This window comes from Podarcis filfolensis, assembly GCF_964270895.1.
Source record: "Podarcis filfolensis genome assembly, chromosome: 14".
Taxonomy (NCBI): Eukaryota; Metazoa; Chordata; class Lepidosauria; order Squamata; family Lacertidae; genus Podarcis; species Podarcis filfolensis.
In genome coordinates, this window is record NC_139616.1 from 20330 (window position 1) to 91981 (window position 71652).

The 71652-nt window shown below is 46.2% G+C and overlaps 1 protein-coding gene and 1 long non-coding RNA gene across 3 annotated transcripts; one reads left to right on the forward strand and one right to left on the reverse strand.

The window, feature by feature from the left end:
• The first annotated feature begins 16499 nt into the window (after positions 1-16499).
• Positions 16500-26567, forward strand: LOC310749761. 2 transcript variants are annotated; one of them, XR_014541753.1, is made up of 4 exons: positions 16500-17338; positions 18899-18976; positions 24318-24347; positions 26322-26557. It is a non-coding gene; the product is annotated as an uncharacterized lncRNA (long non-coding RNA). The 2 variants fall into 2 exon arrangements; XR_014541754.1 differs by lacking the exon at positions 24318-24347 and having other exon boundaries at positions 16504-17338; positions 26322-26567.
• CIMAP1C (ciliary microtubule associated protein 1C) lies at positions 20888-46482 on the reverse strand. Its single transcript, XM_083586917.1, has 5 exons — positions 46227-46482; positions 26327-26496; positions 25191-25301; positions 24438-24551; positions 20888-22040 (listed from the first exon to the last, which is right to left on the reverse strand). Exons 1-5 carry the CDS (start codon positions 46421-46423, stop codon positions 21556-21558), a joined length of 1077 nt encoding a protein of 358 aa, XP_083443043.1. The 5' UTR covers positions 46424-46482; the 3' UTR covers positions 20888-21555.
• Positions 46483-71652: the final 25170 nt, after the last annotated feature.

The following is a 71652-nucleotide window of genomic DNA, read 5'->3' on the forward strand; positions in this document are numbered from 1 at the left end:
AGAGACCCCTCCGAGGAGCTAGTATCCGGCGTCGTCTCTTCAGCTGATGAAAAACCCTGGAACGTACTGGCTGACAGAGTGGGTGTGAAGAGCCAGTCGTCGAAATACTCTGCCGGCATAGGTCTGTGTGGGAAGAGTGCATGGAACTCGTCTTTAAGATAGTGCTCCTCCACGGCATAGCACGGTACCCACCTGTTAGCGCTGGCTGGGGTACCTTCCCTGGCGAGGAGGTATTCCACCCCCTCTTCCCCCCACCTCGAGTCCAAAATCTCCGTGACCTCGTTGAGTGGCGTCGCCCTCCGTGACCCCTCCCTCTTCGGAGATTCGTTAAGTGGGTCTGGCGCGTTCCCTGTCGCCTGAAACCTGTGGGGTTCCCTGTAGGGTGTGAGCACTGACCTATGAAAGACTGGGTGCATTCTGGAGCCCTCCGGGAGTGTCAACCGGAAGGCCACTGGATTGATTTGCGCCGCGACCTGGTAAGGTCCCAGCTGCTTGTGCTTGAGCTTCCTCTTAGCTAGCGTCCTGGCCGGCACTGCCTGGGCTGCTAACCAGACCCAGTCCCCCACCCGGATGTCCTCCCCGACCCTCCTGTGCTTGTCTGCCTGCATTTTGTAGGCGTGTTTCGCCAGTTCCAATTGCCTTCGGAGTTGCTCGTGGACCTCCTGTAACTCTGCTGCTAAGTGCTCTGCTCCCCTTGGCTCCCCCTCCCCCTTCGTCTCTAACCCCGGGAAAGTTCTGGGATGCCGCCCATTATTGGCGAAGAACGGTGTCACTCCTGTAGACCCGTGCTTCGTGTTGTTGTAGGCAAACTCGGCCAGCGGTAGGTAGTCCACCCAGGTCGAGGGTTGTTGATTGGCGTAGCATCGCAGGTACTGCTGCATGATGGCGTTGACCCTCTCCGCTTGTCCGTTGGTCTGCGGGTGTCGTGCCGACGCTAAGTTGATCTTGACGTTCAGGATGCCCAGCAGCTTCTGCCAGAAGCTCGAGATGAATTGGCGACCCCGGTCGGACAGGATGGACCGCGGCAGGCCGTGAGCTTTGAACACGTGGTCTATGAACAGCTTGGCGGTCTGTTCCGCTGTGGCCACCTTCGCGCACGGAATAAAGTGCGCCATCTTGGTGAACATGTCTACGACCACGAGCACCGCTGTTTTGCCTCGCGAGCTGGGCAGATCTGTGACAAAGTCCAGGGCCACTTTCTCCCACGGTTCGAGCGGCGTCTGTAGGGGTTCTAGTAGACCCGCCGGCTTCCTGTGTACTGGCTTGGCCCTTTGGCAGGTGTCACACCTGGAGACGTAATCCGCGACTTCTCCCCTCACCTTGGGCCACCAAAAGTCTCTGGTTACTAATTCCGCCGTCTTGTCCTTGCCGATGTGCCCAGTGCTGGGCGCGTCGTGTAGCTGCTGCAAGACTTTCGCGCGGAGGTCGTCTCTGGACACGTAGAGAGCCCCTCTGCGAATGAGCAGGCCGTCTCGTATCTGGAACTCGTCGTCCTTCGCTGTGCCTTTTCGCACCTCCTCCATCTTGGATTGTGCGAACGAATCCGTCTGCAGCACTCGACGCACCGCGTCCAGGTCCACGGCAGCTGAAGCGCACGCCCACGCTTTCGGTGCGAAAATGTGCTTGGCCGCCACCGGCGCCGCTTCCTCAAGATACTGCGGCTTCCTGGATAGTGCATCCGCCATGACGTTGTTGTCTCCCGGGATGTATTCTATCCGGAAATCGAAATCCGCAAAGAACTCCGCCCAGCGAATGTGTCTCTGGTTCAGGAACCGCGCCGTGCGCCAGTACTCCAGGTTCTTATGGTCCGTGCGGACTTGCACTGTGTGTCTGGCTCCGACGAGGAAGTGCCGCCACGCCTTGAAAGCTGCATGAATGGCCAGCAACTCCCTGTCCCAGATGGTGTAGTTCTGTTCCGCCTTGCTGAGTTTCCTGGAGTAGAATGCGCACGGCCTCCATTCCCCTTGCGGATCTTGCTGCAACAGGACGGCCCCCACCGCTCTGTCCGAGGCGTCCGTCTCAACCCTCATTGGTCTGCTGGGGTTTACATGTAGCAGCTGTTCTTCGGACGTGAAGAGACGCTTGAGTCTCCGAAAGGACTGCTCCGCCTGGTCCGTCCAGGTGAACTTCTTCTTCTTGGAGCTGAGGGTGTCCGTGATGGCCGCCGTCTCCTTCGCGAACCCTTTGATGAACTTGCGATAAAAGTTGGCAAAGCCGACGAACTTCTGGACCTCCTTCCGATTGCGCGGGCTCTTCCAGTCCAACACCGCGCGGACCTTGGTGCTGTCCATGGCGAGTCCCTTGTCGGACAGCTTGTAGCCCAGGAAATCCACCTCCGTCATGTCGAACTGTCACTTCTCTAATTTGGCATAAAGCCTGTGCTCCCGTAGCCTCTGCAGGACCTCCTTGACGTCCCTCTCGTGAGCCTCCTGCGATTCCGAGAAGACCAGGATGTCGTCCAGGAAGCAAACGCACTTCTTGTAGAGGAGTCCCGCTAACACGTGATGCATGGAAGGTATGGGAGCCATTTTGCAGACCAAAAGGCATTACGCGATATTCATAGGTGCCTAAAGGTGTAAACATGGCCGTCTTCCACTCATCGCCCTCCCGCATGCGTATAAGGTTGTACGCCCCTCGTAGATCCAACTTGGTGAAGATCCGTCCCTTCCTCACCGTCGCGAGCAGGTCGTCGATCTTGGGCATGGGGAATGCTGCGGGCTTTGTTTTGGAATTTATGATCCTATAATCAACTATGAGCCTGCGTTGGGGCGTGTCCTTCTTCTTCACGAAAAACACCTGACTGCCCCCCCACTGCTTTAGATTCTTGGATGAACCCCCGCTTCAAGTTGTGATCTATGAACTCCCTGAGTTCTTGCAGTTCGTCTTCAGACATGGAATACAGTTTCCCAGTCGGCAGCGTCGCTCCCGGCAGGAGGTCAATCTTGCAGTCGTAAGGCCTGTGGGGAGGCAGCTTATCCACTTCCCTCTCGCAGAAGACCTCCAAAAACTCCTTGTACTTGTTGGGTACCGCTTGCACCATGCCTAGGTGTAACTGCGGTTCATCCTCTTGCCCCTCCTCCTCCTGGCGGGTCTGGATTCAGTGTTCTGCGCAGTAGGAGGAGCAGAAGGTCAATTGCCGCTGGTACCATGCTAATGCCGGGCTGTGCCTATCCAGCCAACTCACTACAAAGTCCACTCCTACAAGGTCTGCGTTGCTACCAGAGTCAATGGTAATTGGGACTTCCAGGGTGAGCCCATTGGGCAGCTGGAGCGATGCGGTGAGTTGCACCACTGGCTTGGGTGGGAGGGGGTCTGTGGGCTGTAAAATCTCTGGGGACTGCTTCACTGACTCGCCTGGCTGGGCCCCAGTGCTTCTGCTTCCAACCAGGCTTCTTCGTTTCCCTGCAGCTGTTCCCCCTGCTGAACTGCTCCCCTTACTGTTGCTGAGGCTGCAGTGTGCTTCTGGATCCTCTGGGGACACTCTTTGGCCATGTGCTGTGCACTGTCGCAGATGTAACACTTCCTGCTCCCTCTAGGAGCCTTGGCCTTGACTGCTCCTGGTGTTTGGGCTCTGCTTGCTGTCTGAGCCCTGGCACCACCTATCTCCATCGGCTCTTCTCCCCTCCCCAGCGCCCTGTCTCTCTGGGTAGGAAAGGAGTTGTTCTGGCTGGTGTGCTTGCCCTACGTCCCTCCTCCCTGCTCCAAGGGCGGTCTTCCAGGAGCACCCCTATCGCCAGCGCTCTCTGCACGACTTCTGTGGTGCTTTTAGGTCTTTCTCCCCTTGCCAGCTCATCTTTCACGGCCCCATTTAGTCCCTCCCAGAACAGATCCCTGACGGCAACGGAGTCCTTCTGCCAGCCCAGCACATTCACTAACGCAAAAAAGAGGGAGTGATATTGTCTCACCGTGGCTTTGCCCTGCTGCAGCCCATGCATTTCCCTCCTGGCCACATCCACATCTACCGTTGATTTAAAACAAGCGTCCATAGGTTTGATAAATGCGTTGGAATCTTGGAGGGCGGGATCATTTTCGCGCCATAAATTCCGCAGCCACGATTTAGCTTCCCCATGCAGATGAGTAATTATGAAGCCTACTTTCTCTTCCTCATCTCTAAAGTCTTTCCGAAGCAAATTGAGCGCGAAAACTATGTCGGCTCTGAAGTTAGGATACTGCTGCAGGTTCCCGTCGAAGTGGGCTACTATGCTGCCCCCCCTCTTCCCGAGGCCAACTCCCTCCGGCTTGGGTCCTGGCAGCCCCTCCTTGCCCAAACGTTCCCACCTGGTCTGCAGATCCCGGCAGAGCGCTACTGCTTCTTCTTCTCTTTTCCTGGATGCTGCTACTTCTGCGTAAAGCGTCGTGACTGCGTTTTGCAGTTCTGTCACCTTCTCCTCTGTAGTAATCTTTGCCTATCTTCGTGAGCTCGCAAAACACCAAGTTTTGCCCCTCGCTGCACCAACTCACGCTGCGAGGGTTAAATTCTATGTGAGACGGAGCTTACTGTCAGAGCTGCCCGAGATCCCAGCTCACAAAGGACCAACGCCGCTTCGTTGTTAAGTACGAAAGTCTTTATTGAAGTCCAGTTTCACTTCCACAGCCGCAGCGTGCAGCTCTACGTCTCAAACTCTAGACCGCTGAAGCTCCGTCTGAATCTCCTCCCCCCAGACACCAGTTTAAGACTCTAGCCTTGCTCCACCTCTTCCTCTGCTCTTTCCTCCTCTGGTTCCGCCTGTCCGTCGGGGTCTCGCCCTTTCTAGACTCTTCTGACGCTGATTCCCCTGAGTCTTCCCCCTCCCTCCGGCGGGCTTTAGGAGCTGTTTCCCAATCCGGGTCTCCTGCTGTCCCTCGCGCCTGTACATTTGAACTTGGCGCGCGCGCCCAGCCGGCAACTTTCCTCCTGACCGTTTCACTGCTGCTGTCACTGCTTCCCCCTTCGGGGAGGCTAGCTGCAACTGACCTCCCCTCCGTTCCCCCACTCTCCGATGGAGGCGTGGTCAGCCCTGACTCATCTTGTCTCCCCGCTGGAGGAGACGCTGGTCCTGACACATGTGACTCTTTCCCCCTACTACGCTCTGGTGGGGAAACTGGTCCTGATCCTCCGCTGCTGCTTTGGGGGTCCCCGCTGGCTCCTTGTTTCTGGTGCGTCCCCCCTGGGACCCCCCTTGCCCTGACCATCGGCACCCCCTTCTGGGAATCTTCTGATTCGCAGGAGAAGCTCATGGAATCTCTCGGGTCACTGTCATACTCCCCTACGCTGCCCTCGGATCCTACCCCTTCGCTCTCCATTTCCTAACTCCCCTGTGCTCCTGCTCCCGAGCCTGACCCTAACCCTAACTTTAACCCTAACCCTAACCCTAACCCCTAACCCCTAACCCTAACCCTAACCCTAACCCTAACCCTAACCCCTAACCCTAACCGTAACCCTAACCCTAACCCTAACCCTAACCCTATAACCCTAACCCTAACCCTAGCCCTAGCCCTAACCCTAACCAGTTACAGGAAAAAAATTTTTTTTGTTTTGCCTAACCCTAACCCTAAAAACCCTAACCCTAACCCTAACCCTAACCCTAAAAACCCTAACAACCCTAACCCTAACAACCCTAACCATAACCCTAACAACCCTAACCCTAACCCCAACCCCAACCCTAACCCTAACCCTGAGCTCCGCTCGCCCCAAGCTTCGGGATTAGCGCAGCGCACCTGGGGGGCGTGAAATAACAAATTTTTCCCTTTATTTCCCCCCCAAAAAACTAGGTGCGTCCTATGGGCTGGTGCGTCCTATGGGGCAAAAAATACGGTATTTAGTGAGGTACATCCTGCTTCATTCAATCATTTTACAGGGCATCCACATGTCTGCACAAAATCTGACATTTTTTCAGGGGTTTGGGAGTGGGATAAAAAATAGCTCTCCTTTCAGCAGGATGTACCCTAACCCTAACCCTAACCCTAACCCCTAACCCCAACCCTAACCCTAACCCTAACCCTAACCCTAAAACCCTAACCCTAAAACCGTAACCGTAACCGTAACCGTAACCCTAACCCTAACCCCTAACCCCTAACCCCTAACCCTAACCCTAAAACAACCCTAACCCTAACCCTAACAACCCTAACCCTAACCCTAACCCTAACCCTAACCCTAATCCAACCCCAACCCCAACCCCAACCCCAACCCCAACCCTAACCCTGAGCTCCGCTCGCCCCAATTTTCGGGATTAGCGCAGCGCATCTGGGGGGCGTGAAATAACAAATTTTTCACTTTATTTCCCCCCCAAAAAACTAGGTGCGTCCTATGGGCTGGTGCGTCCTATGGGGCAAAAAATACGGTATTTAGTGAGGTGCATCCTGCTTCATTCAATCACTTTACAGGGCATCCACATGTCTGCACAAAATCTGACATTTTTTCAGGGGTTTGGGAGTGGGGGAAAAAATAGCTCTCCTTTCAGCAGCTCACCCTTTGCTCCAAAAATCGATTCTGTTGCCAAATGGAATCAAAGGGCACACAGATTTAAAAATGGATCAAAACAAAATAGAAGTGGACTAAGAGAGAAAAAGATGAATTAGTTCCTGTAACTCCAGTCCTCTGCTCTTCCTGCATTCAGTGGTATTCTTGTCAGGGACTTTTTTATTAATGTATTTGGTGTTTTTTTTGTTTTGTTTTGTTTATTAAACTTCTATCCCAAAGTTGCCCAAGGCAGCAAATGTGATAAAATGGTAAAAACCTCTTGAAAACAGACCATTCCAGTAGGGATGCAGACTGGGAAATATCTAATCTTAAGAGGCTTGTTGGAAGAGGAAGGTCTTCAACTGGTACCAAAAAGAGGTGGCACCTCTCCAGTCATAGAATCACAAAATTGTAGAGTCGTCTAGTCCAAGCTCCTGCTAAATGTAATATTCAAGGGAAGGGCATTCCAAAGGCCAGGTGCCACAAAACTAAAGGTCCAACTCCTGTGATTTGCAGAACAGACCTCTTAATAAGAGGGTATCTGCAGGAGGCGTTCTCCTGCAGAGCACAGTGATTGACAGTTGGGGGGGTCTAAAACCCTAGGTGTCTAGGGTCAAAATGATCCCTTTGAGTAGTTGTCGAAGCCAGCCTAACTTGGGTAGCCAACCCCAAAGATCAAAGTCTGACAGTCCTTCATGTTGAATGTCACTGAGCCTCCCTCCCAATTTGTGTATGTTATTTAAGTGTCCGGTGATGTTCAAGGATTGGTCAGTCACATATGTGCAACATTCGGCGCCTATCAAAGCACAGGTCCCCCCTTGACTTGACAATAAAAAGTCTGTAGCAATCCTCGTTTGTAACCTACCTCAGAGAGCTCAGATACCAAAGAGTCCGTTATCTGAGTGGCTTCTTGCATGAACTTCAGGAGGATGTCGGTGAGTCTGAGAATGTTGACGTGGTTAGATCCAGCTCCATAAGCAGGGAACAGTGCCCGACTCACAGTCTCTCCATTGGCAGCGATGTCAGAGAGATCTGACAGGTCCTTTTGTTCCCTTTTATTCCCCTGTCTCCCGGGTGGTAGATGCGGGGTGACCCTAATCCCAGGGACAATGTATCCGACAAAGCAGGACCCAGACGTGTGGGCTTATCCAGGTGTATGCCCGGTGTCCGCACACCCAGAACAAGCCACTGAGGAACGATTCCATTCTGCCAGATGCAAAGGTCTGCAATAGCATAAGGTCTGAGTGTTGTGGCTTCCAAGTGGGTGGGTGGCCGATTGCGTTGGCCCAGGCGAGGGTGAGGTTTGGAAAGGTCTGGGAACGTGTCGGGTTGGTGACAGTCACTTGTCCTGTGGCTAGAATCTCGAGGTTGACATTGCAGGTGCTAGTTCCGATAGAGGTCCCTTCTCCGGTGAAGCGACGACAGAGGGGTCCCTTGGTGGGACCTGTGAGGTACAGATATTTGTGGGTAAGGTTTAAAGTGGTTAGGTTCCAGGAGGCAACATCTCCGGAACGGTATTGTTCCAGTGTTATGGCTACTGGAATTAGCGAAATACTTTGCTGGAGGTGGCTGGGTGCGTGGGCACAGATCCAACAGTTCAAGTAGGGAGTTTCTTTAGCCACCTGGCTAAGAAGTTTGATGTAAGAGTTCTGCTCCCAGGACAAAAGGAGATCTTCTCCGGGGAAGGAGAGGTCTGTGCCAAGCTGCAGGGGCGTGGTGCCAACCAGGTGTCAGTGGTATTCAGGAGCCGTCTGTCCTTAGCAATCCTGCCACATCTCAAAGGACCGGCGTTGTCCCACACAGGGGTGTGGGAGGGGTGCCAACCCTCCAGGTACTCTGCCCCTCTCCAGTCGTGAGTGAGTCCAAGGTTCCATAGGCAACAGAATTGCCTTAGGCGGAGTCCTTGCAGTTAGGGTTTTCGTGGCTCAGGGGTCATAAAAAGGCATTGGAAACCAAAGATCAAATTTTCAGAAGGGTGGTGTGAGTCTGTGTACACGTGTGTAGCCCCTCCGGGTTCGATTTTGGTCCAGTTTGGATTTCTAGAGATCTCTCCCTGGCCACAAAGTAGGTAAGTCCCATTGCTGCATCTCAGGCAGTAATAATAATAATAATATTTTTTATTTATACCCCGCCCTCCCCAGCCAAGGCCGGGCTCAGGGCGGCTTACAAGCAATAATAAAAACAAGTTGAATTATTACAACTTAAAAACAAAATTAAAAATACAACAATAAAATATTGAAACATTGAAATATTAAAATGTAGCCTCCTCGCAGGAGGAGAAGGAAAAGAAAAAAGAAAGAGAGGGAGGGAATCAAATTGGCTCCAAGCCAAAGGCCAGGCGGAACAACTCTGTCTTACAGGCCCTGCGGAAAGAAATCAGATCCTGCAGGGCCCTGGTCTCATGAGGCAGAGCGTTCCACCAGGCCGGAGCCAGAGTTGAAAAGGCCCTGGCTCTGGTTGAAGCCAATCTAACTTCCTTAGGGCCCAGGACCACTAGAGTGTTACTATTTATGGACCGTGGGGCATACTGGGAGAGGCGGTCCCGTAGGTACGAGGGTCCTAGGCCATGAAGGGCTTTAAAGGTCAAAGGCAGCACCTTAAATCTGACCCTGTATTCCACCGGGAGCCAGTGCAGCTTGAAAAGCACTGGGTGAATATGTCCCCATGGTACATATCAGTACCAATACTGATGGTTGAGAGTGAGGACGGCTGACCCTATACGTTGGAGATTTTGGTCTCGTATAAAGAGTTCCCAGTACTGGTTATTGGTAAGTCTGGGTACTAATGAATGGTGCAACAGAGTCAGTGACTCAGGGAGACAGAAGTCAAAGTCCCTCATTCAGTCAGGGTTGGATTTCCCCCCAGATTCGATACTGTGAAAGTCCAAGAAATGGTAGTTTGTTTGTAATCCAGTGCAGTGGCTCAACGCGAAAGCGGAGATCCTGGTCAGGGAGGAGAGGATAAAAAGGGTGGGGAATATTCCATGTTCAGCAGCGGGGTGGTAAACAGGATGAACAGAGGGCTGGGTTGGCGCTCGAAAACGAGGAGTTGAGCTATGAAGTGGTGAGCTGTCAGTGGAGCTGTCGGTGGAGCGGTCAGTTGAGCTGTCAAACATGTTTGAGGTAGTTTGATGGCGGTTGTGTCCGGGACAACTTCGGAGGTCCAGATGGGCTCAGAGGTGGTATCTGGTCCGGTCTGTTGGGCCTGATCCTGACCCTGATCTGGTCCGGTCTGTTGGGCCCGATCCTGACCCCGATCTGGTCCAGTCTGTTGGGCCTGATCCTGACCCTGATCTGGTCCGGTCTGTTGGTCCTCATCCTCGTTGATGTAGGAGGTTGCGGCGGGAGGCGGGGCATCAAAGGTGTAGTCCTCTCCCTGGCTCTCCTGCGCCTCCTGGGGCGGTGGTGCTGCCTTGCACCTAGTGTGATGTAGTCAGGCGTTCTTTTCTCCCACCTTCACAGCAGTAGGTGAGGTTAGAAGTACTTGGTTAGAAGTACGGGCCCTCCCAGGCAGGTTGAAGGGGCAGCTTCTGGTACACTTTAACCAGGATCCAGTCCCTCGGGTGGAAGGAGTGTGCTGGGACGTTGATTGGTAGATTCTGTCCCTCTATGGCAGCATACTTGTGGAGATGTTGTAGCTGGTTTTGGAGCTGAATGACATAATTAGTAAGTTCTGCTTCCTCCACCTCAAGTTCTAAGAGGGGAAATAAAGTGTTATAAACAGGGGGAGGGGATCTCCCAAACAGAAATTCAAAGGGGGACAGTTTTAACGGTCCAGTGGGGGCACTCCGAATATTATGGAGAACTAGTGGGAGTGCATATACCCATTTTAGTCTGGTGGTACTACAAAGTTTCCCTAGCTGTACCTTTACCTCTTGATTCATGCTCTCTACTTGTCCTGATGAGGCTGGGTGGTAGGGTGTATGGAATTCCCACTTTATTCGAAGAGCTTGGGCCTCCTGTTGGACTACCTCTGCAGTAAAGTGGGTTCCCCTGTCACTGTCCAGTCGACGGGGTACTCCATACCAGGGAATGATATCTTGTAAAAGGGCCCTGGCGAGTACTGAAGCGGTTGCCCTCTTGCAAGGGAATCCCTCCACCCAGGAGGAGAATTTGTCCACTATGATTAAGGCATGTTTGAACCCCTGACACTGGGGTAAGTCGATGAAATCCAGCTGTAAACTCTCATGTTATGCATGTTATGCAATTCTTTGAGGCTGCTGTGGCTGCAGCCGCTATCCCTGGAGCATACCAGCACCTTTGGACATGGTCTATTAGTCTTCCCTTTCCCCAATGTGTCTGTTGGTGGAGGACCCTCACAAATTTTGGAGTCCAGGCTTTTGGCATGACGGTTCTGCCGTCTGGGAGGAACCAGACGCCATCCGTTTTGTTGGCGCCCATGGATTCCCACATTGTTTTTTCCTCTTCAGTGGCCAATTGGTACATTTGTTTGAAGTCAATGTCGGCAGGGAGTTGTATACCTTGGAACTCAGTCTCGTCCTCTGGGGGGCGTAGTGAGGCCATTTGGGCTGCCCTGTTGGCTTGCCTGTTACCTTTGGAGACTGAGTCCCTCCCTTTTGTATGTACTTTGCAGTGGACGACAGCTATTGCTTTGGGCATGTGGATGGCTGTTAGTAACCTTTCCACTAGGGCGGCGTGGGAGAGCTGAGAACCAGCTGCGGTCAGGAAGCCTCTTTGGAGCCATATCTGGCCAGTTGTGTGTACTAGTCCGAAGCAATATTTGCTGTCAGTGTAAATGGTTGTCCTTTTTCCTTCGCTAATCTCACAAGCCCTTATGAGGGCAATTAACTCTGCTGCCTGGGCACTATATTGAGGGTTTATAGGGTTGGCTTCTAAGACTTCGAAGTCAGAGACTACGGCATATCCAGTCTTCCTTTCCCCGTTTATGACTTTGGAACTGCCATCTGTGTAGAGTATTAGTTCAGGGTTTTCTAGAGGGAGGTGGTCTAAATCTCCTCAGGGTTTCTCAGCTTGGTGGACTATCTTTGTACAATCATGGTGCAGGGTGCCATCATCTGGAAGGGTGTAGGAGTGCAAATATCCAGAGACGTAGTGATCAGGTGGGATTGCTATGAGGAATTATAACAGATATAGGGTAAGCCATCTGTGTCAGCAATGAAAGCATTGCGTTGACTGGGTTTAAACTATTTTGATATGATTCTTGATCAATCTACACCCCTGCGTCCCTGTTCCATTCCTCTCTTCCTCACATGTCACGTACACAGCAGTTGCTTCACCAGGCAGGCATCCTGGGCTATAAAGATAGTGGGCAAATTTCTTTGAAGCAGTTTCTTATATATTAATTTTAGGATGTTAATCTTAGGGCCAGGAAACAGATCTCACATGAAGGTGATAATGATCCGCTGTCCTCCTGGTCATCCTTCTTATCATATGTACTGATTGTTTATTACCTCCGGGGTTGCCAGATGCTCTTCTTTGTAGTTCTGTTCTTTGTTTACCCCAGAAATATTTGTGCTTAATTAGTTTTAGTAGTTTAACTTGTCCCCACGTGGGTTTGTGGAAATGCTCAGAAGAAATCTGATTGGTTCTTACAAACACTCTGTAAAAAGTTCTTTTGTGAATAAAACGGCCTGGGCCAGGAGCTGCACATGGACAGGCACAGAGAGAGAGAGACGATTTATACGCACCCTTCCCAGAGTCTTGCTGGTTTAAGCCTCTGTGTGTTTTCTTATTAATCAGAGTTCAATCCTTCCTTTACTTTGCGAACGCAACAGGAGGGGTAGTAGGGTTGCTGGGTTTAGGGAGTTGACCCGTTTAATAGTGACATTGGATGGAGTTAACAGGAGGGCTTCATAACGGTTTAGACGTGGGTTTGAGAAGTGGTGGCAGCCCCTTAGAGTTAGAAGGGTTGAGACCGCGTGGGGAACATGGATTGTGATCTCATGTCCTAACACTGTCTCTTGAGCCTTTTGAAGGAGGAGCGCAGAGGCAGCAATGGCTCTCAAACAACTCACTGCTCCCTTTGCAGTATTGAGTTGTAGACTGTAATATGCCACTGGCCTTTCTTGATCTCAGAAGGGCTGGGTAAGAACTCCTGAAGCTGCCCCCATTTGTTCATGAATGAATAGGTTGAAAGGGATGCGATAGTCTGGGAGGCCCAAGGCGGGGGCAGATCGTAATTCCCTCTTAAGGCGTTCAAAGGAGTTATAGGCTTCCTCTCCCCAAACAAGTTCATCAGGATGATCTTGGCGGGTCATAGCCAACTGGGGTTTAGTTATTTCGCTGTAGTCGGCAATCCAAGCTTGGCAGAAGCCTGCCATACCAAGGAAGCCCCGCAATTGTCTCTTCGTTTTGGGGAGGGGGATTTTGGTGACTGCCTCTATTCTGTCAGTTGCTAGGCTTCGGCTGCCTATCCCCAGGATATGTCTGAGGTATTTTACTTCCTGCTTGCAGTATTGCAGCTTCTTAGGGGACACCTTGTGTCCTTTATATGCTAGCTCGAGAAGGAGGTGTTTTGTGTCTAATTTACACGCCCCCTCACTGGTAGAACATATTAAAATGTCATCTACATAGAGCAGATAGGTAGACCAGACAGATGTACATCCTGTAAATCCTGGTGTAATATTGCAGAAAATATAACGGGCGATTCCGCATAACCCTGGGGTAGTCTGGTCCAGGTTAGTTAACTAGGTCCCCAGGTGAAGGCGAAGAGGAATTGACTCTCAGAGGCTAGAGGGATACTGAAGAACGCAGAGCATAGATCTGCAGCGCTGTACCATGTAGTTCCTGCCAGTATTGCATTTAGAAGGGAATTTGGGTTGCCCACCACTGTCTCAGGTGCTGAACAAATTGTTCATTCACCCACAAATAGCAAAGCGAAGTGTACTAAGCCTAAACAAAGCAAAACAGGTTGTTTTGGGTTCCATCTACATAGAAAGAAGAATCTTGGATTTCGCTTATTTCAAGTCGTGTTCTTTGGTGTTAATGCACATTTACCCAGAAATCGCAAAGTGTATGTAATGAGACCAAAATAACAAAACACCGTCTTTTCGCTTCCATATGCGTAGAAAGAAGACGAATAAGCTTTGATTGGGCTTATTTCAATTCACATGGTGTTCTTTGGGTGTGCACCAGAATCATCCCCAACCAAAGCAAAAAGGTGTTTTGGGTTCCATCTACATAAAAAGAAGATGATAAAGCTCTGATTGGGCTTATTTCAAATTGGTGTTTTTGGGGTTAGAATGCACATTCACCCAAAAATCGCAGAGTGAAATGTTTGTTATCAGCCCAAATCAAGCATAGGTGTTTTGGTTCCATCTCAATAGAAAGAGGACCAATAAGCTTTGATTGTTCTTTCGGTGTCCATTCACCCACAAATAGCAAAACAAAGTGTAATAAGGCTAAACAAAGCAAAACAGGTTGTTTTGGGTTCCATCTACATAGAAAGAAGAATCCTCTGTGGGCCTGAGGTGTTTGAGATGGCCTGAGCATTGCTTGCACCTGAAGCAGCTTGCACCTGAAGCAGTCCAGGCAGCACCGTGGGACACGATTCAAGAGAAGCTCCTCAACCACTACGCACCAAAGCCGTCCAAGATTGCTGCCCGCCATGCGTTCTACCACCGGAACCAGTCAATTAACAACTACACTGCCACCCTCCGACAGGCTGCAATGCACTGCAAGTTCCGCCATGCCCTAACGGCACCATTTCATCCATCCAGCAACGGGCAAGCGGAGAGAATGGTGCGCTCAGCAAAAGAGGCACTGGCACGCCTGGACCAGGGAGACTGGCATGAGCGGGTTGCTGAATACTCGTTTGTGCAACACATCAACACATCACCCCTCATGCGGCCACAGGGCGGAGTCCTGCCGAACTGCTTATGGGTCGCCACCTCAGGTCTCCGCTCGACCGGCTACACCCAAACTTTGCCGTGGCCAAACCCCCAGGCTGTGTCAACACGCCACGATCATTTGTTCCAGGAAATCAGGTCTTTGCCCGGAACTTTGTGGGGGACATTCCTTGGGTGCCAGCCACAGTAGTGGGAGTCACTGGACCTCGCTCATACCAGGTGGCACTCGAAGACGGACGTTTGTGGCGCCAGCACATAGACCAGCTTAGGCTCAGGGTTGGGGACTTGGACACTGCCGCAGTGCCCCCAACTGCGCTCATGGCTCTGGAACAGACACTTACAGATGGCGAGGCTCCACCTACACCTCTCTCACAAACTGCAGGCGTGGAGCCGAACCAAGCCACTTCAGAGGGTCTGCCGGACTTCCCACAGACTCAGACCACTGCCGTGCCTGACATTCCACCAACTCCACTTGTGGAGGTTCCACCCACAGCAGCGGTTCCAGGGGACTTGGTTTCTAGGGTCACTCCACAGCCTCAGCAAGAATCGGGCAGCCCACCGGACCTGGGTACCGCTCCCCGGCAGTCTGGCAGAGTTTCCAAGCGCCCAACTTATTTAAAGGGCTATGTTGTTGGACATGTAATACTGTTGGTCTAATGGAAGTATGTGAAATGTAACCAATATGCTTTTGTGCCTAATTGAACCATTACGTGTAGTGCTGTATATAAGGAAACCATTACGATTGTAACTAACGCCTTATCTTGGTGGGGAGGGGTGTTATGTACTGAAGTTCTCACCCTGGGCCAGCAGGGGGATACTGTAGATAGTTATGCAAATAAGGGATCGAAAGTGACATTCATTGATTGGATAGTTTTAGAAAGTTGTTACAATTATGTGTACTGGAGCTCTATATAAGCAGGCTGACTGAACCCTTCAGCTCAGCTCTGTTCTCGCCTCTGAATAAACAAGAGCTGTGTAGTCTGATATGTTTACCCACAACTTAACACTAACCATAACCCTAAACGAAACAAGACCCTAACGCTAAGCCTCTGCCTAACCCTGACAACCCCTTCATCTTACCCTTACCTTCTCCCCTAATTCTAACCCCTAACCTTTCCCCACTAACACTAACCCTAACCATCTCCCCCCAACCCAAACCCTCTTCCCATAACCCTAACACCCTAACCCTCACACTCTAAGCCTAAGCTTCACCCTAATCCTAATGCTACCGCCAACACTAACCCTAAACGAAACAGAACCCCTAACCCAACCTTAACCCTAACCCTAAACAAAACAAGATTTCTGATTTCTGTGATTCTAATGGTATTGTGTCAATTTTATGTTACTGATAATTTCAAAAAGGAAGCAAATCACTCCTAACCAAGGAAACCCCGGAGGAGACACAAAAACAATGAAAAACTATCACCATAATGACAAATTCACCACAAAACTTGAAAGAAGCAGAATAACCCAAAACAAAGAAGAAACATCAGAATCATTAAAACCAATTGAGGTGAATCAGAGTCACCCTTAATTGAACAAACAACACCAAGAAAAGCAAAATCACTAGAAACATGACTTGCACACAATACATAGCAGATAAGTTTACACTGGTTTGGTTGTTTCTGGTGGAATTGCTTTTCAGTATTTAACTTGTTTCTTTGGGTTCTTTTCATGTACTTTCTGTTTGGGGTGGTTTCCTTGGTTTGGGGTGGTTTACTTGCTTTTCAAAATTATCAGACATAAATATGACACTAATACCATCAGAAGGGCAAAAATTGGAAACCCACCCCAGAAATGACAAAACACCAGAGGAGACACAAAAATGGTGAAAAGCCATCGCCAAAATGCCAAATTCTCCACAAAACACGATAGAAGCAGAATAACCCAAACCAAAGAAAACACCGTCATAATCATTGAGGAGAAGCAGAACCACCCTAAACTGAACACACAACACAAGGAAAAGCAAAATAACTAGAAACATAACGTGTACGCAATATTTGCATATCAGTTTATGCTGGTTTGAGGGTTTCTAATGAATTTGCTTTTTTCTTTGGGTTCTTTTCAAGTAGTTTCTGTTTGTGGTGGTTTCCTTGGTCTGGGGTGGTTTGCTTGCTTTTCGAAATTATCAGACATAAATATGACACGATACCATCAGAAGCACAAAAATTGGAATCCCCTCCCAGTAATGACAAGACACCAGTTTAAGGGTTTCAAATAAATTTGCTTCTCAGTATTTTGCCTGGTGTTCACAGGACCACAAGGTGATTGCTGTTAGGTGTCGCCCTCTAGTGGCACCTTTAAAGATATTTATGTATCGCCACTGCATCGAGGCCTCTATTGCACGTGAAAGTTATGCCATGAAGCACACCTTGCAATCAATTTTTATTGACTGGAAACAGAGCAACTGCTGCTTACAGCGTCCCTGGGATCATTTCCCGCTCCTAAAATGATGTTTGGCTGCGCTTTTTTTCCTCTCTTCCACCATGGAGTCCTACATGGAGGCACTTCCGCTGGTTATTTCCATCTCCTAAAATGGCGCCGGCGACGCTTTCTGCCCTCTTCCAAAATGGAGTCGCTTCCGTGGTTATTTCCCGCTCCTAAAATGGTCCCGGCGGCGCTTTCTTCCCTCTTCCAACATGGAGGCACTTCCGCTGGCTATTTCCATCTCCTAAAATGGCGCCGGCGACGCTTTCTGCCCTCTTCCACCATGGAGTCACTTCCGTGGTTATTTCCCTCTCCTAAAATGGCGCCAGCGTCGCTTTCTGCCCTCTTCCAACATGGAGGCACTTCCGCTAGCTTTGTCCCTTTCCTAAATTGGCGCCGGCGGCGCTTTCTGCCCTCTTCCAAAATGGACTCACTTCCGTGGTTATTTCCCTCTCCTAAAATGGTGCCGGCGGCGCTTTCTTCCCTCTTCTACTATTCCCTCACATCCGGAGCTCGAAGCAGGGACTGCCCACCCACCGAGCTCGGGGCACAGGCGCTGGGCTTGCTTCGATCTCCCCCCTGTCCCGGGGGCTCTTTTCAAAAACCTCTTGCCCCAGCCCCAACGCGGTCATCGTCTCTTCCCGGTACAATGTATAATTTATTACCTTTCTTAAGATAGCTCCTTTTTAGGTCCCAAAATAATCTGCCAGGTGGTCATGGCCAATAGGCTTTACCTTGATGCTGCTAATGACCTACCGTGCTAAATTTTACCAAAGACTAAAGAAAAATGCATTTTAAGAACAGAGGCTAATTTGGAAGCTGTCTTACATATGGAAAGCTTTCCTTTTCCAGACTTTAGAAGTTTTACGCATGCACACATTTAAAAAAGGTGTTTGATGAATTAATTAAAAAGATTAACATAAAGGTAAAGGGACCCCTGACCATTAGGTCCAGTTGTGGCCGACTCTGGGGTTGCGGCGCTCATCTCGCTTTATTGGATGAGGGAGCTGGCGTACAACTTCCGGGTCATGTGGCCAGCATGACTAAGCCATTTCTGGCGAACCAGAGCAGCTCACGGAAACGCCGTTTACCTTCCCGCCGGAGTGGTACCTATTTATCTACTTGCACTTTGACGTGCTTTCAAACTGCTAGGTTGGCATACAGAGCTGTAAAAGCATTATTTTTAAAAAAGTGAATAGCCTATATTAAGTATGGGGAAAGGGTAAGACCAACAATTGAACCAAACTTTAATTTTCTGGTATTTTTAGCAGTCATTCAAATTACAGAACTAGGATTCTACGACAGCAGCTCATGCCACAGCTTTGGAATCCATTGTCATTTCTCAGAATATAGGAAGCTGCCTTATATCAGAACCATTAGTCCATCTAGATCAAAATTGCCAACACTGGCACAAGCTCTCCAGGCAAAAATCATTCCCAGTCCCAAGAGGCCCAGGTGGCCTCAGTAGCACAGAGAGCCTTCTGCCAGCTTCAGTTTGTGGCCCAGCTACGCCCCTATCTGCACAGGGGTAGCCTCACTTCTGTGGCCTATACTCTGGTACCCTCTAGGTTGATTTACTGCAACATGTTATACATAATTCTGTCTTTGAAGATGGTTTGGAAACTTCAGCTGGTGCAATGGCCAGATTGCTCACCAGAACAAGATGGTTTGAGCATATAACACCAATCCTGGCACAGTTGCACTGACTACCGATTAGTTTCCGGGCCCAATTCAAAGTGCTAATGTTGAGCCTTACACGGCTCAGGACCCTTAAGGGCCACTTCTCCCCATACAAACTGATCCAGACCTGCACCGTTCTAGTCTCTGAGGCCCTTCTCTATGCCACTCCTCCCAGAAAGATTTTGAGGGTGGCAACAAGAGAATGGACCTTTTCTATGGTGGGTCCCTGATATGGAATGCTTTCCCCAGAGAAGCTCACCTGGTGCTAATATAAGAATTAGAGACCCAAGGTGTGTGTGTGTGTGTGTGTATATATATATATAGTTCTTCATTGTTTCACTGTTAACTGCATTTCACCTCTTGGATAGAATGCAGAAAGGGAAATATTTGTTTTCTGTGTGAGGTTCATGTGGCCTGCATTTTACAACCTTATGCTCTCTAGGCCATAAACAAGAAACCCTATCTACCCTGAGAATGGTACAAATGGTCATTAAGGATGTTGTTCTCAGTTCTTTTTTTTTCAGGGGTTACTCAAGGATACGCAGTACCTGTAACTCTTTTTTTGTAGTTAAAAATGTGGCACTTACTGTAACAACTTCGTGGTGAGTACATGCACCTATTTTTATAGAAAAAAGCACTGGTTCTCATTAGCATCAAAGTGTAAATCCAAGTATCTCCTTGAAACTTTTTGAGATGGCTCAGGAATGAAGGGAAGTGAAATAGGGACTGGAATGTAAACAATACTGATGAAGACCTGGTTGCCAGGGCAATGGTGACAGAAGTGGGACATTTGAGGCCAAAGGCCTGGGCACATGTAGGCCACTGCAAGGTTATTGTGGGGGTGAGGATACCAATAAGGAGCCATGTGTGCTTTACTTCTTATGACCTGTAACCTTTCCTGTTGTATGTAGAAGGATGTTTGTTTAGATGTTTTTTATGGCTCTTTGTGTGCTGCCTGTATAAGCCTTGTTCTAATTCTCCTCATGGCAGAGGACAACCACGTTAAGTTGATCTCTGCCCTATTGCAATAGTTACAATAAACATTGAGTCCCTCCTGGATGCTGGACTTGAGTTCATTTCCTTGGCCCCATGTTTGATTTAAAGTGTGGTTCCGCTCCTCGGTAGCGAACAAAGTGGTGTAGACATCATTGCATGTCTTTAGACATCAGGTAAAAACATTCCGGTTTACCAGAGTTTATGGCTAGTAAAAAATCTATGGCCTGTGAAAGTGCAAGAAAGGACTGTTATGGTTCTTTACTATTAGACTGTTTGTCAGTATGCTTCTTACTATGTTTTAATTTTATAAAACTATGTTTTAAGGACGCGCTGTGGGTTAAACCACAGAGCCTAGGACTTGCCAATCAGAAGGTCGGAGGTTCGAATCCCCACGATGGGGTGAGCTCCCGTTGCTCGGTCCCTGCTCCTGCCAACCTAGCAGTTCGAAAGCACGTCAAAGTGCAAGTAGATAAATAGGTACCGCTCTGGCGGGAAGGTAAACGGCGTTTCCGTGCACTGCTCTGGTTCGCCAGAAGCGGCTTACTCATGCTGGTCCACATGTCTGCGGACAAACGCCGGCTCCCTCGGCCAATAAAGCAAGATGAGCTCTGCAACCCCAGAGTCGGTCACGACTGGACCTAATGGTCTGGGGTCCCTTTACCTTTACTATTAGACTGTTTGTCAGTATGCTTCTTACTATGTTTTTATTATGTTTTATCATTGATGTTTTGTAATGTGTTCCTAATGTTGTACACCACCCTGAAATCTTTTGCTAAAAGATTATATAAAAATTGAATTATTAATATTAATAATAATATTTCACTCATGCACTTGCAAAGAGGTTGGATAAAGTTGGCTGGAAGTGCTGTAAAAATGATACATGGAGCAAGAGCAGCAAACAAATGAGAGAAAGGAGGTCAGCTTAGTTCCCATCTGGTTTATAGGAGAATAGAATAGTGGGAAAACATTCCTATTACAGGATAAATAATACATTGAAAAAAGGCAGTTTAGAGCCTGGTTCTTACGCATTCTTATTGTGAAGTGAGTGAGTTCAGTGAGTCTTCTTCCCAAGAAAGTGGTTTTTGGCTTGTGGTGCTCATCTAGATTAGGAGGAGAGAGCTAAGAACCAGCATTTCTCTTAGAGGAAATTCTGTGTATGTGTTGTGGGCAGGAGGCACCCTCAACCTCGAGACTGGTGTGAAGTGCCATAATTTCACCACCAGCAGACAACAAGACAAATAACATATTTGCTGGCAGGAGACAAACTGTAGCAGAACAGAAATGGTGCTGCATGCAGCAAATAAGAGGTTAGGATAGAAAACGATACCTAAGCAGCCCAGTCTCACTCTCCCTTTCATACATTGAATCACCTGGGTATGGAGGGGGAAGGGATGCACAGAGCTCATGAACATAATCAATGTAGCCTACATTTTTCAATTGAGAGCATAATGAATGTGCTTTGATGATAGGCATGTTAGAAGGTACATTAGTCATCCCAAGCTGACAAAATCCAAAACTGCGATCTAAATTGGATTTATTTATTTATTTACTTCCGCAAAGCAAGTAACATGTAAGCAAGTTACATAGACTGCCCTATAAATTCACTCTTTGGAAGGCTCTTCAATATACACTGGTAAAACACAATATTAAAAACAGCTCTCTCATTTTGCATTTCATTCTCAGTGTAAATAGAGTAGTAGCAAGAAAAATAAATATTTATGGAGCTTTGTAAAAAAAAAAAGGTAATACTTATAAAATTATAAAACTGTTTCTTATATGAGCAAAAAGAGCATCTTAGCCTTCTTCCCAATAATCTTCTGCAACAGAAAGCGAATTAAGTGGTGGAGTAAGAAACACTTCACCCTATGCTAGCCAGTTCCTTAGAAATAAAAATAAAACACTAGTAATGCACACTGGAAGGGGAAGAATAGAGAAAGGATTTTGCCAAGAATCAAGGCAGACCCCCTGTCTCACAAAGGAGGGCTTTCCTAAGTCAAGAGCTATCTAGTCCCCCTCCCCAATTACCTGACCCTGGCATAGCCCAAACGTGTTCAAAGTTCATCAGAATCTCTCCCTCTGAAACAAGCTATTTACACCTGCTTCCTGACACTGTGTCACAATGGAATTATTTGGAGGTGGGTCTACCCAAAGGGGCAAGTCACCTCTGTGGCCTGTGAGTCCACCCTCACTCTTTGAGTAAACAAACTGGAGGTGTGCCATGAGAATACTCAGAGTGACGAATCCCAAGACTGAACCGTGGGGCCCTGGGTTTGTCGGCGGTGACCAGCTCCGCATTGTAGTCAGGGGGTCCTGGTGTATAGTTCTTGCTGGAGGAAGCAAACCTTTGGGAGATGCTGTAGGATGGCTGGTGGCACAGGTAAACATCTGGTTCAGGTATGGTATACATTGCCGGGCCAGGCCCTCTCACCAGGTCTTTAGCATAGCCCCACACAGAGGCACTGGATGCCATCGAGAGGCAGGGAGCTGCAGGTTTGACAGGCAGCTTTGGACCCAGTGTCTGTGGAAGGGTGTATTGGTTGGGTGCTGGGTTTGGGCTGCTCACCCAGTAGTGCGTTCGAAGGCCCATAGTGTACGCTGGTGCATTCGACTCTTCAAGTGGGTGTATCTTCTCCACGTAATACTCATTTGGGGCAGGCGTACAAGATATAACTGCAAGCCAAGAGCAGATAGGTGACACCCCTCACTTGGTGCTCCCCACTGTCGAGCATGTGGATAAACCTGTGGGTACATCATATTCTACAGGAGCACAGGAGGAGGCAGGAATGATGGACGTAAAATCTGACAGGTGAGAAACATTGAGGCTAAAAGAGAAGGAGCAATCTGCCATGCAGGGTTTGTTTGTTTTTTAAGTTGCTGTTTTACTTGCTAATGTTAGGAGTAAAAAAACCCCACTTATTGATCTATTAGTAGATCCTAATCTGCCATTGATGTTTCTCAAACGAAAGGGAAAAGCATTCCCCATGTATTTGCTACAATACTCTGCTCCTCCTTGTAGATGACAAGCCTTGCATATTCTCTCTCTCTTTCACTCTCTAAATTTGAGAATTCTATTTGTTCTTAAGCTTGAATCATTTGTAAACTGTTGTGACTTTGAGGATGTTGGAGGAAGAGGCACTATCATCCTTGCCTTGACTGAAAATCCCCCCCCCACTTTTTAAAATCATGGCATTGTCCTCCAATCTCCTCTCCTAGCAGCCTTTCCAACTAAGTGCATCACCTGTGGAGTTAAGAGTGCACTGCTATTAATCTCTTCCATGACATCTTCCCTTGCAATTCACTGTCATTAAGTGTTAATTCCATAGGTACCCTCCAGACTACTTCCTAGATTATGACTCTAAAGCAACATAACCCTCTTGTTTTCCCTTATTCTGTTTTTGGTGGCTCTCCTGTCTGTCCGTTCATCAGCCACATGCTCAACATCTTATGGTCCCTTGGCATCAGGAAGACGAGACTTCCAGCGTGATTGACCAGAATGCTGCAACATGATTGCTGGCAGGAGTGAGACCTTGTCAGCATATAACACCTGTGCTCAAAGATCTGCATTGGCTGCTGATTTGCTACCAGGCCAGGTTCAAGGTGTTACTATTAATATATAAAGCACATGGAAGAACCCTTTGCCTAGAGGACTGCCCTCTGTAAAGTAGGACACTTAGACACCCTAATGGTAAAAAGTGTTTTTCAACCCAGTTGACTTGGTGGAACACCAATCAGGAAAACTATATTTCCCCCAGTTCCTTGAATGCCCCTTTATCCAGAGCAGCCCCACTCGGTCAAGGCCAATAGCTGGAAAGCAATAGGGATCACACACACTAACACGGAATGAATGGAGGGATGGATGGGCGTCACAGACCCTTTTAAACTACACTTTGATATCAGCCCAGACAATCTCCCACATCAAACAGCCCACTTAGGTAAGGTCTCTGTACATAGCTGGTTTTTCTGTCTGGTTCTTGACACCCCCTACTCAGAAATAATTTTTTTTATCAAAGAGTGAATAAACTTTTACAGCCTAGGGACAACACTCCCATGCAGTCAACCTTCCAGGGCCTGCAAACCAGTGGGGCTGGGACAAACAGTGAGTGTGGCTGATAAAAAAAGAGGGTGAGGCCACCTGTCTCTTTTTCATATGCTTCTCTCTGTAGTGCCAGATCTAGGGCAGTGCAGGCTGTTCCCCTGCTCAGGGTGCTGAGCCAAGGGGGCATAAAATAATAATAATAGTAATAATATTGGTAGTAGCAATAATAATAGTAGTAGTAGTAATAGTAATAATAATAATAATAATAATAATAAATACTTATATTCATGTGGGTACCTACTGATAAACCCCATTAAAAAGCAACTGTACCAAAAGGAATTACTGTGGAAATAAAATATATTGGGGGAAGTGCCAAATTTTGTCCTCACTTAGAAAACCATATTACCAAAGTTTACCCCTGCTCTCTGTCATTCATACACAAATCCACATGCATGCAGGTAAAAGGTAAATGTAAGGTAAAGGACCTCTGGACAGTTACTGTAAGTCCAGTCAAAGGCGTCTATGCGGTGTGGCGCTCATCTCGCTTCAGGCTGAAGGAGCAGACAGCTTTCTGGGTCATGTGGCCAGCATTCTGGTGCAACAGGACACTGTGATAGAAGCTAGAGTGCATGGAAACGCCGTTTACCTTCCCGCTGGAGCAGTACCTATTTATCCACTTGCACAGGTATGCTTTCAAGCTGCTAGATTGGCAGAAGCTGGAACAGAGCAAGGGGAGCTCACCCTGTCTCAGGGATGCAAACCACCAACCTTCTGCTTGGCAAGCCCAAGAGACTCAGTGGTTTAAGACCACAGCTCCACACATAATGCTCCCACACATCCATTTTCATGCATAACACACCTGCTGATTCACTCACACTCATTCTTTTTCTTTCCCTCTCTTGCATGTTCAGGGATTGACCAACAAGCCTTCTTTGCACAAGGTGAGAAAGAAACATTTTCATCACAAAATTGCACAGATGCCACTCCAGCCCCATCTTGACCATCATAGTATCTCTCATCTTTCAACTTACATGGCCGCTTTCTCTCTTGCACCATGCGGAATGAAACTGGTCTCCATATCCCTAGACGGGAAATGCTTGGGTCCACATAGTAGCAGGGCCCAGGACTCTCCGTGATCGAGATCACTTGCAAAGGAAAGAAGAATTGTCTGCATGAGGCATGGTGTGGATTCTGAGCTATTTAGCTTGGTTGCAATGACTGACTTCCTGTCCAATATCAATTAAAGGCACCCACTAGCTAGATAGCAGTGAATATGTTAAGCTCCACCCCCCTGCACCTCCATTCCTGTTATCCTTCAACATGGCTTAAGTGTAGATCATCCTCTTCCCACTAAGGTCCGCAGCTGTACAACTGAGAACCCTGATTTTGGTGCAGCCATAATTTTACTATGAAGGGCCCTAAATCAGCAGTATAAGACCCTCCAGCCCTTGCTGGACTACAACTCCTATCATTCTTGACCGTGCTGACTGGGGCTGATGGGAGTTGTAGTCAAGAAACAACTACATTAGCCACCTACATGCAGTGCCATTGATCCAGTTGGAATGGAAACTTTGGAAAGCCACCCAGCTCTTGATCATGGATCACCCAGGTCCCATCAACTGTGGCCCCAATAATTAGAGAGTCCCAAAAACACAGGTTGTCAATCTCTGTTCAAATGTTTTGCCGGCAGATTTAACAGTTGTTTAGCCAGCTTCACCCTGTGGGTCAGTTAATGCTGTTGGGAAAACCCAAATAACACAGAACCTAACTTGTCAGCATCTTACATCTTTCACTGGATTTCACACGCATTGTGTAGGCTGGCTCAGCATACTTGGTGAAGTCATGGTCCTTAATGCCAGTGAGAGGCTGCCTACCATACTTCCCAGGTCCTGGCCCTGCAAGAGAACCACAAGGGGGGAGGGGGATAAAATAATGGGAAGACAACCCGGAACCATTAGCATTTGCAGATTATGAGCTGCCACACTGGGTAATAGTAAAAGGACAAAATGGAATAATATATTGTGTTGAATAACATATTGAATAATATATTGGGTTGTGGAGCTACAGCTCTCCAGGTGTTGCTGCACTGCAACTCCCATCATCTCTGACCATTGAACCAGACTGGCTGGGGCTGATGGAAGTCCCACAACATACTTTTCTTCTCCCTCTGGTAAAATCTCACTAGCCTTGGGCCAGGATATTTGCATTGCAATAGGAAGTGAGCATTACAAGGCACCTGAATTCTTCTGTGGCTTGGACTATAATTCAAGCCAGAGAAGATTTCCCATTTTACTCAACTACCTATGCTCTGCCTGTAATCTCCCAACCCCCTTCCTTCATCCCCTTTAAGCAAGCGTTACCCTGGTAGGACAACAGCAGTGGTGACATACCAGCCACAGGAAAAGGAAAACAAAAGGGGAAAAAATTATTATTATTCTGACTCCCTCTTTTGGCAATCTTCACAGAACTCTAGCCCAATGGTTGCCATCAATTTGATTTGAATTAATTTTATAATGAATTATTTTAGAATGTTGTATTATTTTATTGTTGTTAGCTGCCCTGAGCCCAGCTTCGGCTGGGGAGGGCGGGATATAAATAAAATTTATTATTTATTATTATTTATTAACAAGGAAATATGCACTGTCTCACATGCTAGCAGTACTCTTGGAAGAAAGTTCTGATGGTGACTGAGAAATGTAGATCAGTTTCCTTCTTTGGTTTCCACAAGAACAAAAAAAGGAACCCTGATGGATCAAGCCAGCCAGCCACCGAGTCCAGCATCCTGTTCTCACAGGGGCTAACCAGATGCCAGAGGGTCTTTCAACAATGCTGTTGAACACATCCAGATTGGCAAAGATATGGGTACCTCTGTATTCCTTATCTCCTTCTCTCTCTTGCCCCATGTATTCCCACAGCTCACCTTTATACTTGGCACTGATGGACGCATACTGCTTCTTGAAGGCCGGCACTCTGGCTGGATGCTTAGAGATACCAGAAAGACAACTAACAGGCTGAGCTGCACCTTTGGCTCTGGAAGTCAGCATTGGAGTGTGCCCACTGCAGTGGAGAGTCGTATGTGTCACCAGTGCTCTGGGGAATGAAAGTAAATGAATGAATGCAAGTCCAACCTGCAATAAAATGTTGCACCATGGAGTGTTGCAGCTCAGGGTTCCAGCTACTCCGTTCTACCCCACCCCAAACAGTATTCAATTTCCACTAAGTATGTGTAATGGCTTTAGGGGTTGCTTGTGCGTAAGTTACCACCGCTCTGGGCTAGGTTGCCTGGTTAAACCGTTTCTGTCTGGACAGCCATTCTCTCCGTGGCTGTTCAGTCGCTAGCAGAATCCGTCAGTGGGCGTTTCTTGAACCTCTTCCAGCAAAGAAGTTCTTTGACGCCAAGTCGCCGCCTACTTTCCCTGCGCGGAAGTCTTCTGCGCAGGGTGGGTGTGGGTAGCGGAGGACCTGTGCTCTCCTCGCTGGTCTCCTGCGAAGAGTCCTGGAGCCTCCTCTCTGCTTCCCCCATCGGCCCCCCTCTATCCCTGGTGTTGCGCTGATTTTCTTCCCCAGCCGGAGACCTGCCTCTCTCCCTGCTTGGCCCCTCTCCAGCATCGCTGTGGAGCCTCGCCTCCTCCTCTAGTTCCGATGGCAGTTCCCTGACATCCATCTCCCCCCCAGAACCCCCTCCACCCCCGGCCCGACCTTTGGATCCAACTTCGTCCCTGTCCTCGGCCGACGGTGCAGGGAATCCCCGGAAGGAGCTGTCGCCATCCTCAGAGGATTCAAAACCCGCTTCCCACCCACTCTGATCTCTCCCCATGGGGTGGGCCTCCCAGTCTGAATCTTCCCTCTCCGACGCTTCTCCTCCCTCCTCTTCGGAGGCAGGAAAACCCTCAAAGTCCTCCTCGTCGTCGGTGGTGCCAAATTGCTCCTCCCAGAATCTTGCTGGTGGTTTTGGTTTGTGTGGGAACCGACTGTGGAACTCTTCCACTAGATACCCGTCATTGATTGCCTCCGCGGGAACCCACGTGTCTTCTGACCGGGGTTCTCCCTCCCAAGCTACCAAGTACTCCACCTTGCGCCCTCGCCACCTGGAATCGAGTATTTCCGTGGCTTGGTTGTGGTGTTCCCTCTCCTCTACCTGCGGGTGTGTGGTGACTTCTCCCTCCCGTCCCGGGAATTCCTGCCCCTCCCTGTACGGAGAGACTAGGGAACACCGGATGTAACTTCATGCTGTCAGGCAGCTTGAGCCTGAATGCCACGGGGTTCACCTGCTGTGTTACCTCAAAAGGTCCCAGCCGCCTCGGCTGCAACTTCTTGCACCCTCCCTTAAAGGGTAACCCTCGGGTTGACAACCACACCCGGTCTCCCACCCGTATGGTCTCCCCTTCCCGACGGTGCTTGTCTGCCTGCCTCTTGTAAATTTCCTTGGCCCGCTCCAAATTCATCTGGAGTTGCTGGTGCAAGGCCTCCATTTCTTCCACAAACTGCTCTGCTGCAGGTACGCTCCACCCTTCCTCCCCCCTCCCCGGGAAGGCCCTGGGGTGACACCCATAATTGGCCATGAACGGGCTCATTCCCATGGACACGTGTTCAGCGTTATTGTACGCAAATTCAGCCAGCGCTAGTTTCTCTACCCAATCGTTCTGTCTCTCACTGACGTAGCAGCGTAGGTATTGCTGGAGTATACTGTTCGCTCGTTCCGCTTGCCCGTTGGTTTCCGGGTGTCTCGCCGTCGAGAAGCCCACCTCGACCTGCAGCAAGCTCATGAGCTTCCTCCAGAACCTTGAAGTAAATTGTTTCCCGCGATCTGAGATGACCCTCGAGGGATCTCCATGCAACCTGAAGATGTGATCCACAAACAATCTGGCCGTTTCCTCTGCCGTCACCGCACGTGAGCAAGCTATGAAATGGCACATTTTTGTCAGTAGATCGACTACTACCATGACTGCTGTCTTCCCCCTTGATTTGGGCAAATCTGTCATAAAATCTATGGACACCACCTCCCAGGGTCTTCCCAGCGTGGGTAAGGGTTCCAGTAACCCTGCAGGGGCCGCCCTCTCCCCCTTGGCCCTCTGGCAGCGGTCGCACCCCCGTACGTACTCCCGTACATCTTCCCTTACCCTTGGCCACCAGAACTGCCTGGTGACAAGCAGCATGGTCTTGTGCTGACCAAAGTGCCCCGCTGTTGGGTTGTCGTGGAGTTGTTTGGTTTTTTTTAATAAATATTTATTAGATTTTCCAATTTTATACAAACACAAAAAGAAAAAAGAAAAAAAAGAAAAATATTAAGAACGAGTCAATTTCAGTAACAATTTTTCAATAACATGTTTCTTTGACTTCCTCATACCTCCCCTTCTTGTTTTCTAGTTCAATTTGTTAATCCAGCAAATCCTAATCTCTTAACATTCCTTTTAAAGTAACGCCTTATTTTCCACTCAACTTTTTAAATTTAATGACTTAAACAATTTTAATCCCTATTATCTTTATCATAACAGCTAGAGACCACAAAAGTTCAATCCAACATCTTTTCAGAGTTCATTAATTTTGTAGTATTTCTGTAAATAGTCCTTAAATTTCTTCCAATCTTCTTCTGCCGACTCTTCCCCCTGGTCGCGGATTCTGCCAGTCATTTCTGCCAGTCCCATACAGTCAATCAACTTCATCTGCCATTCTTCCAGAGTGGGTAGATCTTGAGTCTTCCAGTGCTTTGCTATAAGTATTCTTGCTGCCGTTGTAGCATACATAAAAAAAGTTCTGTTGTCGTGGAGTTGTTTGAGTACCCTTCCCCTCAAGGTCTCCCCCGGTACGTACAGCGCTCCCTTATAGTACAGTACCCCTTCCTTTTCCTCAAACTCTCCATGGTTTTCCCTTCCTTCCCGTAGTTCCCTGATTTTAGTTTGGGCGAACTCGTCGTCCCTGGTGAGACCGGCTAGTTCTCGTTTCCCAACCAACACTCCCCCCCCACACCCATCTGTCCTCGGGGAACACGTGTCGGGCTTCCGGAGGTCCCTCTCCTTCCATGTACTCCGGCTTCCGGGAGAGAGCATCGGCTCTAACGTTCTCCTCTCCCGGCACATACCGGATCTCGAAGGAAAACTTGGAGAACTCTTGTACCCATCGAATCTGTCTCTGGTTGAGTACTCGCGCAGTCCTCCAGTACTCCAAGTTCTTGTGATCCGTGCAAACCTGGATCTTGTGCCGCGCCCCTATTAACAGATGTCTCCATCGGCGAAACGCTGCATAGATAGCTAGCAGTTCGTGGTCATACACCGTGTAGTTCTGCTCTACATAAAGAACGTCCTATCTTTCCTTGACACCAATTGGCCTACCATGCCCAGGAGAAAGGCCTCTGGTTTCTTATGAAAGGTACACTTAAGTACCTTCTTGATTTCATTATAGATCATTTCCCAGAAGGCCTTGATCCTTGGGCACATCCACCAAAGGTGGTAGAAAGTACCTTCAGTTTCCTTACATTTCCAGCATTTATTATTGGGCGTATGATAGATTTTTGCAAGCTTGACTGGGGTCATGTACCACCTATAAATCATTTTCATAATGTTCTCTCTTAAGGCATTACATACCGTAAATTTTATACCGGTAGTCCATAACTGTTCCCAGTCAGCAAACATAATGTCATGACCAATGTCTTGTGCCCATTTAATCATAGCTGATTTAATCATCTCATCCTGTGTATTCCATTTCAACAGCAAGTTATACATTCTTGACAAATTCTTAGTATTGGGTTCCAACAATTCAGTTTCTAATTTTGATCTCTCCACCTGAAAGCCGATTTTCCTGTCCTGTTTGAAAACTTCATTTATCTGGTAGTAATGAAGCCAGTCTCTTACTTTAGACTTCAATTTCTCGTAGCTCTGCAATTTCACTTTTCCCTCCTCTTGTTCTATGATTTCCCAGTATTTTGGCCATTTAGTTTCCATATTAAGTTTTTTCACTTCCTTAGCTTCCATTGGTGACAACCACCTAGGGGTTTTGTTTTCCAACAAATCTTTATACCGAATCCAAACATTATATAGTGCTTTCCTAACAATATGGTTTTTGAAACCTTTATGAATTTTTACCTTGTCATACCATATATATGCATGCCAACCAAACCTATTGTTAAACCCTTCCAGATCCAAAATGTCTGCGTTCTCAAGAAGTAGCCAGTTTTTCAGCCAGCAAAAAGCCGCTGATTTATAATACAGTTTTAAGTCTGGCAGGGCAAACCCCCCTCTTTCTTTTGCCTCAGTTAATATCTTAAATTTTATTCTGGGCTTTTTGCCCTGCCAGACAAATCTAGATATGTCTTTCTGCCACCTCTTGAAACAGTCCATCTTGTCCACAATCTGCAGTGTTTGAAACAGAAACAACATTCTCGGCAAAACATTCATCTTAATAACAGCAATTCGGCCTAACAAGGAAAGTCTCAAATTTGACCATATTTCTAGGTCTTTCTTAACTTCTGTCCAACATTTCTCATAATTGTCTTTAAATAAGTTCACATTCTTAGATGTTAAATTAATCCCCAGCTATTTCACTTTCTTTGCTACCATTAATCCAGTTTCACTATAAAACCTCTCTCTTTCAGCAACTGTTAGATTTTTCTCCAATACTTTCGTTTTCTGTTTATTCAGCTTAAAACCTGCTACTTGACCAAATACTTGTATTAGCTCTAAGACTCTTTTTGTACTAGTGTCTGGCTCTTGTAGAGTTAGTACTAAGTCATCTGCAAAGGCTCTCAGTTTATATTGTTTAGCTCCGACCTGAATCCCTTTAACCAGCTGGTCCCCTCTAATCATGTTTAATAAAACCTCCAAGACAGATATAAAAAGTAATGGGGACATTGGGCACCCCTGTCGTGTCCCTTTTTCAATAGCAAATTCTTCAGTAACCACATTATTTACAATTAATTTTGCTTTTTGTTCAGAATAAATTACACCTATACCATTCTCAAAGCCTTGGCCTACCCCCATCCCTTCAAGATTCTTCTTCATAAAACTCCAAGAGATATTGTCAAAGGCTTTCTCCGCGTCCACAAATATTAAAACTGCATTAGTATTAATATTAGCTTCTAATAGTTCCATAATGTCTATTATATTTCTCACATTATCAGATAAGTGTCTTCCTGGAAGAAAGCCTGCCTGATCTTTATGAATCTCTCCCACCAAAACTCTCTTCAGTCTTTTTGCCAAAATGTCTGCAAAAATTTTGTAATCCACATTAAGTAATGATATAGGGCGGTAGTTCTTGATCTGGTTCTTCTCAGTCTCAGATTTTGGTATAAGTGTAATATACGCTTCTTTCCACGATTCAGGTGCCTTCTTCCCCTCTAAAATTTCATTGCAGACTTCCTTCAGCGGTTGTATCAACCATTCTCTCAATGCTTTGTAGTATCTGGAAGTCAGTCCATCTGGTCCTGGAGATTTTCCCAATTGCATATTTTGAATGGCTCCCTCTATTTCTTGCTCAGTTATCTTCTGGTTCAAAATCACTTTACTTTGTTCAGAATTTTTTTGTAATCCATATTTTTTAAGAAATTCTTCTATCTCTGTTTCATTCACCGGCCCTTGTGCATAAAGTCTCCTGAAATAACTCTGAAAACAGTTTCTAATCTCATTTGGTTTATAAATGTTCCTTCCTTCAACTTCTAGGCTTGTAACCATATTCAGTTTTTGTCTCTTCTTCAATTGCCATGCCAGAAGTTTCCCACATTTGTCTGCCGATTCAAATGTCTTTTGTCTCATTTGTTTTATTTTCCATTCTATCTCCTGATTCATCTGTTACATATATTGCCTCTGATAAAACTTAATTTCTCTCAAAATTTCATGTGACTTTGGCTTTGATCTCAGTTTTTTTTCTCCTTCTTTTATCCTTTCCAAGATCTTATCCTTCTTCTCATTCTGTCTCTTCCTTTTTATAGCATTCTGCTGTATTAAAAATCCTCGCATAACGGCTTTACTTGCGTCCCAAATTACTCTTTTCTCCACCTCTGTTCTCAGATTTATCTCAAAATAGTCCTTCACCGCTTTCTGGGCCTTTTTGTACACCTCTTCATCTCTAAATAGGGAGTCATTCATCCTCCATCTGAAGGAGCCAGCTGTTGTTAAGTTCATCTCCATCTTTACAGCATTATGGTCGGAGCAGGTCTTTGGGCAGATTTCCACTTTCTTTATCTTTGGTGCCATCCCACTAGTTACCCATATTTGGTCAATTCTGGTCCTGGTCATTTTTGCTTCAGAAAAGAAAGTTCCCTCCCTCTCAAGAGGGTTCCTTGTTCTCCAAATGTCAATCAGGTTCATATTATCTGTCATTTCAAAAAAAGTCTTTGGTAGTCTCCCATCCTTGGAGACTACCTGTCTTTGTGCTTTATCCATGTTTGTAGAGACCACTCCATTCATATCTCCCATCAAAATTACATTGTAATCCAAATAGTCCATTAATGTCTCATGCAATTTCTTAAAAAATTCTGACTTCCCTTCATTTGGAGCATAAATTCCTATTATCAATAATTTTTCTCCTTGAACTTGAATTTCAATTGCCAAATATCTTCCTTGTTCATCTTTAAAAATTAATTTAGGGGCCAACTTTTCCTTTGCGTAGATCACCACTCCTCTTTTCTTCACTTTGTCTGATGAAATAAATTCCTGTCCTAATCTTTTATTAATAAGTAATTTTCGATGTACTCTGGTCACGTGGGTTTCTTGCAAACAAATCAAGTCCAATTGTTCTTTTTTTAAAATATGAAAAACCTCACACCTTTTTCTGGGAAGATTTAGTCCATTACAATTCCAACTTAGAAATTGCAGAGACATCTTGTTATTTACTTAATTGTTCCCCCAACTGCTCCAAGCAGTTCTTCTCCTGTTGGTGTTTTAAGCCCGAAAGATAAATTTGAAATGTCTGGTACTTCCTCTAGATTTGTAGGTTCCACCACTTCCTTCAGAAGGTCCTCCTCGTTCCTTTCCAGAAATTGTTCTTTATCTTGCACTGTTTTTATTTTAATTTTCTTTCCTTTGTAGTTAAAAGACAAGCCTTGTGGAAACTCCCATCTAAATAGTATATTATTCTTTCTCAGCAGAGTGACCAAGTCCTTGTAATGAGCTCTCACATCCAAAATATATTTAGGGATGTCTTTGTATATCTGCACATAGGAATCTTCAATCTCCAGAGTTCTTTGAAAATGTAAATTTAGTATTTTATCCCTCTCCTCCTTAGATCTTAAAGTTATCAAACAGTCCCTTGGACTCTTTCTATTTTGTCTCCTGCCCAGTCTAAAGGTGGTTACTATCTTAAATTCCTCCTCTTTCAAATTTTCCTGCCAAAATTCCAAAAATTCTTTTGTAAGAAAGTCTATCAAGTTATCCTTTTCACTTTCTGGAATCAATCTCAGTCTCAAATTCCTATCTTTTCTCTGTAGTTCCAATAAAGACAGGGCCGCCTCATGTTCATCCAGCTTTTTGCAGACTGGTACTAACTTTTCCTGTGTAGTTTCTGCAGAAATTTTTGCCTCCTCAGCAATCTTTCGGGTTACAGCATTTTCTTGAATTAATTTATTTATTGTCTCTGTATTGGATGTGACACTTTTAGTATTTAAATCTAATTTTGTTGACAGTTCTGTCAGCTGTTTGGAGTTCTCTGTGCTCTGCTTTGTCAGAGCTTCCAAAGCCTCATTTATTTTGACTAATGCCTGTGTCACTGGCTCCATAGGTAAAGTTGTAACTACGCCTGCTGCAGCTGAACCTGATATTGAGCCCCTTTTCCTCTGTGCAGCTTTACTTTTAGCTCTTGTTGTTATCTCTTCTGCTGGGCCACTCATGTCCCAAGGTCTTTCCCACGGGAATTACTTTCAGATGGAAAACTCCACCAGCTTGCTCTTTACAGTGTAATTAGTAACTGTTTCTCTACAACCCTCTAGAGGGAGCAGTCCAAAGTTCAGAATACAAAGAAACAAGGATTCCCTTCAAAAGTAGCAACAAATTTTCCAATATGTTTCCAATAGTAGAACTGTCAATTAGTAACTTCTCCAGAGTCCCAAGCTTATAACAAATAAAGTCCCCACTTTGTATTAAATAGGCAAAGCACCAACTTTGTAACAAGTCACTAATGGCAGTTCTCAGTCCCGGTGGCTTACTTTCCAGGCAGTCCTTCCCAAGGGTTTAAAACGGTAGAAAACTCCACTTCTATACTTCTTTCATGCAGGTAGTACAAATAAAAATCTCCCCCCCCCCGCTCCTGCCTGCTGAGGGGGAGGTTTAAATCCAATGTCTGAGTCAGTCAGTTTTAAAGCTGTTTTCTGTCAAATTGCAGCTTTGTATTTCGTTGCTTTAGCTGTCATGCAGTCTGGGGAAGGCAGACTTCCTTACTTTTTGCCTTCTCCGTTTTCAGCCAATTTTCAGGAATTCTTTTAAAGTTGTTGTTCAGTCTTACTCACGGATAATCCAATTAAGTTCCAAATGTCAGGAAGGAATCGGCGCTCTCCGTCAATGGCGACGCGGCTTCACTCCACGGGCTGGGTAGCGACTCTCAGCACCGCGCTCACCCGATGCCGCTCCGGAGCCTTTAAAAAAGGCTCCTTTGCAGTAAGGGGGGGCGCTTAAGGTGCCTGCCGAGTCTCCATGCTCATAGGCTTCTGCGCCTGTGATTTTAGGGGTCCCCGCTTCGCCGTAGTGGTCAGACCCGAACTCGTGGAGCAGTCTCCCTGAGCGGAGCTCAGCGGGAGACCGCCATTAAGTGCTGGCGCTGACCGGAAGTCCCCCCCCCCCCCCCGTAGTTCCCTGATTTTAGTTTGGGCAAACTCCCTGATTTTAGTTTGGGCGAACTCGTCGTCCCTGGTGAGACCGGCTAGTTCTCGTTTCCCAACCAACACTCCCCCACACACCCATCTGTCCTCGGGGAACACGTGTTGGGCTTCCGGCGGTCCCTCTCCTTCCATGTACTCCGGCTTCCGGGAGAGAGCATCGGCTCTAACGTTCTCCTCTCCCGGCACATACCGGATCTCGAAGGAAAACTTGGAGAACTCTTGTACCCATCGAATCTGTCTCTGGTTGAGTACTCGCGCAGTCCTCCAGTACTCCAAGTTCTTGTGATCCATGCAAACCTGGATCTTGTGCTGCGCCCCTATTAACAGATGTCTCCATCGGCGAAACGCTGCATAGATAGCTAGCAGTTCGTGGTCATACACCGTGTAGTTCTGCTCCGACTTGTTCAGCTTCCTCGAGAAAAAGGTGCACGGCCTCCAGTCTTGCTGGGTTCCTGGCTGCAAAAGTACGGCTCCTATGGCCCGGTCTGACGCGTCGGTCTCTAGCCTCATGGGCTTTTCCAGATCCACGTGCAGGAGCTGCTCTTCCGATGCGAACGCTTCCTTCAGGCTTTCAAAGGATTGCTGGGCCCCTTCCGTCCAGACGAACTTCTTTTTGCTACTGAGACAATCTGTGATGGGTGCTGTTAAATGGGCGAAGTTCTTGATGAACTTCCTGTAGAAGTTGCTGAACCCTAGGAACCTCTGCACGTCCTTCCGGGTCTTGGGGGCCTTCCATTCCAGTACCGCCTGCACCTTGCTGGGGTCCATAGCTAGGCCCTTGTCTGACAACTTGTACCCCAGAAACTCGACCTCCTTTGCGTGAAATTGGCATTTTTCCAGCTTGACTCACAACTGGTGCTTCTGCAGTCTCTTTAGCACTTCCCTGACATCTCTGACATGTTGCTTCTCATTGTCAGAATAGATTAAGACATCGTCCAAGAAGGCTACACAGTTTTTGTACAGCAGGGACCCCAACACGTGGTGCATGAAAGCTTGAAAGCAGGCGGAGCCCGACTGTAATCCAAAGGGCATAACTAAGTACTCAAAGGCTCCCAGGGGGGTGAACATGGTGGTTTTCCATTCGTCCCCCTCCCTCATCCTGATCAAATTGTATGCTCCCCTGAGGTCCAGCTTGATAAAAATTTTCCCCTGCCTCACCCGTGTTAAAATGTCGTCAATCCTGGGCATTGGGAAGGTCACGGGTTCTGACACCAGGTTGACGCCCCAGTAGTCCACAACGAGCCTGGGCTTATTAGTATCCTTTTTGTCCACAAAGAACACCGGACTACCCCCACCGCCTTTGATTCTCTTATGAAACCTCTTTTCAGGTTCTTGTCAATAAATTCCCACAACTCCTGCATCTCCCTGTCCGACATGGCATACAGTTTACCCACCGGCCGCTGAGCCCCTGGGAGTAAGTTGATTTGGCAGTCAAAGGGCCTATGGGGGGGTAGTCTATCCGTCTCCTTCTCGCTGAAGACCTCCTGCAGGTCAGCATATTGGGGTGGCACCTTCCCTTTTGGCTCCACAGCCACTCCAGCCATCCTGGCCACTGTCATCCTTGGGGTTCCCCCCCCCATACAGTGTTCCAAGCAGTAAGCTGACCCAAAGATGACTGACCGCTGATGCCATGCCACTACTGGATCATGCAGTGCCAGCCAGCTCATTCCCAGTATTATTGGGGGTCCTGACAGTGTGGCTACGTGAAAGGCAATGGTCTCTGTGTGCCTGGAAACCCTCATTCTCATTGGCGGGGTCTGGTGCGTCACCTCCCCTCCCAGAAGTTCCCTGCCGTCGATGGTTGTCACTTGCAAGGGAAAATCCAGAGGCAGCAGGTGGAATTGGTGTTCTAGAGCGAAGCTCTTGCTGAAGAAATTGCAGGAACTGCCTGAATCCAGCAGCCCCTTCACCTTGACTGGGTGCCCATTTGGGAGTTCTAGCACCACTTCCATGGCTATAGCTGCCCTGGGAGGGTCTGGTTGGGGCACTTCTATTGGTTGTTGGCTTGGCTGCTGCCCCCACTGATTGGCAGCCAAGCTTGGCCATTTCCCTGGGCCTGATCCGTTTCCCCCTTCCCCTCACAGCCAGCAGCTCCCACCATCCCTTGCCAGGCCTTTCTTTGAGGGCAGACCCTGGCAAAATGTCCTGGCCGTTGGCAGAGGACAAAAACCACACTTCTTGTGGGTTTTCCAATCCTTTCCCTCCCTCTTGCGCCTTTCAGTGGAGTTTGAAACCTCTCGCGCGCCATCTATTTCCATTGGCTCAGCTGGCTGGGAAGGCTGCCTCGGTATTTCAGGAATGCGGTAGTCATGGCAACGTTCCCCTCTCCCTTCGCTCTTCTCCTGAGCCCGCGCTTCCTGTCTTGCGCCAATCGCAAGCACAGCCTTGGTCAGCTGGTTCATCGACTGCGGGTGGGGCGCGTGGGAAAGCTCATCCTTGACCGTTGGGGACAACCCCTCCTCAAACAACATCTGAATGGGTTCAGCGTCCAGATCCCACCCAAGCCGGTGGATTAACATCGCAAAGCGCGACCAGTAGTCTCTAACAGATTGGCTCCCCTGCTTGCACCCCATCAATTGCCATCGAACCACATTTTGCTCCACTTTGCTGGAATACATTGCATTCATTGCCTGAAAAAAATTCCTGATGTCTTTCAAGGCGGCATTTTGCGTTGCCGTTAGGGGCCTGATCCATTCCCGTGCCCCATCCTCCAGATGCCCCACAATGTAGGCCACCCTCTCCCCATCATCCACGAAGTCATCATGCTGCAGTTCCAAAGCGTACTCTATTTCCATTCGGAATGTGTTGTAGTCCTGGGGCTTCCCCCCAAACTTGTGCACCAGCCCCGGTACCTTCCTTGCGATGGGGGTGGGTCTGACCTTGGTATCCTGAGCCCTCCGTTCATCCAGCCTTGCCGTCAGCAGAGCCACATGCTGTTCTAAATCTCGGTTCCTCTCCACCAGATTCTGCACTCCAGCTGCTCGCTCCGTGGCGCCGGCTTCTCCGGTTTGACTCATTATGCTCCCCTGCCTGTCGCTGCGCACAAGCAACTTCAGGGACTGACGGATTGCTGTAATGGCTTTAGGGGTTGTTTGTGCGTAAGTTACCACCGCTCTGGGCTAGGTTGCCTGGTTAAACCGTTTCTGTCTGGACAGCCATTCTCTCCGTGGCTGTTCAGTCGCTAGCAGAATCCGTCAGTGGGCGTTTCTTGAACCTCTTCCAGCAAAGAAGTTCTTTGACGCCAAGTCACCGCCTACTTTCCCTGCGCGGAAGTCTTCTGCGCAGGGTGGGTGTGGGTAGCGGAGGACCTGTGCTCTCCTCGCTGGTCTCCTGCGAAGAGTCCTGGAGCCTCCTCTCTGCTTCCCCCATCGGCCCCCCTCTATCCCTGGTGTTGCGCTGATTTTCTTCCCCAGCCGGAGACCTGCCTCTCTCCCTGCTTGGCCCCTCTCCAGCATCGCTGTGGAGCCTCGTCTCCTCCTCTAGTTCCGATGGCAGTTCCCTGACAGTATGCTAAGTTCACACTGGGCTATTTGGGGAGGGAGGAGTGTTCTCCTCTGAGGGATCTTATCCTATCCTATCCTATCTTCAAACCTTGCTGTTTTCTCCAGGCTTGCTGAGCCCTCCGTCTTGCACAGATGGTGCTGTTTTGGCCACATAAGGACCATAAGTGCTAAAAGAATGGAGATTGCTGCTTGTTTATGTGATTTAAGGGCATGTCCCTAGGCCAGGGTAGCCAACATCCCAAGAGCTTGTTGGACTCCAACTCCCATCAGCCCCAGTCACCATGGGATGATGGGAGTTTTAGTCCAACAACAGACAGAGAAGAGCCCCTTTGCAGCCCCTGCATTGTAAGGGCTAAGGGAATGAGGGTGAATCCAGAGGTCTGGGTGCCTTTGTTTATTTAAACCAGGAATGGGAGGCTCAGCCAGGAGCCACATGCCACCAACCAGACCTCTCTCTCTCTGACCATTAGCACTCTCTCCAGGTCACAAGCCTCTCTGCCCCTGCTTTGTGCCCTCTTCAAGTGCTTTTGCCTGGCTGGAATGTGAGATCAAAGCCTCTTGCTTTCCTGGATGAAGATGGGGGCAGGGGTAGGTATAGAAACTTGGGGGATATGTGGAGCTGGATTATAGCCTAATGCACAAAGAGTCCCTCCTGTTGCTCCACCCAGTTTTTGTCTCTAACCCCATTCAACACTGGTACATGGCCCTCAGATGGTTATCAAATATGGCCCTTGCAGTAAAAAAAAAAAGGTTATCCGCCCCTGATTTTACTGCCCCCCCCCCAGCCTGCCTTTCAACAACAAGGTCCCCAAGGCAGCTCAGAACAATTTAAAATGAACAACATGGAATGAAATTGCAATCATAAAATATAATTACAAGCAGCTCAAGCAACAGTAGCACGATCCCAAACAGCAGAAGGAGAACAATAGAGATGATTAATAGCAAAATAGCCATGTAGAAAACACACCAAAAGAAACATGCAAGGGGAACCAGCAGGCAGGAGTTGGGGAAATAGTTTCATGTGTGTTGATAGCATTAAGCAAAGCCCTAATAAACAGCGCTTAGTTTTAACTATGGAACTCCCTCCCACAGGAGGCAGTGCTGACCACCAACATGGATGGCTTTTAAAGAGGACTGGATAAATTCACAGAGGAGGATAAAGCTATCAATGAAAACTAGTCAGGATGACTATGTCCTGCTTCTGAATACCAGTTGCTGGAAACATGGGAGGAGAGTGCTTGGATCCTGCTTGCAGGTTTCCCACAGGCATCTGGTTGGTCACTGTGAGAACAGAATGCTGAACTAGATGCCCTTTGGCCAGATCCAACAGATTCTTATGTTCTTACGTTCTTATTTGTTGGCAGCAAAGCACACTCACCATTAATGTGTGGAACTTGCTGCCACAAGACTTGTTGAACCTAGGATAACTCAGCTGGTGCAGCATGGGACTCTTAATCTCAGGGTCATGGGTTTGAGCACCATGCTGGGTAAAAGATTCCTGCATGGCAGGGGGTTGGACTAGATGACACTCATGGGCCTCCCCAACTCTACAGTTCTGTGATTCTATGATGGACGAAAGGCTAGATAGGGATCTCCAACCTTTTCAGTAACATGCATTTGGGGACCCATTTCTTCATCATTGACCATATATTTGCATGGTGGAAGTATTGGTGGAAGTCCTGACCCGCCAGCTGAAGACCTAGGTGGCATTGAAGGGGGAGTATTTATTTAGCTAGTTGTTTTCTTACATTTATATCCTGCTTATATTTGGCTGCCGCCTGCCCTTTTCCAGGTACCAAAATACTGATTCCAGACATTCCAAGCATAAGTCTGACCCTTCCTCCCTGGAAAACCACAACTGTGTCCACCCCAATCCCAGAGCCCTTCAGGATAGAGGAGCAGAATGAAGGGAGCACCACCTCCAGAGCATGAGACCAGGCCTGATCCCTCACCCTGAGCACTTTGGAGGGGGTGGGGAATAAAACTTAAATACAGGGCACAAAAATGATGCCTTTTGTCATCTCCTTGTTAGTGGCATGGTCTGTGGGGCAGCATCTGGAGAATACAAACAATTTCTTCTGTGTCTTTCTAATTCTTTGGAGGGGCTGCAATGCCATGTTTCTAAGAGAGGTGGCAACTGGCCTTTGCATTGCTATGCTCCCTAACCCTAATCATGCTAATACACAGCAAACAAAGGTCTTAGGATTTCAAAGTAGTAATTGATTGTGTCAGTCACCCATACCGCTGATGCTGCTTCTCTGGATGGAATGGAAATGGAATGGAATGGAAATCTGGATGTAGATTTCAAATAAGGAGTGGGGATGTTACTCAGCTTTCCATTTCCTCCTCTACCCCCTCCTTTTTGGAACATAAACTGTTGTGTATTGAGTCAAAGGATTTTATATCTGTATTATTATTGTCTGTATTTGCATTAGGGTAAAGTAACTGCCTTTTGGTTCCAGAGGGTACAGCTACTATTGGTTCATTTAAGCTGCTGTATTTGGATCCTCTGTCTTATTGGTTTCCTCCAAAAGGCAGGACTGTGATTGCCTGATATTGTTCCCTCCAAAATGTATCCTTTCTAGCTAGTTCCCTGTCCCTATAAATGTAGCTCTCCCCTCCTCAGTTCTCAGTCTTGTTTGCTTTAATAAAGAAGTGTTACTACAGAACTGTCTCCAGCGTATTATGTCAAGAGAGCTGAAATCACAAACCCCATGTCACAACAACTGGCGACGAAGGTGGGATCCGGAATGCTGAGGAGCGGTTAAACGCAGCCCTGCCTCAGAGTCCGGATTGTAGCTAAGAACAAGACTCACTGGCCGGCTGAGAAGACGACCCTGCCCACAGGAGAATGGAGAGTCCAAGGGTATTGGAGCCCTTCCAGCCATCAGAGCCTCACACGTGGGAAGACTACGTCGAACGCTTCGAGTTCTTTGCAGTGGCTCAAGGGATCACCAATGCCAGCAAAAGAAGGGCCACATTCCTGAGCTACTGTGGGCCTGAGACCTTCAAGCTGGCCAAGGCATTGCTTGCTCCAGCGAAGCTAAGTGAGACACCTCTCAAAGATATTCTTGCCTGCCTGACAAGCCATTTGGCGCCTACTGAGACCAAGATGGCCCGGCGGTTGGAGTTTCATAAGAGGCAGCAGCGTGCTGGGGAGTCTGTATCTGCATTCCTAGCTGAACTGCGGAAGCTCGCTCAGCACTGCGACTTCAGAGATCTGGAAGAGACTCTCCTGGATCGGTTTATCGGTGGTCTGAGCAGCAAGAAAGCCAGAAGACGCATCGTGGCTAAAGAAGAGGTTACCCTTGCTTCAGCCTTGAAGGAGGCCACCGCCACAGAGAATTATGAAAGAGAGGAGCTTGAGGCCAGTCGCAAGGCCCCTAAGCCACAGATAGAAGTTGCGCATGCCATGGACGAGCTAGAGGCTACTCCGAGCCAAAGCCCAGTCCGTGGGGTCGAGTCAGTGCGTCAGGCCTGCACAGTGCACAAAGATCACCGAGGCAGGTGCCCTGGTTGTGGCGGCAACCATGAGCGGAAGAGTTGTCGTTTCCGGGATGCTATGTGCCGGACGTGCGGGAAGACAGGTCACATCGCCAGGGTCTGTAGATCGGCGGCGTTGGGAGCGACAGGAGCAACTAGACTGGAGCATCGCAGACCGTCCACGGCAAACCATGTTCTAAAGGACTGCCACTACGTAACGGAGATCAACGGGAGGGTCGTGCAGTTTCCAGCGCAAGGCAAGGCACACGTCAAGGTGAAGATTGAGGGTCAGCTGTGCGACATGGAGGTGGACTCTGGATCTGGATTCACTATCGTGTCGGACCAGACCGCGAGGACATTCTTTCCCAGGGGTAAGTTGCCCCCTCTGGAGCCCTTCCCGGCAACCTTGCAGTCATACTCAGCGGACCGCATCCATGTCATGGGAATGTGTGCCGTGAGAGTACAGTTCCGGGGCAAACAGGCGGTACTCAAACTGGTGATTGCGAAGGGCAGTCACCCCAGTCTCCTGGGCACTGACTGGTTCCCCGCCCTGGGACTGAGTATATCAGGGCTTAATTCAATCCAAACCTGCCCTGAGATGAGCGAGGCATTATGCAAAGAATTTGCTGGTCTCTTTAATGGAAAACTGGGTTGTTATAAAGGGCCCCCAGTTGACTTCGAATTGGACCCTGGGGTGGCCCCAATCCGACTCAAACCAAGGCGAGTGCCATTTGCACTGCAACCCAAGATCGAAGCAGAGCTGGATAAATTGGTCAAGCAGGGAGTTCTCTCACCCGTGGACTCTGCTAAGTGGGAGACTCCAATTGTCACGCCCCTTAAAGCAAATGGGGAAGTCAGGATCTGTGCAGATTACAAATGTACTATCAATAAGGCACTCAGGGGAAACTCATACCCCATTCCAGTCGTATCACATCTGTTGGCTAAACTGGCTGGGGGCAAGGTGTTCGCCAAAATTGACCTGGCACAAGCTTACCAACAGCTGCCAGTAACCCCACAATCAGCGGAAGCGCAGACTATTGTCACACATAAAGGGGCGTTCAGAGTTAACAATTTGGAGTTTGTGTGGCCCCAGGGATTTTTCAAGGGCTCATGGAACGCCTGTTAAGAGGTCTGCCGGGGGTCTTGCCATTTTTTGATGACGTTTTGATTGCTGGAAAAGACCCACAGGAACTGGTTGCGCGTGTCCGTGCAGTGTTGCTCAAGTTCAAGGAGGTGGGGTTGCAACTGAAAAAGGAAAAATGCAGTTTTGGGGTGCCAACTGTGGATTTCTTGGGGTTTAAAATTGATGCATCAGGCATCCACCCTACAGATGCTAAGATTAAGGCCATCATTGAGGCACCGCGACCACAGAACAAGACGCAGTTGCAGTCATTCCTGGGACTTATTAACTTTTATCATTCGTTCTTACCCCAGAAAGCTTCGGTAGCTGAACCATTACATCGACTGTTGCAGAAAAAGAATGTGTGGCGATGGGGGCAGGGGCAGCAGAAGGCTTTTGACTCCTTGCAAGGAATGCTGAGTAGCAGGAGCGTCCTTGCTCATTATGATGAGTCGAAGCCGCTGGTCCTGGCATGTGATGCCTCTCAATACGGCCTGGGGGCGGTGCTGAGTCATAGGTAACCGGATGGGTTGGAAAAGCCCATCTCTTTCTATTCCCGTACGTTGTCGCCCACGGAGCGCAACTATGCTCAAATTGACAAAGAGGCGCTTGCAATTGTGGCAGGAATCAAAAAGTTCCATGATTATGTGTATGGTCGCCATTTCTCTATTGAAACGGACCACAAACCACTGTTAGGGTTGTTCAACCCGAACAAACAAACGCCACAAATTCTCTCCCCCAGAATGTTGCGTTGGTCTATATTCCTGAACGGGTTCCAGTACACCCTGACCCATGTGCCGGGGAAACGGTTGTGCCACGCTGATGCGCTGAGTCGATTGCCTCTTCCTGGCGGGAGCAATGTGGATCCTGCCCCAGCAGAGCACATAATGATGCTGGAAACACTTCCGGGGGCTCCTGTAACGGCTACTGATATAGCTGAGAAAACGAGGAAAGATGCTGTTCTCTCCCGTGTGCTCACTTGGGTGGGGAGGGGGTGGCCAGGTGGTCCGCATGAAGACAAATTCAGGCCTTATGCGACAAGGCAGCACGAGTTGTCCATGCATAAGGGTTGTCTCCTGTGGGGAGATAGGGTGATCATCCCAGCACCACTGAGAAACAGGGTTCTTGAGACGCTTCACATGGGACACCCGGGAATGGTCAGGATGAAGTCGCTAGCCCGATGTTATGTGTGGTGGCCTGGAATGGACCAGAACATAGAACAATGGGTACGAACATGCAAGGCATGCCAAGAGGTGCGGCCAGAAGTGGCCAGAGCACCAGTTCACTGGTGGGAGCAGTCCAGATCTCCCTGGAGCCGGCTGCACTTAGATTTTGCTGGGCCATTCCAGGGGAAGGTCATTTTGGTTATCGTCGATGCATATTCCAAATGGTTAGAAGTGGCGATGGTCCCTAGCATGGCATCGGCTGCCGTAATCAAGGTGTTGAGGCAGATGTTTGCGACCCACGGGTTACCTGAGACCATTGTATCAGATAATGGGGCAGCTTTTGTATCCCAAGAATTCAGGGCATTCTTGGCTGATAACTTCATAAGAGGGGTCACATCCGCGTCCTTTCACCCATCCTCCAATGGGCAGGCTGAGCGCATGGTAAGAACAGCCAAAGAATCCATTGCGCGCTTAATGGAGGGTAACTGGTCAGCTCGCATCGCGCGAATGTTATTTTTGCAGCATGCGACGCCGTGTACTGCGACGGGCAAGTCGCCAGCTGAGCTGCTCTTGGGTAGAAGACTGGTAACGGTGCTGGATTATGTCCACCCCGATAAAATGCCAAACCGTAATTCAAGAGCAACCCCCCAGGCTGAGGCTGACACAACAAGGTATCTCGCCCCTGAAGATCTGGTCTGGGTGAGGAACTATTCACGAGGTTCGCGGTGGGTGGCTGGTGTGGTCACCCGGACTAGTGGACCAGTGTCCTACTATGTGACCTTGGAAAATGGGCAAGTTTGGAAGAGACATATAGATCAGCTGAGGCGCCGGGCGCTCAGCAGGGAGGGGTCAGATAATTCATCCCTGGCTAACGACGCAGAGCTGCAAGACCAGAGTGAAAATGGCCCAGAGGTGCAGTCACCAGGGGCTTCAGCAAATGAACCAGGGTCTGCTAGTCCTCAGGAGGACGAGGTACAGGTAGGGGACCCTGCGATGTCTGGGACTCCATCTGTTCCTGACGAAACCCCTATAGCACCCCCCCTACCACAGGTAACACCCAATCCAGAACTGGCAACACCTGTTGTCAGGAGATCAAGTAGAAGTTGTAGGACCCCACAGTACCTGAGAGATTACTTCTGCGGTGCTCACTAGGGGGGGAGGGGTGTTGTGTATTGAGTCAAAGGATTTTATATCTGTATTATTATTGTCTGTATTTGCATTAGGGTAAAGTAACTGCCTTTTGGTTCCAGAGGGTACAGCTACTATTGGTTCATTTAAGCTGCTGTATTTGGATCCTCTGTCTTATTGGTTTCCTCCAAAAGGCAGGACTGTGATTGCCTGATATTGTTCCCTCCAAAATGTATCCTTTCTAGCTAGTTCCCTGTCCCTATAAATGTAGCTCTCCCCTCCTCAGTTCTCAGTCTTGTTTGCTTTAATAAAGAAGTGTTACTACAGAACTGTCTCCAGCGTATTATGTCAAGAGAGCTGAAATCACAAAAATGATGCCTTTTGTCATCTCCTTGTTAGTGGCATGGTCTGTGGGGCAGCATCTGGAGAATACAAACAATTTCTTCTGTGTCTTTCTAATTCTTTGGAGGGGCTGCAATGCCACGTTTCTAAGAGAGGTGGCAACTGGCCTTTGCATTGCTATGCTCCCTAACCCTAATCATGCTAATACACAGCAAACAAAGGTCTTAGGATTTCAGTTACCAATCAAAGTAGTAATTGATTGTGTCAGTCACCCATACCGCTGATGCTGCTTCTCTGGATGGAATGGAAATCTGGATGTAGATTTCAAATAAGGAGTGGGGATGTTACTCAGCTTTCCATTTCCTCCTCTACCCCCTCCTTTTTGGAACATAAACAATGCCTCATGTTGCAATTCGCTCCCAGGTTGCCCAGGCGATGCTGATGCAAGTGTGGAACCAGACTTGTTTATTTCCATATTACCATGGTTCTGGCAGAATACTCTCCCTCTCTCCCTCCCTCCCTCCCTCTCTCTCTCTCTCTCTCTCTCTCTGTCCCCCCTCCCTCCCTCCCTCTCTCTCTCTCTGTCCCCCCCCCTCCCTCCCTCCCTCCCTCCCTCCCTCTCTTTGTGTGCTGCTAATACAAGTCCTCCTTCCTTGCAAGTTACCAGCCCCGGGGGGGGGGGGGGAGAGAGAGAGAGCCACAACCCCAAAATACCATGGGCATAGCTAAGGGGGGGGCGGGGAAAGAGGGCAGCTGCTCCCTGTCAAATAAAACAATAGAAATACTTAACTGACCAATCATGTCAGTTCTGCCCCGCTAACAAAAGTCCTCCCTATGCCCATGCTAAGACCATGTTCCCCATTCCTTTGCCTTCATATGATATAGTATTCATTGATTTTTTTGTTCCATTTTTTTGTTTTATTTGTATTCTAACCTCCCCGCACTCCCAGGAGCTCAGAGAAGGGTGTTTGCACAGGCTGCCTGGGCAACAATGACCACATCCCAGTTAAAATGAAACAAAAAGTCCAGAAAGCATAAAAAAATGAACCCCAAAGCAAAAGAGGATGTGTCTCAATATGAACAGAGGGATGGAGGGGAAATTCAGTTCCCTTAACATGAAACTGACCCAATTCACCCTTCCTTAAACAAGAGGTACACTGAAACGCAGCTTTCTTTTGAAATTTGCACTTCTTGGAATTTTGCCACATGGTTCTCCGACAAAAAACAATGTGGACATACGTTAGGGAAAAGTGTGCATCAAAAATACATATATTTGTGGCAATAACAAACAGAAATGTGTTATTTTGGGGGAAATTGCTTGGAAAGAAATTAGGGGAAATGAGAACTAAAATTGTGTGTGTGTGTGTGTGTGTGTTTATTGGCTTATATAAACAAGAATAACATTATACAAGTTTTCTCATGTCATTTGTATGTATACAAAAATAGCATAATAATTGTGGAAAAATATCTACAACATATGTTTCATTATTAGTGATCAATGTATAAGTTCTTGAGAGCCAGTGTGGTGTAGTGGTTAAGAGCGGTAGTCTCGTAATCTGGGGAACCGGGTTCGCATCTCCGCTCCTCCACATGCAGCTGCTGGGTGACCTTGGGCCAGTCACACTTCTCTGAAGTCTCTCAGCCCCACTCACCTCACAGAGTGTTTGTTGTGGGGGAGGAAGGGAAAGGAGAATGTTAGCCGCTTTGAGACTCCTTAAAGGGAGTGAAAGGCGGGATATCAAATCCAAACTCTTCTTATGAATTGGTTTAAACAATTAGGAGGAAGAAGAAGAAGAAGAAGAAGGAGGAAGAGGGAGAGGGGGGAGTGGCAAGCGGGGTGGGGTCGGGTGGCTTCTCTTATTCTACTTACCATATTTTTCGCTCTATAAGACACACTTTTCCCTTCCTAAAAAGTAAGGGGAAATGTGTGTGCGTCTTATGGAGCGAATGCAGGTGGGAGGCTCTGCTCAGTGCTCCCTTTAAAGAGTTGTGTGGAGCTTGTGTGCGGCTCTTGGGGGCTTTTCCCCGGGGAAAGAGCGCTTCACAGGCTCTTTAAAGGGAGCACGGGTCTTGGGGGAGCCTTAGCCATGCGCAGGTTCTCCCAGGCAACAGGAGCCTTCATCCCGCTGCCGGGGGCTGCGTGTGGCTATCCCAGAAGCCAGGACAGCAAGCGGGATCACTGCGATATCGCTTGCTGTCCTGGCTTCTGGGATTCAAAATATTTTTTTTCTTGTTTCCTCCTCCAAAAACTAGGTGCGTTTTATGGTCTGATGCATCTTATAGAGTGAAAAATACGGTAGTGTGTGTGAGGGGTTGTGTCAGCATTACTTGTATGAGTTCTCTTACTATTCACTTGTTGTATGGGGAATTATACTTAAAATTATATAGAACACAATAACTATACAGTGGTACCTCGGGTTACAGACGCTTCAGGTTACATATGCTTCAGGTTACAGACTCTGCTAATTCGGAAGTAGTACCTCGGGTTAAGAACTTTGCTTCAGGATGAGAACAGAAATTGCACGGCGGAAGTTGGAGGCCCCTTTAGCTAAAGTGGTATCTCAGGTTAAGAACAGTTTCTGGTTAAGAATGGACCTCCGGAAGTTCTTAACCCGAGGTACCACTGTATATGAAAATGAAAAATGGATATGTAGGTCAACATTTAATTACCCTAGAATCATTTTATCCAATTCATCCGAGCAGAAGCAACAACCACTGGACATGCACCCCAGATGATCTTAGGATTCAACATGCTAATTTCCAGCAATGTTCTCACACTTGCAATTGCCAGTAGTGTGGCACCTCTGTTTTTGGTTCAATATAACAATTTAAACATTGTATATTTGTCTATTAAGGGTTTCCCCTCAAAGCTAAGTACAACAAAATAAAATACAGATACAGAAGTATGCAAAGGAACACAAATGAAACACAAAGATTTCCTTTGCTGGGGGCAGCATGGAAGAAAATTAAAAGTTGATGTCCTCAGAAGGCATGTAAAAGGTGAGTTTAGGTAAGTGCATCAGTTAGACAAGCCATATGTTCTGAAAAACCATGGGTACAATTTAAAAAACCCACTTTTTTTCTTACAACAGCCTTCCAAGGTAGGCCAGTATCACTTTCCTAGCATAGCAGTGAGGTGACTGAGACTGAGAGGGAAGGTTCTTGCATCAAGTCACAAAATACATAAGAAGCTGTCTCGATACTCGCTCAGAATATCTGAATGGAATTAAATCTATCTATTCCGAAGAATATGCTAGATTAATAATTAACAATACTTTAACGGAAAGAATTGAGATAACGAAGGGGACAAGGCAGGGCTGCCTGCTATCGCCATTATTATTCATAACGACACTAGATGTTCTGCTGAAAAAAATAACTGAAACCGAAAGAGTAAAAGGTATAGAAATTGGTTTAAAAGAATACAAATATAAAGCTTTTGCAGATGATGTAGTGTTGACGCTGGAACAACTAATAAATAGTTCAATTGAGGCAATAGAAAAAATAGAAGAATATGGTCATCTTGCTGGATTTAAACTTAATAAAAGCAAAATGAAACTACTAACAAAAAACATGGATAGTAAAGAAATAGAAGAGTTACAAATGAAAACAGGACTAACAATTGCAAAAAAAGTAAAATACTTGGGGGGTATGGCAAACGACAAAAAAACATCAACTTATATAAAGATAATTATGAAAAGGTGTGGACAGAGATGAAACAAGACCTGGAAATTTGGACCAGAATGAAATTATCGTTGATGGGCAGAATTGCTGCTATTAAAATGAACGTGCTCCCGAAACTGTTATTCTTATTCCAGACCATTCCTATTATATGTGGAACGAAACAATTTGACATCTGGCGAAAATGTATTTCTAAATATATCTGGCTGGGAAAGAAACCTAGGATCAAATATAAAATCCTGACTGATGCAAAAGAAAGAGGTGGATTCTCCCAGCCAGATCTAAAAATTTATTATGAAGCATCTTGTTTTTGTTGGTTGCGTGATTGGATAGCATTAGACAATGAGGAGGTACTAGATTTAGAGGGATTTGATAATAGATACGGGTGGCACGCCTACCTGTGGTACGGAACGACAAAAGTTCACAGAGGGTTTCTGCACCACATCATTAGAAAATCCTTGTATGAGGTATGGACTAGACATAAAAATCTATTAGAACGTAAAACTCCGTGTTGGGTCACACCATTAGAGGCATTTGCAGTAAAAAAGAAAAACATGGGAAAGGACCAATAGAGAACTATTGGTGGAAGTGGATGGTAAATTAAAGTTGAAATCATTCAAATAATTGAGAGGGAAATTAACCGATTGGTTACAATACCACCAATTACAAGATATCTTTAAGAAAGACAATAAAAGCAATGGTTTTAGTAACATCCAATCAAAGATTAAGACAGAACTGCTGGGTAGTAATAAGAAAATTATATCAAAAAATGTATAAGGTACTACTAGAGTGCAAAACAAAGGATGAGGCGGTAAAGAGTGTGATGATAAGATAGGCACAGGATCTGGGGCATAATATTGATTTTGAGAGGTGGGACGTAATGTGGAATAAAACAATCAAATTTATGGCATGTGTGGCACTTAAAGAAAATTTAATGAAAATGATGTACCGTTGGTACATCACACCAAGTAAATTAGCCAAAATGTATAGAAGCCAAGATAAATTATGTTGGAAATGTAGGGAAGAAGAAGGGAATTTCCTACATATGTGGTGGACTTGTACCAAAGTTAAAATCTTCTGGGATACTATTTATAATGAATTTAAAAAGGTCAATACCTTTTTTAATTCATTATAAATAGTAAAAAGCCAGAAGTATTTTTATTAGGATTAATTGACGAGGAAATCCACCAAAAAGATGTTAACCTATTCATGTACTCCACAACGGCGGCAAGAATCCTCCTGGCCCAAAGATGGAAACAGCAAGAGCTCCCCACTCTAGACGACTGGCAGATAAAGATGGTAGAGTACGTGGAACTGGCAAAGTTGACAGAGAAAATTAGGAACTGACCCGCTGAAAGATTTCAAAGGGACTGGAGCAAATTTATAAATTATTTGAAAGAAAGTTGTAAACACCTAAAAACGTTTGTAACATTAACGTGAAATGTTTTGTAATGTGGAAAGAAGGAGCTAATTTACAAATGAAAGGGTGATTGTTAAATGATTATATATGGTAAAGAAGTGATTATAGAAATGTGACAAATATGTTAAAATAATAGGAAAGTCAGAAAGAGTGATGGAAGGAAGTCGATACTCGCTTGGAGTAGTAATGTAATCTTGGGATATGTATTATAAAATGAAATGAAATATGGAAAACTCAATAAAAATCATGATTTTAAAAACAACAACAGAATATCTGTCCGCATAGGCCTGATGGGGTCTCAGGGAGTGACAATTCTTCCCTAGCTCTTATTTAATCAGAGATGCCAGGGAAGGGACCTGGGACCTTCTTCATGCCACTGAGCTACAATGTTTTCCCCTCAAATACATAAATATGTGGTGAAGAGATTTGTCATTTGAAGAGAGAATTTTCCATGTTTGTGTACTGATAATCTGATCAAGTGACCAGAGCCTGATTTCATGATGGCTCAAGATAGACTCAGCAGACCATTGCGGGTTGGGGTGTAGCATGAGGACACAGCCCAGGAAAGCCTGTTACTGTGGTTTCAGCTGACAATGACAGTCAAGGCCAAAGAAACAGATGCTCAGACTGATACAAAGTAATGTGACCATGGCATGTGTTGCCTCACCACTTGTACCATGTATCTCAGAAACAAAGGAAGCCGACACCATTCTATGTGGCCAAAGAATGGAAATGGAGATAAGCACAGCTGTGGTCACCTTGTCAAATATCAACGCAGCAGTCTGTTTGTCTTATGCCCGCTCTAGCTGTCAGCTGAAATGTCCTGTGCTGCTATTATGTCATCCTGGCCACCCCGAAAGGTAGCCTGAGCTTGTCTTTTGTCATCATGAAATTTCTCCCCACAGGGCAGAGCCTACTGTTAAGTAGAGGGAGGTGACCACCCAATGAGGCAGAATGTTGGAGGATTCAGGACACCTAAAAGGAGGTACTTTTTCATGCAGCACATACTTAAACTGTGGAACTCCCTCCCACAAGAGGTAATGATGGCCACCAGCATGGATGGCTTTAAAAGAGGATTAGACAAATTCATGAAGGATGGCTACTAGCCAGGATGGCTCTGCTCTGCCTCCACAGTCCTTCTCAATTCCCTGTGCTGGAGACACGGGAGGGGAGGGGCCTCTTGTGCTTGAATCCTGCTTGTGGGTTTCCCACAGGCATCTGGTTGGCCACTGTGAGAATGGAATGCTGGACTAGATGGACCTGATCTTACATTTTTATGGCTGTTCCAGGTGGCAAATGCTGTGAGTCAGGCAGAGGCGTGGCTAGCTGCTCCAGCACCCAGAGTGGTGCACATCTGTGCACCCAGGGGTGGGGGGAGCCGCCCACGGAAGCAGCACGGTGAGCGTCCCATGGGGCAGGGCAGTGAGCACAGGGGCGCCACCACCCACGGTGAGCGTCCCAGGGGGGTGACACGGCAATGTCACCCCTCCTCAGGTATGACACCCGGGGCAGAGAGCCCGTGGAGTTAGGCAGTGGCGACTGGATGTTGGAGAATGGAGGCTTGCATCCCAGATGGCCTAAGCTAGCCTGCTGACCTCAAACGTAGTAGAGGGCAGTGGAAGGAAGATTCAGCTACCTGTCTGTTCAGCTGCCTCTGTACATGGACTAGGGGTGAGGTGGGCCTTTATCAAATCCTTTAGGTCAGGCAGCAGTATATCTTGGACCAGTTCCGCTGGAAGGGCAATACCCAAGAAATTAATAAATGGTAAGATTTTGAATATTGGGCATTTAAAGAAGATTGAAGGCCAGTGGAAAAATGCAGGCTAAGCTTTCTTTCCAAGCCAAGACCTCACCTGGGATAAAGGTGTTAACATGACCAGACTCTCCACGTGTCCCTATTTTTCAGGGACAGTCCCAGAATTACAGAAGCCATCCCAGTTTTTGATTTGATCCTGGAATGTCCCATTTTTCCTTAGGACGTGACATTTTTCACTGGAGAAATGATGAAGGGTATGGAGTTAGGCGACCCCTGAGCCAAGGAGATAAGTAACTAGACAACCTTTAAAAGACATCTGAAGGCATCCCTGTGTAAGGATTTTTAAAAAATGTTTAATGTTTATGTTTTTAAATGAGACAACCCAGTCAGATGAGTGAGGTATAAATAACATATTATATTATATTGCATTGCATTGCATTATAATTATATTATTATATTATATTATATTATATTATATTATATTATATTATATTATATTATTATTATATTTTATATTTATTGTTATTACAGAAAAGAACATCCCTGTTTTCATCAGAGAAATGTTGGAGGGTATGCATGATGAATGGTGTTGATGGCCCATCTAAGAGGATGAATATTGGGCCTGGACAGACAGAGGTTGCCATTTGTAAAAGGAAAATTCCTGGACTCACTTGGATTGCCAAACAAAGACAAGAAAACAGGAGCAAAACAGCAGCCAGTAGGGTTTCATCTTTATTCAAAAGTGTTGCTATAGGACTCCCACCCAACTGCATGGGAGAAGCAGGAAGAAGTCCTAAACAAAGGAAGGTTTTTACTTTTATCAGTTTCCAAAAGTTACTAGTAACACCCCTAAAACTACATCACACTTACATCCTAAGTACATCACACTTTGGGAGGATCTGGGTGCAGTAACCTGAGCATCAGGGCTTGCCCCCACCCTTCCCTTGACCTGCACCATGCACCCATCAAGTGATACGTTTCCCCGTTTCCCAGCCAAGTTAATCACACCCTTTTGCCTTGATCTGGGTTTGCTATTATTTCTGGAATGGCTACCTGTCTGGCACCCAGGTGTCAGCATGCCAGAGGGGCTGCTGAGTACATGGGTTCATGTTTTAGGGATTATGACTCCCAAGCTCTCCCCTTTGTAGCCATTTCCTTCCTGAATAGAGCAACGTTGGAATGGCGTAAATCTGACACTAGAGTGATGTTATATGAATTTCTGAAGTTTTCCCATTGAGGACAAATATTTATCAGTGAATTGTTACAGGCCGTTCGAATAGAGCTAGGGAAAAATTGTGTGATGAAGCATTTTGTGGGGACATTTGTATGTTGTGTGCTGGAGGGAGTAACTCCCTCCCCAAACTTTATAAAAAGCTGGGTAACACCACGGTGATGGGAAGGTGTTTGAGGTGACAGGAAATATTGTGCTAATAATGCTAAAAACAAATATTGTGCAGAATTTCAGCAAAATGCTACAAAACAAGCTCTCTTTCAAAGGCACTTCTTGCAATGCCTGCTGGTGACCACTGCAAGAATAAAAGTACACACAGACACACCCAAAAAATCCCTTTTATGGCAATCTAAGTGTGTGGCTCATGTAACTGGATAGCTCTCAAAATAGTTTGCATTTGTAGCAGCTCTGAAAACTGTGTGGCCCAGAGACACTTCTACAGGCAACAGCCTGGCATAGCAGCCAAGCCACACCTCTCCAAATTCAGTTGCCGCTTCACAAGACTTTTCAGGAGTAAAGGGGTGGGAGGAGGAGGAGGAGGAGGCCATGCCAGATAAATTGAGGGAGAGCCTTGAGAACTGGACTGTGGCACAATTTATGGGGCAGGGGCAGGGGAACCAAGCCAGGTGGCTGCCCAACATGTTTCACATAGTTTGGTTCTTTTTCAGGGTCTGTTTATTCCCCCTTTTTAAACCCAGAAACGAAGGAAGTAGGCTTATTGAGTCAGGCCTGTTGGTCCATTCTAGCTCAGGTTTACTGACAGGGTTTCTCCCAAATCCTACCTGAGCATTCAGCAGTATTATTTTTCACATCTCACATCTGCCTTAAATGTACTAGGAAGCCCTTGCAAAGCTTCTCTCTCTCTCTCCCTCTCTCTCTCCCCTCCCCCAAATGCGGGGATAAAAATATTGCTCTACTTTATAGGGCTGCTGTGGTCTTAACATAATTCAGCACAGCGCTTTGGACACCTAAAAACAACATTTAGATGCTTAATAATAAACAAATGCATAAATTGAAACAATCAATACCATTCTGTTGTTTTTAGTAGTGGTAGTAACAGTAGTATTGGCACATCTCTGTTCTAATGACTTAGGTTATAAATGACTCAGCTTATAAATAACTGCAAAGCGTTATTTTTTACACATGCAAACACCCTGGAATTGCTGAAAGAATCAGCTACTAGTCCCGTTCCACGGGTTGGGAGGTTGTAGCATGCAATGAACAGAGACTCGGTCTGGGGGATATGCAAAGTATTGATCCTGGGGAGCTTTTTTCAGCAATGGCACATGTGGCAGTGGAATGACCGATCCACTGGTGTGACTTGCCCCAACTTTATTATAATATTTTAGATGCTTCCTTTTGCCAAGGCTGATGTCTAATTGTGTTTTTTATGTTGTTAGTGAGAATTATTTTGCTAATTATGCTTTAGGTATGTTTTGCCCTTTTTTGTAAACCACCCCCTGGTGTCTATTTTAAGCAAGGAGCAGAGTATGAAACTCTCCACATAAATTAAAAATAAATAAAAACTGAGCAAGTGCGGGGAGCAAGCCAGGGAGGACTGGGACCATGGTAGGTGGATAGAATGCTGAGCAGAAGCTAAAAGGAAACCTTTGTCAACTTAGTGTGCTCTTGGACTACAGTGTGTTCTTGGACTACAGTTCTTATCTGCCCCATTCAGTGTGGCAATGATGGGAGCTGACATCCAACAATATCTGCAGGGTTCCAGCATAGGAAAGTCTGAGCCAGACTAATTCCTCCTCAGGAGCAAAAACCTGCTTGTGAACAGAGGCCTATTTATGGGCAAGGCAAGTGGGGCACATAGGTAGCTGGTAGAGGTGGAAGGCTGCACATGAAAAGCTCATGGTGGGTGGCATGTAGGAATCCCCCTGCCCCTGAAATTTTGCTAGCCAAGAATTGTATTTCTTTTTTGCTTTGTCTTTTACATTTACCGTTGGATATTAGGGGGTGGGGAGCATTGCCACGCATAAACTGATGGAAGACCTGTATGCCCTGCTTTCCTTCTTGAAAACGTAATAAACGAAAATCTGCCCTTATTCCCTTGTAAGGGACACAAGAGCCATTATAGAGTCCTTTGCAGGTTCTCCATCGGTTGGGGAAAATAACAGAGGCCAACCAGAGAATATTGAGAAGCTAGTAAACCTGATCTTTATTGAACTGTTGCAACAGGGTGCTCCCCTCACACGCAGGAGGAGGAGGACCCTGAACCAAGGTGTGCCAGCCCTTATAAAAACATTTTAAATTGCCCGCCCTGGAGTCCAAGACCACCCCTGGAAACATCACATACATCACAGAAGGGGTGTAGCTCAAGACCACCACCCCAGATACATCATACCTACATCACAGAAAGGGCATTCTACAACAGAAATCTGAGTGCGTTGTTTACCTCCTGTCTGGCAGGTTATCTGTTAATGCTTACTTGATTGGATACCCTGGGGAGCTTGGCCAGTCTTTTGTAATGATAAATACTTAGTTCCTGAGCCAACCCTATTCATTAGTTCACAGATAAATACTTAGTTCACAGGCTCACCCTATTCATACACAGACATACCCTTAAGACCGGATTTGTGAATGAAAAGACAATGGGGAGGTTTTTCCATTTTCCTTGACCTTGCAGAGAAATCATTTGGTCAGTTTGGGAGTCAAAATGGTTTCAGGGCTGTTTTCCTGTGCTGCTTCAGACATATGGTTTATATATTTATGTACATGTTTGCTTGGTACATTTATGAACATTTATTATATATATATATATATATATATATATATATATATATATATATATATGACCTTAATTTTTTTATTTCAAAAACCATTGCTGAGAAAAGTTGAGTTTCTTAATTTTAAAAATTTAGATTGACATGTTTGTATTGCAATTAAGACAATCAAGAAAAGGTTGCTTAAAACCATTTCACATGCATATTTTCTCATTTCCCCAATCTCCCCATAGCATCACCCTTACAAATCTGGCAGTTGTTAATTTCGTTTTGGTCAAACAAAGAGGATGTTAACGTTCAGCTGAGTTTTATTTTATTTATTTTACAAAATGTCAAAAGGAAGAAAAGAGATGGACTCTGGAGTCCAAAGTATCTAGAAGGTAGCATGTTGGAAAAAGCAATTGTATGGCAGTAGTTTGTGTAATTATTCAGCATGGAGGATGTTTTTTTAAAAATAAATAAAAAATAAATCCCACCCATTTAGAAAGGGGGTGGTAAGATCGACAAATACCAAGAATCCCCAAGCCCTGCAAAGTGAGGATTGCCAAATATCTTCAATCTCTTGCAGCCAAAATAGGGATGTTTGACTTGGAGGGCTGGTTGCCAACATCCTTTTTAAGGGTGGGGCAAAGTGGGGAGACCTCCAATGAATCACTTTCAGTTCAGCATAAATCCGCCACCGTTGCCTCTTCCCCCGCATCAGTCCAGATGTTGAGTCAGAAAGAAAAACAAAGCTGCAGCTTAGGCAAGGCAAAGAAATCCACTGTCTGGAGAGAGAGAACAAACTTCTTGAGAGCTGCCTTCCCTTCTGGAGGGCTGGCTGCTGCCTTTAAATGAAGACCATACAGGGCTTGATTAAGAGGAGAGCTGGATGCAACAGGTGTTGTTTATTCACTTCCAAGGCCCATATCTGACCCTATACCTATGTAACAGGAACCCCCCCCCAATCATTCAGTTTCTACAAACTTCACACACACTCACACTCACACACTACATACACTACGCTTCTGTTATAAATTCATAGAAAATCAACCATACATCGGATTTGCACTGTTCCACTTTTATTTTACTCCATGAAGGAAGGACTACAAAATGGGGAAGGTTTGATACAGGCCACCATAATCCCTTGAGCATACCAGCACATCCACAGGAGCCCTGCCCAGTTGCTATGCCAACCCTGATGGTCCTAGACAGAAGACCATCAACAACACAACGGACTGCATACACGAGTGGATTCAACACGGACTATAACAAAAGAACAGTGATTGGATTCCCCCTCAGGGGGCAGGAAACTGCGACTACCTTTTGTCTTCTGAAAATGACTCATGGGGAGGGGGAGAAGGGAACCAGCCAGGTGACAGGACACTCAGGTTACCACCACCACCCCTCCCTCAACTCCTCCTTTCTGTGATGTATGCGTGATGTTTCTGGGGGTGGGCTTGACCTACAGGATGGGAATTTCAAAAGTTTTTATAAGGCCTTGCACACCATTTTTCTGTGTCTTTTCTCTCTCCTGCAAGTGAGGGGAGCACCCTGTTGCAACAGTTCAATAAAGGCCAAGCCTACAGGCTGCTGATTTGCTCCAATTTACTCTGGTTGGTGTCTTTACTTTTTGTCCAAGGGAACCCTCGGATTTTTCCGGTAACACCTAGCATTTCACTAGCCTAGCCTCATGGCCAATTGCTAGCACTGGGTGGGTGGGTGGCTGAGCCCAGGGAGGCAGGTGGAAACAGCTAAGCTGATGTTGCTTTGAATGTGCCTATGTCTTCTGTTATAGCACAGCAGAGGTAGCCAAAATGACACCCTCTTTATGTGGTTGGGACTCTCACTCCCATCAGCCCCAGCCAGCATGGTCAATGGTCAGGTGTGATGGGAGTTGTGGTCTAATCTAATCTAATGAGTGAGTGAAGTCATCTCCCCAGCCACACACTGAAAGCACTATTAACAGGACTTCAATAGTGCTGGGAACTGTAGTTCTGTGAGGTCAACATCATTAAGTTCATTAAGTTCAACAGTTCATTAAGTCATAGAATCATAGAATCATAGAATCATAGAATCATAGAATCATAGAGTTGGAAGAGACCACAAGGGCCATCGAGTCCAACCCCCTGCCAAGCAGGAAACACCATCAGAGCACTCCTGACATATGGTTGTCAAGCCTCTGCTTAAAGACCTCCAAAGAAGGAGACTCCACCACACTCCTTGGCAGCAAATTCCACTGTCGAACAGCTCTTACTGTCAGGAAGTTCTTCCTAATGTTTAGGTGGAATCTTCTTTCTTGTAGTTTGGATCCATTGCTCCGTGTCCGCTTCTCTGGAGCAGCAGAAAACAACCTTTCTCCCTCCTCTATGTGACATCCTTTTATATATTTGAACATGGCTATCATATCACCCCTTAACCACCTCTTCTCCAGGCTAAACATGCTCAGCTCCCTTAGCCGTTCCTCATAAGGCATCGTTTCCAGGCCTTTGACCATTTTGGTTGCCCTCCTTTGGACACGTTCCAGTTTGTCAGTGTCCTTCTTGAACTGTGGTGCCCAGAACTGGACACAGTACTCCAGGTGAGGTCTGACCAGAGCAGAATACAGTGGCACTATTACTTCCCTTGATCTAGATGCTATACTCCTATTGATGCAGCCCAGAATTGCATTGGCTTTTTTAGCTGCTGCGTCACACTGTTGGCTCATGTCAAGTTTGTGGTCAACCAAGACTCCTAGATCCTTTTCACATGTACTGCTCTCAAGCCAGGTGTCACCCATCTTGTATTTGTGCCTCTCATTTTTTTTGCCCAAGTGCAATACTTTACATTTCTCCCTGTTAAAATTCATCTTGTTTGTTATGGCCCAGTTCTCTAATCTGTCAAGGTCGTTTTGAAGTGTGATCCTGTCCTCTGGGGTGTTAGCCACCCCTCCCAGTTTGGTGTCATCTGCAAATTTGATCAGGATGCCCTTGAGTCCATCATCCAAGTCGTTGATAAAGATGTTGAATAAGACCGGGCCCAAGACAGAACCCTGTGGCACCCCACTAGTCACTCTTCTCCAGGATGAAGAGGAACCATTGATGAGCACCCTTTGGGTTCGGTCAGTCAGCCAGTTACAAATCCACTGAGTGGTAGCATAGTCAAGACCGCATTTTACCAGCTTCTTTACAAGAATATCATGGGGCACCTTGTCAAATGCCTTGCTGAAATCAAGGTAGGCTACATCCACTGCGTTCCCTTCATCTACCAGGCTTGTAATTCTGTAAGTGCTCAAACCCTTCTCATGCCTCCACCCTGACTCTGTTGCAGGAGCCTGGCAGTCAGTAATCACACAGTTGAAAAATGGAGCTACTTATGTAATAGATCTATGGTGCTAAATGTTTAGGTACAGTAAATACTAGGATTTAATTGGAACTTGTATGTTATACTGTAACTGGGATATGTTGCAAAACAGTCTCAATGTGTATTAGAAAGAGGGGGTGTGAAGACTGCATGTCAAACTTTGAAAATGTAATCAAGATCCAGGTGTATTGGAATGTATCAGCAAATAGCATGTGAAGAGTTAATTAATTAACCTAGGTAACCAGCCTAAGTGTGTACCAGTCAATCAATAAGTGCTTATGAAGTCAGGGGAACTCCTTTGTTAGGTGATACCTGAGGGGATTAACCATTAGTACTTCAAAGCATCAACAGAACTGACCATTAGAATGCAAGCAAATAAAGGAGGCTTATCTTAAAAGTAGAGACATCACCTTGCCAACAAAGGTCCATATAGTAAAAGCTATGGTTTTCCCAGTAATGTATGGAAGTGAGAGCTGGACCATAAAGAAGGCTGATCGCCGGAGAATTATTTTTAAATATATTTTTTATTAACAGGCCAATCAAATCACATTAATTCCAAATCACATTAAATCCAAATTATACAGCCGGATTTTTAAAATTTTTGTTGGGGGTTCCCATACTTCAAGTTCCGAAAGGGGTCAAAACATCACTCTTGCTGCTGCCTTGATCAAACAGTTCTATCCAGTTCTGTCCAGATAGTCTTTTTGTTATTTTCTTCATCTTCTTGTTGTTATCATATATTCCTTTGTGATCTCTGATAATCTTCACAAGCGGGTGAAAGACAAACATCTCCTGTGTGGGTTTTACACTCTCCAAAAATCATATCACATAAAGGACAGACGCCATTTCCACACCTCCGTTAAAAACATTCCCACTGTCTGTCCGTTGATTCACAGGCTTGCGAATCTATATCTCAGAGGGCTCTGCCAGGTCAAGATGATGTTCCGATAACCATACATTCACATTCCAATGACCCTGGTCCTCCTCCCTCTCGACCACCTTAAGCAAGCCTGTCTTCACGAAACTCCATTTTTTAACTGCGTCATAAAACTTTCCTTTCATTCCCCGGTATTTCCACCGGTCCTCTCTTCAATCAATAATTCACTCCCACACAGTTCTTAATCTCCTGCTTGTGATTAATAATAGCAACAATTCTTCTCTCTGTCTGGAGGGGAGGATTAGTAGTACTCACATAAGGCAAAAAAAGAAAAGTTTTTTCCTCCCCTCCCTTTCCGTTTCACTCCAACATACCAGTCTCTTGATGTTGATTCTTGACTTGATTTATTTTCATGCCCGTCGCTCCGCTCACAGAGATCCCATTAATCAGCAGTCTTTACTCCCGATCTTCACTTGATGTATGTGCAATAGCTTCTTTCCAATTATATATTTCCAATTAAATATTTCGAGCTAATGCGAACCAGTGCACTAATTGGAGACAGCGTCAGGAAGAGCCGACTTCACTGAGGGCTTCGTGCCAAGTGTCCACACCCCCTTCTTTCAAATCCGGGGGTGCATTATGGACACCGCTGGCAAGGCAGTCCCCCCATCCCCTTGGGGGGGGGGCAAGGAAGGCTGCAAACTTCCCATAGCAGCCTCTTAATTACCTCATGTGGGTCGGAGATATGTTATTGTCGGCCATCTTCCAATGCGCCCCCTGGTGGCCCCGATCGCCGGAGAATTGATGCTTTTGAATTATGGTGCTGGAGGAGACTCTTGAGAGTCCCATGGACTGCAAGAAGAACAAACCTATCCATTCTTAAGGAAATCAGCCCTGAGTGCTCACTGGAAGGACAGATTGTGAAGCTGAGGCTCCAATACTTTGGCCACCTCATGAGAAGAGAAGACTCCCTAGAAAAGACCCTGATGTTGGGAAAGATGGAGGGCACAAGGAGAAGGGGACGACAGAGGACGAGATGGTTGGATAGTGTTCTTGAAGCTACCAGCATGAGTTTGACCAAAGTGCGGGAGGCAGTGGAAGACAGAAGTGCCTGGCATGCTCTGATCCATGGGGTCACGAAGGGTCGGACACGACTAAACGACTAAACAACAACAACAACAGCTTTTAGGAACAGTAGAATTAGGATAAATGCCTTGGGTTGGAGTGAACAAACCCCTCTTGAGATGACCATGCTGTAAGATCTGGACTCCCTCCATGCAGACTGAAAGTGTAAATATGTGACTAAATCATATTTCGTAAAGCTATGACAGTCTCCGCCACATCTTCAATTCTCCAAAGGAGCACAAGCCCTGGGAGAGTGCCTGGAACCCCATGGGCTTTTGCCACCACTTGGCAGAGAGAGAGGGAGGCACACTGTAGTGATGTTAGGAAATCTTAGTTAGACAAACTTTGGTCAAGCTGAGGAAAAGTCTTGTGGGAGAACCAAAGGCCAAAGGTTTTATGGGGAATGTGTATCTGTTACTTTAAATGGAGACTAATTGGCTCTGGAAGTGTGAATAAGTTATCTCATGCATCTGCAGGAAGGAAACTTTCCAAGTTGATTTGTGGGTTTTAACACCTGGTACCTATTTATCTACTTGCACTTAGGGGTGCTTTCGAACTGCTAGGTGGGCTTAGGATAGTTCAAAAGTCCTCGGCTGAATCTGCATCCCAAAACGATAGACAGGAATTCTACATCACAAAGAACACTCATATGAAAGTAGAGAGCATGACAACTGCCCACATGCTGCCTGTGTGTGAATGAGCCATCAAACCTGACCACAGCAGGAATGTGTATCTGGTGTGTATTTGGGAATTTGGGAGGAACCCTTTCATCCCAAGGTCTTGAGAATGAACAAGCTTCAGCTGTCACGAGCTGAGTTATCACCCTACTATGTGACCATTGGTAAATTTTAAATTAATCAGAAGAACCGATTGGTCCTTGGGTCCAATTACACATGGGGTCTCAAGGATAAAATCTTTAGGAATGGAGCCTGCAAACGCGCAGCATCCGCCCTTCTGCCCGGCTTGCCAGCAGTTGTCATGCTCTCTACTTTCATATGAGTGTTCTTTGTGATGTAGAATTCCTGTCTATCGTTTTGGGATGCAGATTCAGCCGAGGACTTTTGAACTATCCTAAGCCCACCTAGCAGTTCGAAAGCACGCCTAAGTGCAAGTAGATAAATAGGTACCGCTTTATAGCGGGAAGGTAAACGGCGTTTCCGTGTGCTGCCCTGGTGCTGGCTCGCCAGAGCAGCTTCGTCACGCTTTCCACGTGACCCGGAAGTGTCTTCGGACAGCGCTGGCCCCCGGCCTCTTAAGTGAGATGGGCGCACAACCCTAGAGTCGGACACGACTGGCCCGTACGGGCAGGGGTACCTTTACCTTTACCTTTAAGCCTACTTTTGTTCTCGTTTGTGAGTATATTAGCTAGTGATACTAAACAATGTTGTTATTTTCTTGTTTGAACCCTGTAAGAGATGTGCCTACTTTTAAGTATGTTTAATCTTGTTTTTTTATATAAATCTTAAAAAAGGATTTTTCCTGTTTTGTTCTGTGTGCCTTCTGTGGGGAAAATCTGAATCCAAAGTCTGACCACTTAGCCACCTACTGAACCTGTTGAATTTCTGTCTGTATTTGTGGTAAAGCAATGCAGGGTGGGGCAGCATAAGAATAACCCTTGGGTTATTCTTCTGGGCTATCCCCAGACAAGGGAGTGGTGGCAGCAACTACCCATTCTGTTGTGTTTTGTCCTGAAAATAAAAGCTTCGACACACCCCTCTCTCTCTCAGCTGGGTCCTGCTGGACTGAAGGGCAGGTGAGGAAGGTGGGGGCGTGTGCCAGAATACTACACACCCGATATTTGTAACAATAGCTTTGGTTGAGTGTCAGGCCTAATGAGCAGAGCAACTCATTCTTGGTGGTCTTCCTCCATTCAAATCAGATGTTGAGACTGAAAGTTTCCACCTCCTCACAACCATCTAAGACCCCTCCTCTCCAGGGCTTTCCCCAAGCAATCAGAGACTGCTCCTGGGTGCAGCCAACTTCTCCTCTGGCCTTTTCATTCCACTTCTGGTTCTGGGACACCAAGTGAGAGCTTGGTGCTTGTGGCAACAGGAGGTAGAAACACACTTGACTCTTTACCAGCCTGCCTCATGCCTGCCTCTTGGCCCCCTTCCTCTCCTGCTTCTGACACTTTGTCTCCCCAGTCTTCTCCCTCTGACCCCTGCTCCCCCAGCTCTCAGCACAGCTGGCTCCTTCCACCATTCCTCTGCATCCAACCAGTCCATTTCAGCCTCCTGCCTTGACTGGCATCAAACCCCATAAATCACTGCCCCACTGTTATGAGGAAAAAACCCTGCTCCTTTTCCCTTATGGGGTACCCAAGAACTCAAATAGAGTACTTTTGTAGGTTCTGTTGGTAGGAGAACAGAGACCAACCAGAAAATATTGAGAAGCAAAGCAGCTAATAAGTCTGATTTTTATTAAAGCTATTTGTTATAAGAATTTTAAGCTCTTAGATATATAATAAATGTTCATAAATGTACCAAGCAAACATGTACATAAATATATAAACCACAGGTCTGAAACAGGACAGGAAGACCGCCCTGAAACCATTTTGACTCCCGGTGGGAGAGATTCATAAAGATCAGGCAGGCTTTCTTCCAGGAAGACACTTATCTGACAATGTGAGAAATATAATAGACATTATGGAGCTATTAGAAGCTAATATTAATACTAAGGCAGTATTAATATTTGTGGACGCATAGAAAGCCTTTGACAATATCTCGGAGTTTTATGAAGAAGAATCTTGAAGGGATGGGGGTAGGCCAAGGTTTTGAGAATGGTATAGGTGCAATTTATTCTGAACAAAAAGCAAAATTAATTGTAAATAATGTGGTTACTGAAGAATTTGCTATTGAAAAAGGGACACGACAGGGGTGCCCAATGTCCCCATTACTTTTTATATCTGTCTTGGAGGTTTTATTAAACATGATTAGAGGGGACCAGCTGGTTAAAGGGATTCAGGTCGGAGCTAAACAATATAAACTGAGAGCCTTCGCAGATGACTTAGTACTAACTCTACAAGAGCCAGACACTAGTACAAAAAGAGTCTTAGAGCTAATACAAGTATTTGGTCAAGTAGCAGGTTTTAAGCTGAATAAACAGAAAACGAAAGTATTGGAGAAAAATTTAACAGTTGCTGAAAGAGAGAGGTTTTATAATGAAACTGGATTAATGGTAGCAAAGAAAGTGAAATACCTGGGGATTAATTTAACATCTAAGAATGTGAACTTATTTAAAGACAATTATGAGAAATGTTGGACAGAAGTTAAGAAAGATCTAGAAATATGGTCAAATTTGAGACTTTCCTTGTTAGGCCGAATTGCTGTTATTAAGATGAATGTGTTGCCGAGAATGCTGTTTTTGTTTCAAACACTGCAGATTGTGGACAAGATGGACTGTTTCAAGAGGTGGCAGAAAGACATATCTAGATTTGTCTGGCAGGGCAAAAAGCCCAGAATAAAATTTAAGATATTAACTGATGCAAAAGAAAGAGGGGGGTTTGCCCTGCCAGACTTAAAACTGTATTATGAATCAGCGGCTTTTTGCTGGCTGAAAAACTGGCTACTTCTTGAGAACACAGACATTTTGGATCTGGAAGGGTTTAACAATAGGTTTGGTTGGCATGCATATATATGGTATGACAAGGTAAAAATTCATAAAGGTTTCAAAAACCATATTGTTAGGAAAGCACTATACAATGTTTGGATTCGGTATAAAGATTTGTTGGAAAACAAAACCCCTAGGTGGTTGTCACCAATGGAAGCTAAGGAAGTGAAAAAACTTAATATGGAATCTAAATGGCCAAAATATTGGGAAATCATAGAACAAGAGGAGGGAAAAGTGAAGTTGCAGAGCTATGAGAAATTGAAGTCAAAAGTAAGGGACTGGCTTCATTATTACCAGATAAATGAAGTTTTCAAACAGGACAGGAAAATCGGCTTTCAGGTGGAGAGATCAAAATTAGAAACTGAATTGTTGGAACCCAATACTAAGAATTTGTCAAGAATGTATAACTTGCTGTTGAAATGGAATACACAGGATGAGATGGTTAAATCAGCTATGATTAAATGGGCACAAGACATTGGTCATGACATTATGTTTGCTGACTGGGAACAGTTATGGACTACCGGTATAAAATTTACGGCATGTAATGCCCTAAGAGAGAACATTATGAAAATGATTTATAGGTGGTACATGACCCCAGTCAAGCTTGCAAAAATCTATCATACGCCCAATAATAAATGCTGGAAATGTAAGGAAACTGAAGGTACTTTCTACCACCTTTGGTGGACATGCCCAAGGATCAAGGCCTTCTGGGAAATGATCTATAATGAAATTAAGAAGGTCCTTAAGTGTACCTTTCATAAGAAACCAGAGGCCTTTCTCCTGGGCATGGTAGGCCAATTGGTGTCAAGGAAAGATAGGACGTTCTTTATGTATGCTACAACAGCAGCAAGAGTTCTTTTAGCAAAGTATTGGAAGACACAAGAACTACCCACGCTGGAAGAGTGGCAGACGAAGGTGATAGACTATATGGGACTGGCTGAGATGACTGGCAGAATCCGTGACCAAGGAAAAGAGACGGTGGAAGAAGATTGGAAGAAATTCAAAACTTATCTTAAGAACTGTTGTAAAATTGATGAGTGCTAAAATGTCATGGGTAATGTAAAACAGAATTGCAGTGACAAATAATTGGGTAAGAGAAAAAGGATTAAAGAAAGTGAATTATAAGTAATTGAAATTAGGGGTTGCTGGAAAAGTCTAAAATAGGGATGCAGAAAAGGGAGGTATGGGGAAGTCGTTGAAATAAGGTTTAAGAAAAAGAGGTTATGAAATTATACGTGTTTGTATGTTTGTTTGTTTGTGTATTGTCAGTTGTGTTGTGTTTTGATATATGTGGAAAATTAATAAAAAAATTATTATTTTTTTTAAAAAAAACCATTTTGACTCCCAAGCTGACCAAATGTTTCTCTGCAAGGATGGAGGAGGTGAAAAAACCTTCCTTGTTACAGGAATTTAGTAATCACCATTTAAAAGGAATAGGCAGACTACCAGGAAAGGCAATCAGATAAGGCATTATCAGATAACCTGACAGACAGGAAAAACAACAACACTCAAATTTCTGTTGTAGACCATCTTTTCTATGATGTAGGTATGATGTTTGTGGTGGGTGGTCTCCCCCCCCCACAATAATATTAGACCACAATAATTGTCTTGGGTTACACCCCTTCTGTGATGTATGTATGATGTATGGAGGGGTGGTCTTGAGCTCCAGGGCAGGTAATCTAAAATGTCTATATAAGGGCAGGCACACCTTGGTTCTGGGTCCTCCTCCTTTCCTGCATGTGAAGGGAGCACTCTGTTGCAACAGTTCAATAAAGATCAGACTTACTAGCTGCTTTGCTTCTCAATATTCTCTGGCTGGCCTCTGTTCTTTTCTCCTACCGATGGAGAACCTACAAAGGACTCTATAAGGGCTCTTGTGCCCCCCATAAGGGAATAAGGGCAGATTTTGTTTATTACACAAGCAAACATGTTCAAAGTTACAACTCTTTCTTTTCCTTCATCCTGTCCCCCTTTACCGTAGAAAAAGGGTTACTATAGAAAAAAAAAGACACACATTCTCTTTTTACTCTCTGGAGAAAACTGCACATTTAAGACAAGCAGCTGCTGGATGTTCCCTCTAAGGCCAATTTAAACACAGAAAAAAAAGTTTATTAAGCATAAATTGAAGGGGCTGTCAGAGTCCAGGTGGGAAGTAAGCCATATGTTGGCTTCCTTTTCACTGGGAGTCTGAGAAAGGAATTCCTTTGACTGGGATGCACACATTATTTGAATTGTTCTGGCCTTTATACTGCAGTCAGGGTACGGTACTCATCTTAACCCTGGACACGTAAACTCCCGGATCTAGGATCCCATGGTCGACACCGTAACCTGCCCACTGTTCGTTTGAGCTTAACTACTAGGTGGCACAGCCGTTGGCCTTTCCTGGCTACAAAGCTGTCAGTGCGGCTGAGGGTCTAATGGCTGAGGGTCCCATAGCAACTTCCCTAAGGAAGCAGCACTAAGGAAAAGACTGCCTGCAAGCTTCCTGTTTCCGGTGGTGGGAAATGGCTGACTCCCATATGACTGGACCCCAGCCATGCCGGTAATTCAGGGCTGATATGGGGATAATTAGCCCTGGCAGACTCCCCAGGTTGGGGGAGGACTGTCTCGTAGACCCGCAGATTGTCCAAGAATGCCGACTTGCATCAAGGTGCAAGCGGCAGGACACTGAGTCGCAGAGCACGGTACGGCCAGCACTCTCCGATGCCATTCTCATAGGCGGGAACATCTGTTTGAAAAATAAAGATTTGGACAATAAACAGACATGGACTGGATCGAAGAAGCTTAAGAAAAAAACCTGCAGAAGTGTACAGTCCCTGGGGGTTTAAACTCAGACATCAAAAAGATTCTCACCAATGGTGTTTGGATAACAGAGGTGTTTGGTATGTTTTTTCTCTCTCTACTTAACATCAACAATTGGTTTTCAATGTCAAGCCTCATTAACAAAATTTTTTTTCCCTTCCAGTAGCACCTTAAAGACCAACTAAGTTAGTTCTTGGTATGAGCTTTCGTGTGCATGCACACGAAAGCTCATACCAAGAACTAACTTAGTTGGTCTTTAAGGTGCTACTGGAAGGAAAAAAAAAATTTGTTTTGACTATGGCAGACCAACACGGCTACCTATCTGTAACTGAAGCCTCATTAAGAACTTGTTTTTTTTCTAAAAAAAGAGTACAGATGGACTTCTATTTATAATGAGGCATTTAATTGTGCAGCTTTACTTGAAAGACTTGATAAAGATGGAAGAGGAGGCAAGATGGCACTTGCTAATATGACACAGAAAAAATATATTCCTCCCTTTCTTAGAGGGAAGTTATGTGCTGGCTGACTTTGCAATGATTTGAGATAACAACTTGGAACAATATATAGTGCAGCTGTTTGCAGAAGTTTTTTATATTTATTATGAGCGAGAGAGAAGGCTAAGTTGTGTCTAGCAGCCCTCCCTCTAGGGCCCGGGGGTGGGGAGAGTGTGGTCTCCAAAGGCTGATCGATAGCCAAATGACCACTATTTGTGGAATACAGTTTATCTACATTGTAATATTGCAAACAGTTTTGCCTAACAATTTAACTTGAAAGGTACTGGTTCAATAAAGCTCAAAAGGAAGATTTGGACAATTAATGGGAGTTGCTGCACCATTAAACTTCAGATAACAGACTTGGACAACATCCTGGATTGGAATGGAGCCAGGGGAAGCTGCGCTGATAAAAAGACAGTTGGAAAAATATATATTAACAAAGCTGTATTCGATGGATGAAAGTACATGATGTTTGACATGATTGAGAATCGTGGATTCAGGAATGGAGAATTACAAAGCGTCAAAATTGAGATGTGGAAAATATGGAAACAACGAGGAGAGGCAGGACTGAGATGTGGAGATATACTTCAGAGATCCAGACCGTGGGGAGCTCTGAAAAATTAATAATTATAATTCGGACTATAATTTGGTCTTTTTTATTTTAGTTTTTTATTTTAATTGGAGTATTATGATTGGATATATTGGATGTTTTTTATTTGAAAAAATCAATAAAAATGATTTTTTTTCTTTTAAAAAAGGAAAAGTCCACCTGCCCTCAGATGCTTGCAAGTGCAATGCCAAGGTGGTAATGTCTTGGATAGAGTTTTTTTGAAATGGAAAAGGCAACCTTGCTTTTTGACGCAAGCGCTTTGCCTGTACAGGAACAGGGAAAGGAAACAGAGTTGGGTCACTATCAAGAACAGCCGGAGCCAATTCTTGGGGTTTCTTACCTAATTTGATAGAAAAGAGTCAGCACGCTCAGACTCCTTGCACAGATTGGCAGGAGCGAGCTAGGGTCGGTTCCTTCTTAGTGCTGTGTTAGACGTAAGGACTGTTGCCCGGGACTTGGTTCTGCTTCATCACTATGCCTTGACAGCTTTGCCGCAACCAAAGTCCAAGTTAAGAGTAGAAAAGGATAGTAAAGAGAGAGAAAAGATTTTTTGCTGATGCTGTCAGTGTCCAGAACCTTTTATACTCTCTCATACTCACTTCTGCATGCACTGTTCCTGGCGATCCCGGGATCTCTTGACTGGCCCGATCGAGCTTTGCTTCATCTGGTTAGCCCCACTGGGATCGCTGGAGGACTGGTGGCTCCTCCTGACAAGATGGCCTGGTGCATGCTGGATCACAAGTCCTTCCTCACCCCCAGAATCTGGGCAACCAAAGCTCCTGGCTGGTTCGCCATCTGTTATTCTTATAATAATTCTTATAATACCACTCTTCTCGGTCAGGCTCTGCCTCCAACACACATCAGAGCCCTGCCAGTCCCTGACAAATAGTGCTTTCAGTGTATGGCGTGGATGTGACTGAAGTGATATCCTTTTATTCTCCAACCCAAGGTCTTGCTGTTCTGTGCTTTAGACTGTTAGAGGGTTGCCAGCATCTGCTGAGCAATTTATAGTGATGCTAGTGGGGAGTGCTTGGGGCTTCCCAGGAAGTTGTAGAAAACAATATATGTTGTGCTCTTTAAGTGGATAATGCAGTTTGTGAGTTGGGACCCATAACGTGAAAAATCAGGGAAAGTCATGCCACAGTCACATTTTGGTCCACCTTCTTGATTCAAAATAGTTTCCAGTATGTTTGGTTTCTTCTCTTAAAAACAAAACAAAACGAAAAACAAAACGAAAAACAAAACAAAACCTCCTCCATTGCCATAAAGTGGAAGAAGCAACAAGAGGATAATCTATATTGGACCTGGACCTCACCAACACTGAAGAACTGATCAATGAATTGGAAGTACTTGGAAACTTGAGAGGAAGTGATCAAGTCCTCCTGGGTTTCATGATACAGAGGCAAGGGAAAGATGAGTGTAGTCGGACATGCACTCTGGACTTTAAGAAGGCCAATTTCAAAAATTGTAAGGAGCTACTGTCAGTATGCCTTTGAGCCGGTGCAGGTGACTGGGCTCATATCTGGTTCTGCCCCGACTGGGCTAGGCGACTGGAGCACTTTCAGAGACCTTCCAATCCTGGAAAGCAGGTCTCAGTGCAATGGACTTACAACTGTGCATTGTGAGCACCAACCTCAGCAGAGTATAAACAACATGGAAGCTAGCTGTGAAGCATAACTTTTTTATTTCTAATAGCTACTGCAAACTAAGAACTAGAGAGCTACTGGCTTGCATGAGTGTTACAGCTCTCTCTCAGCCATCTAATCACTACGTAGATAACACACAGACTGCACACAGAGTCAGGCAGGAGCGGAAGAAGTGAAGAGCAGTTTCCACCCCCTCCTTTCTGAAACATCATATCAGGAGGTTCTCGCAATGGGAGGGGGTGAAAATATCAACAGCTACTGGGTGAGAACCCATGGTCAGAAATACTCAGAGAGAAGGGAGTCCAAGGTGGATGGGAGTTTCTAAAAGGAGAAATATTGAAGCCCCAAATGCAGACAATTCCAACAAGAAAGATTGACAATTGACATCATTCTTAGTGAGGTG

Bases quoted from the DNA above. Each gene is read 5' to 3' on its own strand.
- CIMAP1C (XM_083586917.1), bottom strand. From the start codon at position 46,423: ATGGAAATAAACAAGTCTGGTTCCACACTTGCATCAGCATCGCCTGGG. The intron at 26,497-46,226 runs GTATGGGTGACT...TTCATTCCCCAG, and splicing joins CCAGAGAAGCAGCATCAGCG to AGCACTGGTGACACATACGA. The intron at 25,302-26,326 runs GTGAGCTGTGGG...GTTCTCTTGCAG, and splicing joins CATCAGTGCCAAGTATAAAG to GGCCAGGACCTGGGAAGTAT.